General features: G+C 44.7%; 1 protein-coding gene across 4 annotated transcripts; it reads left to right on the top strand.

The window, feature by feature from the left end:
- Positions 1–7,912: 7,912 nt before the first annotated feature.
- Positions 7,913–59,915, top strand: ST3GAL5 (ST3 beta-galactoside alpha-2,3-sialyltransferase 5). Of its 4 annotated transcripts, XM_036873469.1 has the most exons (8): positions 8,054–8,101; positions 26,015–26,308; positions 31,511–31,634; positions 35,283–35,394; positions 46,040–46,383; positions 49,789–49,975; positions 51,448–51,606; positions 55,589–59,915. In XM_036873469.1, exons 2-8 carry the CDS (start codon positions 26,299–26,301, stop codon positions 55,835–55,837), a joined length of 1,185 nt encoding a protein of 394 aa, XP_036729364.1. In that variant the 5' UTR covers positions 8,054–8,101; positions 26,015–26,298; the 3' UTR covers positions 55,838–59,915. The 4 variants fall into 4 exon arrangements, with proteins under 4 accessions (XP_036729363.1, XP_036729364.1, XP_036729366.1 ...); XM_036873468.1 differs by lacking the exon at positions 26,015–26,308 and having other exon boundaries at positions 7,913–8,101; XM_036873471.1 differs by lacking the exons at positions 8,054–8,101; positions 26,015–26,308 and adding an exon at positions 8,563–8,638.
- Positions 59,916–71,811: the final 11,896 nt, after the last annotated feature.

The raw sequence follows: 71,811 nt of genomic DNA on the forward strand, positions 1-71,811 counted from the left end.
TATCCTGAGGCCTTAGGCACCTGTTGAGGAAAAAAAGAAATACACACAAACAGGTACATAATGCATCAATTGTGGCACCTGAGGTTGGCTAGTTTAACCACAGTGGAATTCATTGGCTCATAAAACTGGAATGTGTAGAAGTAGGATGGGCTGCAGGTCTGGTTTGATCAAGTGGCTCAAAATGTCAAAAAGGAAATGGTTTCTTTCTAACCTCTCTCTCTGCTTTCTCCACAACATTATTTTCTTCTTAAGGTAAGTTCTTCTTACTTGGCTGCCTTATCAGCAATTTCTAAGACTACGTATTGCCTGGCTCCTGTCTAGCAGGTTATGAGAGCATCTCTTTCTCCCTACTTGATAAATTCCTGGGATCTCCTCTGATTGCATCAGTCTTGTCCCTATGGCCACCCATAAACCAATCCTAGTGGCAAGGAGGATGAGACAACTATGGGTGGTTGAAACCAGTGGGTCTTAAACTATAGTCTCAGAACCCCTTTACACTCACAGAAATTAACGAGGAGACCAAAGAATCTTTTTAATGGAGATTTTATCTATTGATACTTGCCAAATTAGAAATTAAATTCATCGACACCTAAGAAATACAAAGGATCATAAGAGATTACAATGAACAATTTTATGCCAATAAAATGGACAACCTAGAAGGATAGACAAATTCCTAGAAATGTACAATCTCCCAAGGCCAAACCAGGAAGAAATAGAAAATATGAACAGACCAATTTCCAGCAATGAAATTGAATCAGTAATCAAAAAATTCCCAACAAACAAAAGTCTAGGACCAGACAGCTTCATGGGTAAATTCTACCAAACATTTAGAGAAGAGTTAACACCTATTCTTCTCAAACTATTCCAAAAAATTGCAGAGGAAGGAATACTTCCGAACTCTTTCTGTGAGGCCAGCATCACCCTGATACTAAAACCAGAGAAAGACACCACACAAAAAAGAAAATTACAGGCCAATATCACTGATGGGCATAGATGCAAAAATCCTCAACAAGATGCTAGCAAATTAAACTCAACAATACATTAAAAGTATCATACATTATGATCAGGTGGGATTTATCCCAAAGGTTCAAGGATAGTTCAATAACCACAAATATATCAGTGTGATTCACCACATTAACAAATTGAAGAATAAAAATCATATGATCACCTCAATAGAGGCAGAATAAACTTTTGATGAAATTCAACATCCATTTTTGATAAAAACTGTCAACAAAGTGGGTATAGAGAGACCATACCTGAACATAATAAAGACCATATATAACAAGCCTACAGCTAACATTATACTAAATGGTGAAAGCTGAAAACATTTCCTCTAAGATCAGGAACAAGACAAGGATGCCTAGTCTTGCCACTTTTATTGAACATAGTATGGGAAGTCCTAGCCACAGCAATCAGACAAGAAAAATAAATAAAGGGAATCCAAATTGGAAAGGAAGAAGTAAAACTGTCACTGTTTGCAGATGACATGATACTATACACAGAATATCCTAAAGATCCCACCAAAAAACTACCAGAATTCATCAACGAATTTGGTAAAATTTCAGGATACAAAATTAATACACAGAGATCTGTTGCATTTCTATACACTAACAGTGAACTATTGGAAAGAGAAATTAAGAAAATAATCTCATTTACAATCACATCAAAAAGAATAAAATACATAGGAATAAATCTAACTAAGGAGGTGAACGACCTCTACTTGGAAACCTATAAGATTCTGATGAAACTGAAGATGACCCAAACAAATGGAAAGATATACTCATAGATTGGAAGAACTAATATTGTTAAACTTACCAAGCTACCCAGCGCAATCTACAGATTCAACACAATCACTATCAAAATACCAATGGCATTTTTCACAGAACTAGAACAAATAATTTTTAAATTTGTTTGGAAACACAAAAGACCCCAAGTAACCAAAACAGTCTTGGAAAAGAAAAACAAAGCTGCAGGTATTATGCGCCCTGATTTCAAACTATATTACAAACCTTCAGTAAGCAAAACAGTATTGTACTAGCACAAAAACATACACATAGATCAATGGAACAGAATGGAAAGCCCAGAAATGAACTCACACTTATATGGGCAATTAATCTCTGACAAAGGAGGCAAGAATATATAATGGGAGAAAGAACGTCTTCAATAAATGATGTTGGGAAAACTGGACAGCTACACCCAAAAGGACCAAATTGGACTACTTTCTCACACCATGCACAAGAATAAATTCAAAATGGATTAAAGACTTAAATGTAAAACCTGAAAGGTCAAAGAGTATAGGCAGTATACTCTTTGACCTCAGTCTTAGTAATTTTGCGGGGGATATGTCTCCTCAGGCAAGGGAAACAAAAGCAAAGATAAACAAATGGGACTACATCAAACTAAAAAGCTTTTGCATAGCAAAGGAAACTACGAACAAAATGAATAGGTCACCTACTGAATGGGAGAAGATATTTGCAAGCGATATATCCAATAAGGAGTCAATACCCAAAATATACAAAGAATTCATACAACTCAACATCAAGAAAACAAACAGCAGATTAAAAAATGGACAGAGAATCTAAATAGACATTTTTCCAAAGAAGAAACACAAATGGCCAATAGGCACATGAAAAGATGCTTAGCATTACTAATCATCAGGGAAATGCAAATTAAAACCACAAAGAGATACCACCACACCTGCCAGAATGGCTATCATCAAAAAGACAACAAATAACAAATTTTGGCAGAGGTGTGGAGAAAAGGGAACCCTTGTGCACTGTTGCAGCCACTATGGAAAGCAGTATGGAGAATCCTCCAAAAATTAAAAATGGGACTACCATATGATCTAGCAATTCCACTCCTGGATATTTATCTGAAGAAAATGAAAATATTAACTCAAAAAGATACATGCACCCCTATGTTCACTGCAGCATTATTTACAATAGCCAAGATATGGAAGCAACTTAAGCGCCCATCAATAGATGAATGGGTAAAGAAGATGTGAGATACACACACACACACACACACACACACACACACACACACTGGAATATTACTCAGCCATAAAAAAAAGAATGAAATCTTGCCATTTGCGGTAACATATATGCACCTAAAGGGTATTATGCTAAATGAAATGTCAGACAGAAAAAGACATAGACTGTATGATTTTACCTATATGTGGTATCTAAAAAACAAATGAACAAACATAACAAAACAGAAATGGAGTTATAGATATGGAGAACAAACAGGTTTTTGCCAGAGGGAAGAGAGGTGAAGGGAGGAAAGAAATAGGTGAGGGTGATTAAGAGATACAAACTTCCAGTTGCAAAATAAATGAGTAACAAGTATGAAATGTACAGTGTGGGGAATATAGTCAATAATTATTTAATATCTTTATACGGTGACAGATTGTAACTGGACTTATCATGGTGATCATTTTGAAATGTACAGAAATATTGAACCACTATATTGTGTAATAGGAACTAACATAGTGTTGTAGGTTGATTATACTTTAAAAACAAGCAAACAATAAACAAGCAGACTCACAGAAAAAGAGATCAGGCTTGTGGTTACCAAACGCAGAGGATGGGGGGGGAGGTGAACTGGATGAGAGCAGTCAAAAAGTACAAACTTCCAGATATAAAATAAATAAGTACTAGGGATGTAATGTACAACATGATAAATATAATCAACACTGTTGTATGTTATATATGAACACTGTTAAGAGAATAAATCTTAAGAGTTCTCACCATGAGGGAATAATTTTTTTTTCTATTTCTTTAATTTTGTATCTATATGAGATGATGGGTGGTCACTAAGCTTATTATGATAATCATTTCATGATGTATGTAAGTCAAATCATTATGCTGTACATCTTAAATTTATACAGTGCTGTATGTCAAGTATATCTCAATAAAACTGGAAGAAAAAATTAAATTCTTTAAAAATAATAAAATAATTCATAAAAAATAATAAAATTACATGTTAATATGTTGGCAAAAAAGCCTACGTTTTCCAAAACAAAAAGATGGTGAGAAGAATGGTTTTTTAAAAAAACATATTTGCAAGTCTCTTTAAGTCTGGCTTAATAGAATTAAGCTGGATTTTCATATCTGCTTCTGCATTCAGTCTGTTGCAAATTGTTTTGGTTAAAGTACGTGAAGAAAACCTGCTTCACATTGACATGTAATTGGAAAAGCGAGGAGTATTTTAATAGCCTTTTAAGATAATTGTGGATAGTCTTCTTTGATAGTACACCAAAACTCTACAAGAGGTGATTTCTTAAAAGTTTGTTGCATTGTAGAATCTGAAACCTTATCTATGAACTTTTCATACTGTTAAATTAAAATCCACTGGGGAATTCCCTGGCGGTCTAGTGGTTAGGACTCCGTGCTTCCACTGCAGGCGGCAGGCGTTCAATCCCTGGTTGGGGAACTAAGATTCCCGTATGCCACGTGGCTCGGCCAATAAATAAATAAACAAGTAAAATCTGTTTTATATTAAAATATAAATAAAATAAAATAAAACACATTGTCTGCCTTGCGTTTAAAACGGATCTTTTACCCATACATGATTTTGTAACATCATGCATTAACCATTTGGAAAACATCGATTCACTGAGTAAATGCAGGTCTTCCAAATATTGGCACACAATACATTATCCAATATCCAAAAATCACCTTCATTTATATTACCATTGATCACATCAGAAAAGTCTTGAAATACTGACAAGCTGTCAAGCTGATGATGATACAAGTTTTCCAAAATTCCAAATCCCTTTTGAAATCTGGAATTTTTTCACCATTGGCAACAAGTAGTCAGTTGTTGTCCTTGAAGAGACAGGATTGCTTAGTTGATTTTCAAGAAAATGTCTACCAAATACCCAAGTTGAAATAACCATAATTGGTCAGCTGTTTTCTCAAGCAAGTATGCTGTTCCATGAAAAAAACAAAACAAAAACCAACCAGCTAGTTCAGCTTGCAACTCAAATGATTGCACGAGTGCTTCTCCTTACACAACCATCATACTTCAGTTTGCAGCAAAAGTGTTTTATGTGCAGTTTCCATTTTGCCATATAAAATATCTAAAAGGTGTGTGCTCAAGAGAGATTGAGATTTTTTTTTTAATTATTTAAATTTTAAATTATTTATTTAGCTGCATTGGGTCTTCGTTGGTGCGTGCGGCTTTTCTCTAGTTGTGGTGAGCAGGGGTTACTCTTTATTGTGGTGCGTGGGCTTATCATTGTGGCGGCTTCTCTTGTTGCAGAGCATGGGTTCTAGGCGTGTGGGCTCAGTAGTTGTGGCTCACGGGCTTAGTTGCTCCGTGGCATGTGGGGTCTTCCCGGACCAGGGTCGAACCCGTGTCCCCTGCATTGGCAGGCGGATTCTTAACCACTGTGCCACCAGGAAAGTCCCAGAGATTGAGATTTTAATGAGGTAATCACATTTTTGCTGCTCCATCAAGAACATTCTTAAATGAAATCGCGTTTTTTTTTTTACCATGAATGTGTGGTGGTGAAAATACTACTACAGTTGCACACCTTTTGCACACCTTTGCTTTTGCACCATCAGTGAGAAAGGTAAATAAAGTCTTAGATTATAATGAAATAATTTTGACTTCAGAGATACTCTGAAAGGTCCTCAGGGATCCGCTCCCCACCCCCGTCCCCCCGCCCCCCAGCCAAGGGTCTGCGGACCATACTTTGAGAACCACCGACTTAGACCAGTTGCAGCCCAGTCATAGAGCTAAAAGTGGGGCAGACTTACCTAAACCGTATGTTGCATCACAGAGGGGGAAGATGGGATGGATGTTGGGGGCAGTGCCTGCTAGGAGAATGACCAAAGTAATGAGCCTAAGGAACTAACGAATTACAAAATCATGGGTGCTGTCCCAGATTCACAAATAGCCCCACCATTTTGCTAGTCAGGATCCAAAGGCTTTTCGGAGACCAGTCACTGACTTGAAGAGATTCTAGTTGAGGCTTTGAAATCCAGTGGCTGATTCTCATCTACCGTTTGGGGATCTCTGTCTTAACCCTGAACAGTAACTAAGGGTGGCGGGGACTCCCCTGGCAGTCCAATGGTTAAGACTCCGCGCTTCCACTGCAGGGGGCGCAGGCTCGATGCCTGGCCGGGGAACTAAGATCCTGCATGCCCTGTGGCACGGCCAAAAGTAACTAAGGGTGACCCTGAAGGCAGTGGAAAGGATGTTTAGGGCACTGGCTTGTCTTGTTGCACAAGTGGGTCAGCTTCTCTCATTACCTTCCAAGCCAGAGTACTGTTGACCCCCATGCCAGCCATAAAGGGTGTCTGGGCCATGCCTGCCTCAGGGCTGGCTGAAATGCGGAGGTGGATGGATGAGGGTCCTGCCCAGGAGAGGACAGTGGTGGTGATCAGGCCTCATCATGGTTCTGCTAGTGGTGGATTGACTGGAAGGTCAGCTGTTCCTGCTCTAAATAAATACTTTCAAACAAGGCCTGGCTTTATGGACAAGGAGTATCTGGGAGAAAAGGGGGAAAGCCGCTGAGGCAAGTAGAGGTAAAGAGTATCTGATAATCAGGCAGGCCTCTGCTGGTCTCCAAGAGAGAGGGGGTGAGGTGCTCAGCATTTTCCTTGCAGCTGTGACTGACCCCAGAGACAACAGAGAGCTAGGCTGCTGCTCTGTTGGCCAGCTTTGGCCAACACACTGGATTTAGATCTCCTAGTGACAGCTTTTCCTCCAACATTTTCAAAATGCTCATGTGTCTTCAAATTAAAATAATCCAGAAACATTTTTACTGCAAAATCCCTTTGAAAGGTGTGAAGGCAGAGTCCTTCCACCCCTTCCTCTCCGAGATTTCCCTCCTGATTTTGTTACCCAGATACAACAATTTTTTTTTTCCCCAGCACCCCTGCCCCCACCAGGGGAAGAACACATACAAACCGTGTGCAAGCTGTTGCACAAAAAAGAGTGACAAGACTCTCGGTGTACGCAAATATATTTTGCTCCGTGTCTAGGATCTTCTTTTTCAAACGGGAACTGGAACCGGTATCACGGGCACACGACTGCGATACTCTGTGCTCACCAACCCGAAAGGAAACTATGAGAGCAGATCAACTTCACTGACTTTACTGAAGAGTCAACAAGTCCTGCGGCACAGAAATGTCCCAGGCGCATTATACACACCTGCCTGTGTTAAAGAAATAACATATCCGTGCTTTCAAGTCCTCTTAATTCCTGAATTTGGGGGTTCACTAATATTCACACTTTTAAAAATTGTATGACACTTCCGCTCCAGAATCGAGGGGGACTCCAGAGTTATGGAGATGGGCGCTCCAAGCACAGGTTCTGATCCTGGCTCTGCCACTAAATGCCCTAATGATTTAGGGTGACTCACTTCTGCTCTCTGGGTCTCAATTACCCATCTGTGAAACTAGTGCTCCCTCGATTTTTTCTGATACGTGGAACAACAGAAAGCTGTTCGGCAAATGCCCAGACACACTCAGGCTGCTCTCGTTGTGTCGAGGGCTCCAGGATCCAAACCAGTATTGCCTGCGGGTCCGTCCTAGAGAATAAAGCACGTGACTACATAAAGCCCCTTCATTCAGCGGCTCCGCATCTACGAGTCCTCTGTGCAGTAAAAGCCTATAACCAGCCTATAAACACCTTTTGTTCCTTCGCCATCTAACCGCACGCAGAGATCCAGAGGGCGGTGGGTGCCCAGGACCCTCGCCCGGGCCAGCACACAGCCAAGCGCGCTTCCAGCTACGGGCGTCTGGCTGGGGGTGCCCAGCTCCCCTAACCCCGCAGGGTGGAGGATTGAGCGTCTGTGGAGCAGGGCAGCCTCTGGGGCCCTCGCGCGCTCTGATTGGTTCTCGTGTCCTCGTGACTCCAGGCCCCGCCCCACGCCCCTCCTCCGCATCTGAGCTGGAGAGCGGACGGTCTGGGACTGAATGGGCGCTAGCGCGGCGCAGGGGGCGGGCCGGGGCGCCGGGCCCAGGACTGGTGGCAGGCTGGCGCCCGCTCCCTAATATGCGGACGAAGGCGGAGGGCGGCGTGGAGCGGCGTCCCCTGCAGCCGCGGACCAAGGCGGCGGTGGCGGCGGCGGCACCTGCCGGTCGAGGTACGTGGCGCAGCCCCCTCCTCTGCGTAGCGGGGCCCGCGGGCCGGGGGCTGCGGCGCAGATCCGTCCCTGCCCCCGCGTGGCTGGGCCCGGCGACTCCGCCCAAGCCCCCGCGGGCAGCGCCCAGGGCACGGTTCCCCCAAACGCGCCTGGCGGGGGCGCGGGTTGGGAGTCGTGGCCTCGCTCGGAGTGGACCGGCGGGAGGCGCCGCGGCCCGCTCAAGTGTGGACGCGGTGGAGGCGGAGGGGTGAACGGCCGGGACGTGGGGTCCAGGCACGGTGTCCCTTTCCCCTCAGTCTTTCACATCGACTTGGGGTTTAATTCATTGCTGGAAGCTTCCGAGCCCGGGAGAGCCGAGTTAACTCATTTCCCCGGGACAGAATTGGGGGACCCTATGACTAGCAGCTCCGGAAACTGACCTTTGCATCCATCGGGAAGGCGTGCGGTGTCTGCAGGTAGAAGTTCGCCAGTGATCTTCCCTGCTCCTTCTCTGCGGCCAGCCCACGCGTTTTGGTGACCTTTGGTTTCTCCTGAATTGTAAGCAATGGCTTGACGTGGGCGTGCATTCGTATGAGCCTTTAGTGTGTAAGTAATGCAAGATTTTCGGGGAGCATCTTCGAATAGGAAGAGGCGGGGGGTCCTGCCCAACCCCACATCAGGTGGGTGACCTTGGCGGACACTGATCCCCCTGTAGGACTCCATCTCCTGATCTGTACTGGGAGGCTTGACCTGCTGATGGCCAAGGCCCCTTTCAGGCCCCTGGTTCTGTGGTTCTGACTGCAAAATGTGTTCACCAATGAAGAGGGTCCTGCAGAATCATTAGCTGACTTGAAAGACAAATTTATGTCCTCATGTCTTAATTCATGTTTATGACGTTGCTTCATTAGGTATTGTTCATTTAAAAGGGAAAATGGTTTTACCTGCTACCTTTCATCTGGTACCCTCGGTTTGCCTGCTCATTAGGCCACGCACCGTGCTGGGTGTTGGGATTACAAAGAGAAAGGAGACGCATCTCCTGCCCTCTGGTGTTAAGCGGAGCCCTCCTCTTGGTAATCCTCTTCCACAGAAGAGTGCGCTATCCTGAACCTGGAAGAGGAATCTTGTGTGTTGAGTGAAGGGGCACAAACTCAAAACTGTCAGGATGGGTTGTGGTTTCACTCACATAATCCTGAGAACTTGATGGTTTAGAAGAATGTCTTAAATTTCTAGTCGTAGAGCCAGGGGATCACCTAAATTGCAGTCAGTGCTGGGACAAGGAGAGACTGAAGAGAACTGGCAGAGCCCTGTGACTGGAATGTCGTTAGCTTTTTCATGTGTCTGTCCGTTGTCTGAGTGCCGCTGTTTCTGTAAGATGAAATGAACCTTGGTTATGATTAGTAGCTGTATCTTCCTCTAGGCGAGAAAAGAAAAGGGTGAGGTGGGAAGGCATGAAGGTGTTTGTAGAAGACGGAGAGGGCCAACAGGCAGAAATTCTAAAAATGCACATTTATGACTACCTATTTTGAAAATGCTTATAATTTTGGCACAGACTGCCACATTGTTTCATATTACCACAATAGATTAGTATTGAATTTTTTTAATTTAATTTTTATTGGAGTATAGTTGATGTACAATGTTGTATTAATTTCTGCTGTACGGCAAAGTGTATCAGTTATACATGTACATATATCCACTCTTTTTTAGATTCTTTTCCCATATAGGTCATTACAGAGTACTGAGTAGAGTTCGCTGTGCTATACAGTAGGTCCCTATTAGTTATCTGTTGTATATACGGTAGCGTGTATATGTCAATCCCAGTCTCCCAGTTTATCCCTCTCCCATCCCCCTTAGTAACCATAAGTTTCTTTTCTACATCTGTGACTCTATTTCTGTTTTGTAAATAAGTTCATTTGTACCATTTTTTTAGATTCCACATATAAGTGATATTATATATTTGTCTTTCTCTGTCTGACTTACTTCACTTAGTATGACAATCTCTAGGTCTATCCACGTTGCTGCAAATGGCATTATTTCGTTCTTTTTTATGGCTGAGTAATAGTATTGAATTTTAAGACTATATTCAAGGCAGGATAAGAACAAACCCTTTGTTCTTTGATATGCCTCCTTCAGTCCTTCCCTGCTTTCCCTGCTGGTCTGTTTGGCAGGAGTTTATCTAGCAGGTTGGCTCTTAGGAGGTGAATGGGACAGTAAAAAAGGTTCTGGGTCCTCTGTGGGAGTCATCCAGGTGCTGAGGGCAGAAGGGGGAGTCTTGGAAGAGGGTCAAGCCTCACTTTCCACATCTTGCTAGCTCCTGAGAAGGGATTTAATCGATTGAATCTGAATTGCCTGTGGAGACACTCCCAGAGAGCATGCTCTGTGTTTTTGGTCTAGCTGGGAAGCCTTGGCAGAATTAAAGCAACTGGGAGTATACACACATTAATGATGGTACGAACTCCCTAACTGCTGAGGAAGGAGAAGAAAGGGCTGGATCAGTATGAAGGATATAAGTTAGCAAAGGCATCCAGAAGTGGGTGAATCACTGGCCTAGTGTGGGAGGGATCCATGACTGTGGTTGGTGACACGCAGGCTGTCCGGGGAGAGAGACCCAGCTTGAGCACATGTGCAGGGGGGGAGTGAGGAAGATGTATAGGGGAGCAGGAGAAAAACGAGGTTAGAGGGGTACAAGGACACTACCAGGCTTTTCTTACCTGGACAGCTTTTTCTTTGTTTTTCTAAGTATAGCATACATACTAGAAAAGTAGGCATAAGTATACTACTGTTCAACAGATTTTCCAAACTCAGCAAGACATTTTTGTTCCGCTTTAGAGTGTGGAAAAATATCCAGGATTAAGTTATTGGATGGTTCATCAACTCCTTATACCCATGAATTCTTCCCCTTTTCAAGTTTTAAATATCTGGAATTAATAGTTCAGAATCAGGTGGTATGATTTGATTAATTTAAACAGGGAGGGCTTCCCTGGTGGTGCAGTGGTTGAGAGTCTGCCTGCTAATGCAGGGGACACAGGTTCGAGCCCTGGTCTGGGAAGATCCCACATGCCGCGGAGCAACTGGGCCCGTGAGCCACAGCTACTGAGCCTGCGCGTCTGGAGCTTCTGCTCCGCAACAAGAGAGGCCGCGATAGTGAGAGGCCCGCACACCGCGATGAAGAGTGGCCCCCACTCGCCGCAACTAGAGAAAGCCCTCGCACAGAAACGAAGACCCAACACAGCCAAAAATAAAGAAAGAAAGAAAGAAAGAAAGAAGCTTTGATTAAAAAAAAAAAAAAAACAAACAGGGAAAAATTGATACAAATAACAAATTTGTTTTGATGGAATAGTAGGTTGTGTTTTGAACATGAAGTCTGCCTTTTTTTTTTAAATTAATTAATTAATTTATATTTATTTTTTGGCTGTGTTGGGTCTTCGTTTCTGTGCGAGGGCTTTTTCCAGTTGCGGCGCACGGGGGCCACTCTTCATTGCGATGCACGGGCCTCTCACTGTCGCGGGCTCTCCCGTTGCGGAGCACAGGCTCCAGACGCGCAGGCTCAGTAATTGTGGCTCACGGGCTCAGTTGCTCCACGGCATGTGGGGTCTTCCCAGACCAGGGCTCAAACCCGTGTCCCCTGCATTGGCAGGCAGATTCTTAACCACTGTGCCACCAGGGAAGCCCTCTGAAGTCTGCCTTTAAGACTAGGTGTCATTTTCATAATTAAAGGCTTATATGTATTGAGTTCATCAACTCCTTTCTGCTTTTCACAAACGTCTTGTTCTCATTTCCAATCTAGACTTCAGCAGCAAGAGAGGAGGACAGAGTTGTGGTACTTTTACAGGGCTACCAGTACTCTCCTCTCTTTGCTTGTCATTTTCTGCAGTCAAGTCCTTAGTCACCCAGGATTTGGTAGCTGGTTTTCTTGCTTATTCTTCCTCTGGACCAGCTCTGTCCAATGGATATATAACCCAAGCCATGTATATAATTAAAATTTTTCTAGTAGCTACATTTAAAAAATTAAAAGGAAACCGGTGGATCAAAGTTTCAGTTTCCCAGGAAGATAAAAAAACCTTCTAACTCTTATGCACCTAATAACACAGCTTCAAACTGTATAAAGTAAAAAGTGACAGAATGACAGAAAAAGTTGACAAACCTGCCGTAATAGTGAGAGATTTTAGCATATCTCTTTCAGTAATTGATAGAACAAGCTTACTAAAAACCAATAAGGGATTTTTTTTTCCAATAAGGGATTGATTCAACAAGCAACACAATTAACAAGCTTGATCAAACTGGTTAAATAGAAAACATAGTTCCAGCAAGTGAAGATTAATTATACTTTTACAAAAATCGAACATATACCAGGTCATAAAGTAAGTCCTAACATACTTAAAATAATCAGTATCATATTGACCAAGTTCTCTGAACACAGTGAAACTAAATTATGTATCAATTTAAGAATATAATTTTAAAAATTAAAAAATTTGAATTTGAAAGTGTTTAGATTTGAATGATAAAGAAGTAATAACAATGAAAATATATATATCAAAACTTGTAGAATGAATTGTACACGTAAGGCTTGTGGGATGCAACTAAATCAGTATTTAAAGGGAAATACACAGTCTTAATTACTCATATTAGCAAGAAAATAGTCAAAAACTAATGAGCTAGTCAGCTAAATTAGGAAGAAGTTAGGAACACAGCAATTAAAATAAATCCAAGGAATTAGAAGGAAGGAATTAAAAAAAAACCAAACAGGTGAATTAATTTTAATAATATATTTTAGTTAACCCAACATGTATAATATATTATGAAATCAATATAAAAATTGTTATTGAGCTATTTTACATTCTTCTGGTCAAACTAAGTCTTCAAAGCCTTGTGTGTATCTTATACTTTTATTAGAGCACATCTCAATTTGGTCTGGCCATGTTTGAATTACTCAGCAGCCACATGTGACTATGGTGTCTTTGCCTCCTGTAAATGTTGAGATTTGTGGTGATAAACAGGACAGTCAGAGCTAACAGTGGTGGGGTTCAGTTATCTGCCAAGTGAATCGAGGGTCATGGGAATCTAAGAGCGTTTTGTGGTTGGCAGAGGGTGGCTCTTCTTGAAAATCTTATACACCACCCCCTCCCAACAAACCCACGTGCTACAAAACATAGGACAGAAATAAAGATAAATGCTCTACTGACTCACTTTGTCCTTACCTGTTTTAGACATGTTACGTATATGTGTGTGTCTGTGTGTGTGTGTATATATATATTCTTTTAATTTTCACAGAAGCCATATGAGTTTGGTACCATTATTATCCCCATTTTACAGATGAGGATATTGAGGCTCAGGGAGGTTAAGAAACTAGGAAATTCTAGGGGACAGACCTGGGATCCAGACTCCGGCAGTCTGGCCTGGAGGGGGTAGACGAGGCAAATGCATCCCTGTCTTTGCAGCGCATAGGGCATTCCTACCCCACCCCTCAGAAGGTCTCCTGAGAGGATGATCTGAGGTGGCTGAGGCAGCTCTGTTCCCTGGTCCAGGTTCCTGCGTTTCCAGGCACAGCATTGTCACTCTGCTGGGTCTCCATGACAGCCTCCTCACTGGTCCTGCCTCACAAAAGGACTTCCCCATCTCCAGTCCTGCCTCAAGAGAGGTCTCTCCAAACTCCAGTTCCAGTTCAAATCCACACCCCAACCCCCAGTTGCTTCTTTTATCTTAGGATAAAATTCCAACACACCATGGCATGACCGGCTTCCTTTCCCAGCCTCTGGGTACGTTGTTCCCTCTGGGGCTAGACCTTCAGAAACTTCCCTCAGTGCCTACTGTCCTTGCTCAGGTGGCACCTGTCTCCCCACCCCCAGCAAGTCCTACCCATTCCTTCCTGGGGTGGGGGTGAGCCTTTTCTAAGCCCCCTCCCAAACATACACATACACACGTCCTCCAAATGTAAAATACCTCCTAACCCTGCCCTCATGTCAAATGCAGAGTGAGTTAAAAAGAAAAATGAGGAAAATAATTACATTGGTGTTAGATCTACTTGTCTGATTTTAAAAATGAGATGAGAGCTTTTAGAAGAAGAGGCTGTGTCTGTGTTGCTTCTTGCTCTACCCCCAGGCACATACTCCCTGCCTGATTAAAAACGGGGTTATGTGAATGACAGTACGCCTGTTGGGAGCCTGCCCAAGTGCTGGTTTCCCAAATTTTTGGGAGCAGAGAGTAAAAGGGACATGTGATTGGGGCGTAAAAGGCAACTGTATGTTTTAGCCGTGCCTGTTACAGACCTAAATACATGTTGTCAGTTTTAGGAACTCAGACATGCTTAACTTATTCTGGGCTTAAAGCGACCCACACAGAACTTTCCTTTGCCTCCTACGGTTGCTCCCTCTCCTTCAAGTCCCTCAACTGCCGGGGCCTGTCAGCCTCCAGGTTGTTCCCACTCGCTGTCCCTCCAGTTCCTTTTCTGGGGTCATTACCACTCTCTGCTAATGGATTTGGGGTTTTACATGACTAGTATGGTTCTTCTGTTCCTGTAGGACAAATAGTGTTATTGAATTCAGCCAGCCCTCCATATCAACCAACTGCGGATCAAAGATATTCAAAACGGAAACTTTCTTGAAAGTTCCGAAAAACAAAACTTGAGTTTGCCGCATGCTGGCAACTACATACATAGCATTTACATTGTGTTATTATAAGTAATCTAGAGATGATTTAAAGTATACGGGGGCTTCCCTGGTGGCGCAGTGGTTGAGAATCTGCCTGCCAATGCAGGGGACACGGGTTCGAGCCCTGGTCTGGGAAGATCCCACATGCCGCGGAGCAACTGGGCCCGTGAGCCACAAGTACTGAGCCTGCGCGTCTGGAGCCTGTGCTCCGCAACAAGAGAGGCCGAGATAGTGAGAGGCCCGCGCACCGCGATGAAGAGTGGCCCCCGCTTGCCGCAACTAGAGAAAGTCCTCGCACAGAAACGAAGACCCAACACAGCCATAAGTAAATAAATAAATAATTTAAAAAAACCAAAAAACTGCAAAGTTAAAAAAAAAAAAAGTATACAGGGGAATGTGCATAGGTTCTATGCAAATACTGCACCGTTTAATATAAGGGACTTGAGCATCCATGGATATGGTATCCAAGGGGGGGTCCTGGAACCAATTCCCTGCAGATACTGAGGGGCCACTGTACCAGATCAGTGCGTAAACTGCCTGTCAAATCCTCCACCTTCCCTTCCCCATTGACCAGCCAGCTGCTCCCTGAGGAATATTGCTAAGGTCCTGTTTGGTGATGTCTCTTCATAATCCCAAACCTTAAGAACCCATACCCTTCCCCTTTCTTTTTGGGGTGGGATCTTGGTTATTTTAGAATTTGCACACTCACTTTTCCATCATCTCATACCTGGTGTTTCCCTTTATAGTCCTGTTTGGGGGAAGGTCCCCATATTGGAGCTTGTTTACATTGGGTCCCAGAGTTGCTTTTGTTAACTGTTCATTCTGCTGACTTTCACTTTCTCCTATTAAGTATTATTTATTCAGCCTGACTACTTGTATTTCCTTTAGATTAAGAGGGAAATCTCCCATTAAAAAGTTAGCTTCTAGATTTTGCTTTATTTATGGCACTCATGAGGTTGCCACAGACGTGCTCTGCTGTAGCATATTCTGCATGTCTAATTTGCTGTCACGTGGAGGCCCACCGCCAGAGAGCTGTTACGTAAGGTGTTTTGTTAGAGCTTGGAGGGGCCCAAGGAGGACAGGCAGTTCTCTGGGCCGTTTCCTCAGTTTATCCCAGTGTCCTGTCTTATTCCCTCTGGCCTCCTCCTCTTTGATGGGTGCCCACACCTCGGCCATGAAATCATCTCAGTGGATGGTGGAATGGTGGCAGCTGGTGTAGCCTTCTTGCATACTTCGCTTTTTTTTTTCTTTTTTTTCTCCCATTAGCAGCCTGAATTCGTTATGCAGGCCGGATCTCGGCTGGCTGGGTGCGACAAGAACAGCCCCTGCCAGCTCAGTCACCAAGTTCTGTGGCCTCTTCTTCCTCCACAGCTCTTGTTGGCCCCCATCTCGCCGTCCCTGCTCTGGCTCAGCTGCCCCATCACCCCTGGCTGCGGTGGTCACAGCAGCCCCTTGACCACTCCGTCCCGTGGCCTCCTACATCCCAGTGTGAGCTCTCTGCCCCCCTGCTTAAGAACCACTTAAGGCCGCCTCCTCCTCTGGAGCCAGTTGGAAGGGCCTGGTTCCTTCTTTGTCACATCTTCTGCCACTTTCCCCCAGGTCCCCTGTGACCTGGCCTGAGCAGCCCTCTCTGGGTATCTTGACATGCCCTTCCTTCCATCCAGAATGCCTGCTCTGTCTTCTTTCTGTCTCTGAGGTCTTGCCTATCCCTCAAGGATCCATTTACACATCATCTCCTCAGGGAGGCCTCCTTGATTTTGTCTGATGGAGCTAGTGGTCCCTTGCCCGGGGCGCTCCAGGTTCCTCTGTTATTTGGCATTTTGAGTATTTAACTATTTTTTGCTTTCCCTGGCTGGGTTTTTCCTTTCAAGAGAAAGGCTGTGTCTTAGTTTTCTTTATATTCCCAGTGTTTGGTGTATGCTTATTAAATGTCTGTTTAAAGGATTATTAGGTGAACAAAACAAATTATACAACAGTACAGACCAGCCCTCCCCAGCTGGGGCTCTACAAGAGAATTAAGCCCTAATGCGCTAAGGTCACCATTGTATACTATGAATTAACTTCTCTCCTGTGCTTCTGGAGTGATTCTAGTTATGTACCGTCCTTGGGAGAATTAAGAAAATAGACACTCAGGGACTTCCCTGGCGGTCTAGTGGTTAAGACTTCACCTTCCAGGGCAATGGGTGCCGGTTTGATCCCTGGTCAGGGAGCTAAGATCCCACATGCCTCGCAGCTGAAAAACCAAAACATAAAACAGAAGTAATATTGTAACAAATTCAATGAAGACTTTAAAAATGGTCCATGTCAAAAAAAAAAAAATCTTAAAAGAAAATAGACACTCAGATCCTTTCCTGTAGGGCTTAATCTCCAGTGGACCCAGCCTGAAGAAGGCTAGTATAGGTAATATGATCCCAAACCTGATAACATATACATATGCAAAGAGGAAAGGCAGATGGAATATAGACCAGAATGTTAGCAGTGGATATCACTGCACTGTAGTGTAACAACCGGTGTGTGATTTCAAAATGTTCTTTCTGAAGTTTCTAACTTTGTGATAACAGAGTTGTTGTTTTTTTTTTTAATGTTTCTTGAATAATCCAAATAGGAGTTCCTAAACCTGACTGTGCTTTAATGTAAGGCAATGGAGAGTTGGAGTTTTGTTTTTAAATATAGCTCCCTGTGCCATGCCATAGCGGCCCAGAAGTCACCGAGCTGACCCCTCAGCATTGCCCCTGGAGAACCAGGCCTCCACGTGAGGATGGCTAGGTGTCAGCCCTCTGAACCTGGGTGTTGCCACTGAGCACTTGTAAATGAACGGCTGTGTACAGCAGGCATGACTCAACGTAAGAGAAAATAGCATAGTCATGGGCACTCATGGAATACTCTCAATAGCAAATCTAGAGGTGTTTTTTTCTTAATAGCGAAGAGTGAACATACCTTGTGGTTATTTGAATTAAGTCTGATAGAGGAATCTCAATGCTAATTCTTGCTCATCAGCTACTGCTTCAACCAGCCCTGGATGTTTTGCCTGAAGTTTGACCTTGCTTGACCTCACACAGAATTTTATCCTTCTCCTGGGTGCTGAAACCAGTAGATTGGATGAGGAACAGGGTAATTACTTAGCCTCTAAGTATCTCCCGTCAAGTTATTTATTAATTAACAAAGGAAAAAGGGTAACTTGACAGTAGTTAAACTTGCCTTACACAACTTTGACCAATTGATTTAACATCACGAGTAATGGGACAAAGCAACATCAGGTGCCTCCTGAGAAAATGCACCGAGACAGACCAGCACCACTTCTGTGATATTCCTGCCCAAAATGCGTAACTTGAATCATGAAGAAACGGACAAATCTCCACTGAGGGACATTCTACAAAACAATTAGCCTGTACTTTTCAAAAAATGCCAAGGTCATGAAAGATAAAGGAACTGTTTCAGATTAGGGGAGGCTAAAAAGATATGACAGCTGAATGCCACATGTGATCCTGTTTTTGCTCCGAGGCCATTATTGAGACTGCTAAAGAAATTTGTCTGAGGTCTTTAAATTAGAGAACAGTATGAAAGCCACAGTAATTTCCTGATTTTTATCATAATGCTGCAGTTGTGTCTGGGAATGTCCTTGTTTTTAGGAAATACTAAAATATTTAGGGATGAATGTCATTGTGTCCTCGACTTACTTTCAAGTGGTTAAAAAAGTAGTATGCACGTCATATAATAGAATCACCAAGCAAATGTGGTAGAATGGTAATAAGTGGGTAGTCTGGGTGAGGGGAATTCTTTGTAGTTTTCTTGTAATCTCTCTGTAAGTTTGAGATTATGTCCAGAAATAAAGTTTAAAAGCCCAGAAGCCTCCAGGTCATGGTGCTGCGGCCAGTGTAGCGTCAGAGGCCAGCGCTCTCAGTGGCTGCGCTTTGCAGGGTTGCTACTGAATCATTTCCAGCAACACCGAGCTCTCTTCAGATTGGTTTTGTGGAAAACAGGATAGAGACCACTCAGTGTGGTTTCACCTGACAGGAAGTTTCTTTCTCCAACTTCCTGTTGATGTCGCCACCACTGTTGTCCCAGAAGGCGTCACTCCTGCTGGTCATCCCCGGGTATCTGGTCAACCAGCTCCAATGCACACATTTGCCTGGTTGAGACTAGACCTCCAGCTGTCCTACGAAAGAGGCTTCCCAGGCAGAGTGTAACATCATTATCACCCAACCTGCTTCTTACATGTTAGCAGACATCCTCAGAGAGGTGACTTGGCCACCGTGAAACAGGCAACAGCCAAACAGTTACTTATGTTCTCCCTCTTTTCTTGAAAAACAAAACAAAACAGATCCAGTCGCTCTTTTATTTTAATTGGATTTTTCCTCAGCTTTATTGAGATATAATTGACAAATAACATTGTATGAATTTAAGTTGTACAGCATGTTGACTTGATACACGTGTATGTTGCAAAATGATTACCACCATAGCCTTGGCTAAAACATCCATTACTGCACATAATTATCTTTTTTTTTTTTTTTTGCGATGAGAACATTTAAGATCTATTCTCTGAGCAACTTTCAAGTATGCAATACAGTATTATTAACTATAATCACCATGCTGTGCATTAGATCCCCAGAACTTACTCTTATAACTGGGGACTGACACCTCCCCATTTCTCCCACCCCCCCCCCCCGGCCCCTGGTAACTACCACTCTACTCTTTGTTTCTATGAGTTAGGCTTTTATAGATTCCACATATAAGTGATGTTGCAGTTGCTCTTTTATTTCCTTGGTGGTGGGTGGGACAATCATTTATCTCCCTTCCTCACCCTTCCTCACCATACACACACAGTGATTCTTGTTTGAAAAAGGATTCCTGTCCCTGTTCTCTGTATGCCGGGTGTGCCCTGGACACTGTACAAACAACCAATGATCGTGATATCTGGACGCATGGAAGGATCTGGTCTTCACGTCTGCCTCCTGTTAGGATCTTGCTGAGTTTGGGTTAGCTTTTCTGTGGCGATTTGGGTGCAGGTTGCTGACCAGTGCATTCATTTATTCATTGGTTCATTCGTTCAAGTGTTTAAGTGCCTTTTACATGCTAGGCACTGTTTTAGGTTCTGAGGTTACAGCAGTGAACCACATTGACAGTCTAGGAATCTTACGTTTTAGTGGGGAGAGCAGACAGTAGGCAAATATGTACGAGTTGCAATGAGCGTATGAGGTACAGTAAAGCAGGAAAGTGAATCACAGGGCTTAGGGTGAGAATGCAGTGCTACAGAGGGTGATCAAGGAGGCGACTTTTGAATAGGAACCAGGATAAAGACGGTGCGAGAGGGAGCCTTCTGGAAGAGGGGCAGAGGGAACCACCAGTGAAGACCCCGAAGTGGAAGTGGGGATGGCCTCCCCACCCCTTGAGGAACAGCAGGAGGCCTGCTAGGCCGAAGCAGAGAGAAGAGGAGAGTGAGGAGAGTGCGGGGAGGGGGAGAGAGCTCCAGATTTGACACTGCAACAGTCGATGTCAATATCTTTTGTCACTTCAGTAAAACCTTGGAGAAATACCATCTGCAGTTGCCGGGCATGTTCTCATTTTGGAAAATGCTTACATACTGTGAGGGCTCAGTTAGTTGCCTTTAACAATTTTAAACATATAAAAAGCAGGCGATTGAATGATAGTCATCATGTATTCTCCGCATTGGAGCTATACCAGTTGATTAGAAGTAGATTAAAAAGCATCCCTCAGAATCATCTTGCAGTTGCTTGCATCTTGGTAGGTGGTCAAAATTGTAGAGTGTAGACTACACATTCGCAGAGCAACACTTTTATTTGCTTTCTCGGAAGACAGGTCCTCATAATTTTGTGCAGTTTGCAGGAGGATCTGAAAATCTTTAGGCTAGAATCTGTTGTAAATCACAGCTGTGAGAAGCTTGCTGGAGAGCAAGGTTTCCTAAAGGGCCATACCCACATAACTTGGGGGAACTTGCTTAAAATGCACATTTGGTGTCCTCACCTGGTCCTGCCAGGTGGGAAATTCTGGGGATGAGGTCTGGGAACCTGCATACATTACAGCAGCAAGTGGTTCTTGTGCATGGTCAGGTTGGAGAACCGCAGGCCGAGACGCATGGAGGCATTGATCAATTAAATTGAACAAATATTAGACGCTTTGGGGAGATGATTGAGCGTGATCTCAGCCATCAGTGCTCTCACCAGCACTTTTGTTGTGGTTTTGACATCATGGGTGAAATCTCACATTCCTAAAATAGAAATGAGACACTGCCTACCCAGCAGAAATAGGAAGGTCCCATATAGCAGAGGTTTGCACCCTTTGCTGGTGGGCGTGGACTGAGATGGTTAAGGTGATCTGCTTGAGTTGCATGGATCCAGGAGTGAAAGCTGTCCTTCCTCCCCCGTGCACACCTGTGAACCCACCGCAGCAGGCTGGTGTGTGAATTGCAGGGCTGTGCCTGCCAGTTGGTTCCTGTTCCATTGTACACATGAGAACACCACGTATCTTGCTGAATCGGTATTTCGTGAGCTTATGCAACCCAAACCAAATCTAGAAAAAGATTGGATACTGAAGGTCAAGTAACATCAATTTTTAGCCCACAGTCTTTGATTTTCAGTTTTTGCATTGTTTAATTACCTGCAATACTTTAAAAAATACAGCAGTATTGAGATTTTAATATATATAGTGACTTTATCCCAATGGGTAAAGTCGGGGGCGATTTTGCCCTCCAGGGGATGTTTGGCAAGGTCGGAAGACATTTTTGGTTGTCACAACTGGGAGAGAGGGCGAGGACCAGAGATGCTTGCAGCATCTAGTGGGCAGAGGCCAGGGATGCTGTGAAACATCCCACAATGCACAAGACAGCCTCTTTGCCTCCTACAACGAAGAATTACCCAGCCCCAAATGTCAGTAGTGCCGAGGCAGAGAAACCCTGCAAGAGATCAACTCCATGCCTCTTCTCTGTGTTATATGTTAGGATTCTAAGTGAGTGTTCCTGTTTAAAACACAAAAAGAGTTCCACGGCTGAAACTGGTTTGAAATTAGCCACCTAGATTATATGAGGATGCCGGTCAGCTTGGGTGGACCCGGAGCACAGGTCACCAAGACTCTGTGAGCCCCAGGTAAGGCCCTGGCTGCTGTGCTCTTGAACTTTTCCAACTAGACCATCTTCCCCCCGCCACTTCTCCTTCCTGTTGGCTGGGGGCAGAAGAAAGTTTAGTTTAGAACTTCACTCTGACCCAGGGCTTCCCAGCTTCTGGGCCCTAGCCCCCTGGCTTTTGTGATGGTACCTGTGGGTGGGCTTTGGGGAGGCCACACCGTGTCTGTGTCTGTGCTAGATGTCAGGCACCACACTTGTGAACAGCCTCCTTTCCTGCAGGCCTCCCCATGCCGTTGGAGTTACGTTCCTGTTGTCATTTCCCTGGACCTCGGGTTTCTAGAAAGCGGGGACTTAATCCATTTCATCTTGGCATTCCCACAGAGCATGTTGGAGGAACTGATGAAATTAGAAGTCACCCTTTTTTCTGTGTACAGTGGGGGCACACATATTACTTTTTTAGGTTAAAGCGATCCAAAATGCGTTTTGTTTAGGAACTATTGTGCTCCTTTCTTAAATAGTTGAATTTCCGGAGTGTTATGGAACCCAGGCTTGGAACTGTCACAGCAGAGTCACAGATTTTACTTAAGGTTTCCTTTTCTGATTTCCAGCAGTACCTTCTGTGCTTCTTCTTCACCTCTCCAACCCCTAGAAGGCTCTGCCTTTTGTTCTTCCCCTTGGAGATCTAATCTCTTTAGAACAGCCTTAATTGTTCCTTTACCTAAATAGCCCCAGGCCCTTATCTCGGCTGGGGCTGGCCCTACTGCTGATTTAGAGATTCCCTCTCTCCTCCTTCCTTAATGGCAGAATCCTAATTTTGTGTGGAAGCAGCCTGCCCAGTTTGTGAAAAGTTCCTGGCCAACTTTGCGGCTGGGAGTAGCCACGTGATGCAGTTCTGGCTAAAAAGATAGAATTGGAAGCCCGTCAGGGATTTCCGGGGAAGTTTTTCCTCTCCTGATGGAGGTGCCTCCCCTTCCTCTCTGGCTCATCCCTCTTCTCCTTCCTGCTTGGAGTTTGGAGCAGAGGCTGGTGGGAGCCAGGGGCACGGACAGCTTTGCAGAGCCACTTCGCCTGTTCTGTAAGAAAAACACACGCCCGGGGAATTCCCTGGCGGTCTAGTGGTTAGGACTTCAAGCATCCACTGCAAGGGGTACGGGTTTGATCCCTGGTTGGGGAACTAAGATCCCGCATGCCTCGTGGCATGGCCAATAAAAGAAGAAAAAAAAAAAGACACCCCCAGTTGGCTGAAAGCCTTGGCTGGCGCCCAGGTTTCTGTTACGTGCGACCAAGTGCACCCCTGACTGATACTCCAGCTCAGATCCCTCCCCAGGGCTCCAAGCTGGCATTTATCAGCCTGATGGCCCACTGGCATTGGGGACTCCGCAAGGGCACACGTCCTCCTTGTGACCTCCCTGACACGAGTTCTGCTCCTGCCTGCCTGCTTGCCACATCTGACCTGCCTCAAGCCCTGTCTTTTCTGCAGCTGGAAGCCCCTCCTGCCCACCTGGCCACAGCATGGGGACCGGGGCACAGGGTCTGCTGCTGAGACCAGCCCCGTCTCTGGCTCTACCCCTCCACCACGTCCCTGCTGCCTCCCCGGCGACTCTCCTCCACATCTCATGACCCCCCTGAATAAAATCTTCAAGGGCTTCTCGTGATCGTCCGTGACCTTCTGCCATCATCCATATGTTGACCCTGCTGACCTAATGACCTGTCTTAGGTCAGGTTCCCTAGAAGCAGAGCCTGGAACAGGAATTGTGGTCTCAGCTGCTCCCCCGGGGAGCTCTGGAGCTTGAATTGCTCTCCAGGGTAATCCCAGGCCTTTTGTCTCCCTGTCAGTCAGTCGTTGGCTGGGGACAGAGGGCAGATCCTCAGAGAAGGGGGCAGCGGTGTGCTGTCAGCAGTCAACACTCACAGCCGAGATGTGGCACCAGCCCTGGGGTGTCCAAGGAGACCACAGTATTGCCCTTAACTCCTGCCTGCGCCCACACCGCAGGCCATACTTTCACAGCTGTACCTGGTCACTCGCTCTCCAAACTCCCCAGGCCTCTGCTTTGCTCTTTCCGTTCCTTCTGCCCACAGGGTGGGTCTCCCCTCCTCACCCAGCCCCCTCTGCTCCTGCTGTAGCTGGGTGTGTTATCCTTGGCACTGGGAGGTGTTTAATCTCTGCGCGTGCCAAAGCCGTCTCCCCCTGAGGCAGGCTTTCTGTCTTGTCTCCTGTCCTCCTTTATCAAGTACAGTTCTTCATCTAAAACATAAAATCCAAGCATGATTTGAGTGACTGTCTTCTCCACTTTCCCGTGGATGGCGTGTGACTTGTACCAGTCGAGGTTCACAGGAGAGAGGTTAATCACTCTCGGACCTGCCGAGAAAGGCTGGCTGGAGGGATGGGCGTTCTGGGGAGTCCAGGCCGCATTTCCAGCTGCATCCTGGGCATCTTTGTCTAGTTATTTATCATCTCAAGTTCAGCACATCATCATCACTAAACTACAAAAATTGACTTCCAATCCTATTTCTTTCCGTAACCGGGACCCAGATTGATCTTTGCCTGCTGCTTTTTGGCGCTAGTCTTCATCATTGCTTGACCGATCTCTGTTCTCGTCCCATCCTCTTCCTCACCAGGATGGGCCGCAGGCTCCCTTTCCACCCGAGCGTCCAGTGTCCTGCCCCGCCTGCCCCGCTGTCCCCGGACAGCCTAGGGTGAGGCTTCCTTCTCTCTTGCTGTGAAGTCCTTCTCAAGACACCTTCCACCTTGAAGGGCATGCTCTTTCGGCTGCCGTGTTAATATCTAAGCTGTACCTTCTCATCTTCCCAGATTGTCCACTCCAGCTGTGTCGGTTTATTTACTGCTTTGTCAGTTTCAGGTTTTTGTTTCTAATAATCTGTGCTTTGGCGTGCCTTTAGTATTAAGAAAATTAAAAACCAAAAAAACCTTCACATACAGGCATACCCACCTAATTCCAATACCTACCCTTCCTAAGTACCCCCAGGCGGAAGGGCGTGGACTTGGACATGGATAGATGTTGGTTGGAAATTTCAGCTCCCTACTTGTCTATGTGTGACCTTCGGCAGGTTAAATGCAGATAGCAATTCAAAAAAGTAGGTGTTTGGTTTTTTTTAATATTGATTGATTGATTGATTGATTGATTGATTGATTGATGTGGCTGCATCAGGTCTTAGTTGCGGCACGTGGGATCTTTGTTGTGGCATGCGGGCTTCTCTATAGTTGTGGTGCGAGGGCTCCAGAGCGGGTGGGCTCAGTAGTTGCGGCGCGCAGGCTTAGTTGCCCCGTGGCATGTGGGATCTTAGTTCCCTGACCAGGGATCGAACCTGCATCCCCTGCATTGGAAGGTGGATTCTTAACCACTGGACCACCAGGGAAGTCCCCGAAGAAGGTGTTTTTGGGATTCAATGATATCGTGTGTAGGCTTATTCCTCCCAATAAATATTAATGTCCTACCCTCTCTTGCACCAGTAATTGGCTGTACAGTTAATCTGACAGTTTGTCATGTACTGCTTTGCAGCGTCTGTTGTATTCTTATCTTGGATGGTTAATCCTTAATTTGAAAATGTTAGTACCAGTTCTACAAGTGGACTGAAGGCCTGGACCTTACCTTAGTATTTCTTCATTAGGGCCTTAATAAGAATGATTTCTTCATCAGGTATACAAGCATTTGAGAAGCACCTGTTACAGTTTTACATGTGAGTAGAAATATATAATTTTGAAAACCAGGCCTTTTCTGCATAGAAAGGGTTAGTGGAGGCTCTTACTCTGGCAGTCTGAATGAAAGGAGGGACACATTTATGAGCCTTGGGACCCTAGCACTTAGAAGGAGGTGGTAGGGGACGAGCTGCCCGTGAAGGAAATGGAGAAGCAGAACCAGGAGGGTGCCACGGGACAGATGGTGATGGCTTGCCAACACACGTCCTTGGAGGAATGCCTGAAACCAGCATCACCTCTGAAATCTCATGAGAAACTTGAACATTTATTCAGTAAATATGTATTAGTTGCCTATTGTGTGCCCCTTACCAACCTAGGTACTGGGAACTCAGTAGTGGGCAAAACAAAGACCCCTGCTTTCATGGAATCTACATTCTGGTGGGGAAGACAAGAGACAAATGTATATTAAAAAGACAAAAATTATGTGTAACACGTCTCATGATGATAAATGTTTTAATTGAACTTTAAACTGCAACCCGTCCTCCACCAAACAGCACATTAAAGACAAAAGAAATGAATGGACACAGTGCAGATGGTGCAGAGGTGAGCATGACTAGAAACACGTAAACCCCGGGTTCTCCGAGGGAGCATCTTAAGGCCACCCAGCCGTATGTCAACTGCACGTGTGTGAAGATGACTCTGCTTGGCCCTCCTTTTGTCATGTTGAATCCAAATGGTCCCTTCTAAATTGGAAAAAGACATTCCAACCCAAGTAGGAGGATTCAGTGACTTCATGGGAAATCAAATTCTCCTACCTTGAGTAGGTGCACCCTAGAACATGATTATAGGTATATATACATACATTTTTACAAACCTGCTTTTTTCTTGCAGTATCTTTCTGTGCCAATAAATGTATGAACCGAATACTTTGAGTGCTTCTCAAACTTTAACGTTCCTGTGAATCCTGTGATTCAGCAGATGGAGGGGGCAGTGCTGAGACTTTGCATGTCTAACCTGCTCCCAGCTGATGCTGAGGCTGTGGTCACAGATTCCACTTCGTGTAGCAAAGGCTTTTTAACAACTGCAGAGTATTCTAAGTGGTTTGCACCATAATTTACCAACAAATTTCCCTGTTGCTGGACATGTTAGATGTTTCAGTAGAGTTTACACTTTACTCTTTGCTCTTAGAATTGCTGTTAACATTCAGTTTTAGTTTTTTTTTTTTTTAAATGCTTATTATGTAGCAAGTTATAAACATTTTACTAGTCTTTTTTTTTTTTTTATAAATTTATTTATTTATTTTGGCTGTGTTGGGTCTTCGTTTCTGTGCGAGGGCTTTCTCTAGTTGTGGCAAGTGGGGGCCACTCTTCATCGCGGTGCGCGGGCCTCTCACTATCACGGCCTCTCTTGTTGCGGAGCACAGGCTCCAGACGCGCAGGCTCAGTAGTTGTGGCTCACGGGCCCAGTTGCTCCGCGGCATGTGGGATCTTCCCAGACCAGGGCTCGAACCCGTGTACCCTGCATTGGCAGGCAGATTCTCAACCACTGCGCCACCAGGGAAGCCCTCAGTTTTAGTTTTAATCTTAAATATCATTGGGAAAGTACACTTGGGTGGGGAGGAAGTTTATCTTGTTTGATAACAGACCATAGGCGAGTCATGCACATTCCATTCAATGTGGGATGTTTCTTAGGGGCCTGCTGTGTGCCAAGCCCTATCCTAGGTGTTAGGGTTACAAAGATGAGCAAAGCCCCGGCCCTGCAGCTCAGTCCTCCAGGTGCTTGCAGAAAGGCAGAGGAGACCCAAAATGTACACAGAACGTTTCAGTTCATAATGGTAAACAGAGATGGGGAAGTGCCCAGGGACGGTTATGGTGTTGAAAATGATCTTCACAGAGAAGGAGAAGTGTTTAAGGGTGAAAGGAGACACGTCACCAGGCAGATCGTTGGGGGAGGATTCCCACCAGGATTCCAGATTGAGTGTGCATCTGTACAAAGGCACGGAGGCAGCAATGTGGCACATCCAGGCTTCTAACAGTACTTCTTTGTGGCTAGAGTGTAACAGACAAGTTTGTCACCTGAAGTCATAGCACCTGAGATGAGCTGGGAGCCACTAAGCAGATACATATTTTAGAAAGATGGCTTTGAAGGGACAAAATTGAGACACGGGAGTCTGGGTAAGTGACCTCCACTAAGAGAATGTCCGTGGGCCCAGGAAGTTCAAGAAGGTATGATTGAGAGGCCCTGGGGATTAATTGGGCCTGGGGACGCCAGGGAGAAGTCTGGAGCCGACCTGCAGGTTTTGGCTTGGATGACTGAGTGGATGGTACAGCTACCAAATGATGTGAGAATAGATTCTGCTTCGTGATTTTGTTTGAGGTGAAGATAGCAGGCAGGTCATTAGCTAGACAGGTCTGAGCTGGGTGAGAGGCCTGCATAGGGAGATAGATTTGGGGTCTGATCCCTTGAGGAGGTGAGTAATAGGCAAGTGGTGAACCTTGTCGTGAATATATGTGAGCGAGGAGGAAATGGTGCTGAGGGTGGGAACCGGGACCCTGGAGTCCTGCACCGTGTGTAAGGGAGTTTACCATTGCAGAGGTCGGGAGGGAAGCGTGGCTCTAAGGCGCGCGGCATGGTGCGCAGACTGAGTGAAGGAGCGGCTGGGCCGTCACGGTGGGGAGGAGAGGCCGGTGAAGGAAGCTGGGCGTTTAGAAAGGGGTTGGGGAGAGAGAGACTGAACGGGACCTGACAGGGTGAGCGCAGGAGGGGTTTCGGGAGGATACTGCCTCTCCAGAGATCCCCAGGAAGGGACATGGATAGGACTGAAGACAGGCCCCTGATGGGGCTGGAGTGGAAACCTGTGGCCAGAAATGAGAGTGCCTAAAGGATGCAGATGTCTTAAAGCCCTGTCAGATAGTTGTATAAAATGCCTGTCACTTCCCTCTCTGTGTAACCATAGCAACAGCCAGCACTGAGGTAGTGCTTCTTATGTGCAACCACCATTCCCACATGAATCCTGGGAGGTAGGTAATATTGGACCCATTTTCCAGATGAGGAAACTGAGCTACAAGAGTTAGAGTCAGTTGCCCCAGACTTCTCAGGTGGCAGGTAGAGGAGCTGAGCCTAGGGGTCTCTCCTGAGATCCTCTCCAGTGTGATAGGAAAAACAAAACAAAAACACAACTGTCTTTTTCTTTTCTTTTGTTTCTCTCTCTCTCTTTTTTTTTGAGCGTTTGAATGATGCATGAGTGTGTTGTGTGGCAGTAGTGGTGAGAAGAGGAAGGAGTCCAGGACTGTAGACCCTCCTCTCACTTCCAGAGCCTCTTCCTGTTTGGTTCCACTTTCCTAAAAGTAGCAGGAGAGAGTTATCTGATGTCCCAGTCCGTATCCAGCAGGAAACCAGAAACTATAGAGATATGAAAGGCTGCCCCCTCCCTTTGCCTGCCAGTTTTCCACCCAGACGGCACACAATCACAGTTCCTCAGGAAGCCGGGTGGCACAAGAGAGAGTCTGGGAATGCAGTTTGCAGGCTTGCAGCCTGAGTGGCAGAGCAGATGAGAAAGAGGGGGCAGAGTAGAGCCCAGAGCCCACAGCGCCGTCCAGCACGCCAGCCGTGGGCAAGGGTGGGATCCCGGTTCCAATACCACCGTCTGCTTTGTTCTCGGGAGGTCCACGTGGGTGTGAAGTGTCGTTCTGGTCATAAAAACATGGGCATCATAGAAACTTCCTTTTTATAGATGCCCTGGTCATAGGCAGCCCCCTAGGACCCACCACTTGGCTGACTGTGCATCTAAGTAACCACGAAGTTGTGGTGATTGAAAACCTTCCAGGGTCTCAGTTGATCTCGCTTCTCCTTTAAGAATTCAGTAGATTCTTCAGCAGAGGTTTACTAGTGAGGCCCTTGGCTCAGTTTTTTGAAACTACTCAAATGGAGTGATGCACGTCTACGAAAATTCTTGTACTCTAGCGTTACACAGTTAAAATTGCAGTTGAGGGAGAGTGTTTACAGTAGCAAGAAATCAAATACTTGGATGTCAATTTGATAAAAGATTTTTTTTTTCAAAGAAAATGGCACAGCACTAATGGGGGAAATGTAGTGAGTAACGAGATATAACTTCCTTCTGGCTTCAAGACTAAGTATAGTAAAGACATTATTTCTTGAATTAATATATAATAAATAATGTATATAATATACATTATTTCTTGAATTAATATGTAAATATCATAATGCAATAGGTGCCTATATTAGCTGGGATTTAATTAACAGTTGCTTCAACAACATGGAGGTTTATTTCTCTGTCATGTAGGCGTCCAGAGGCAGGCAGTCTAAGGTGGATTGGCAGCTCTGTCCTTGGGGTGGTCCAGGGACCCGGGCCCCTTCTGTCTTGTTGCTCCTCCATCCCTTGGGTGACATGCTGTGTGGTCCAAAGTGGCTCATCAAGTGTCAGTATTTCAGCCAGCAGGAAGGGGGATAAAGGAGAAAAGGGCGTATGCCAAGGAAAGCACCCTGAAAGTTCTCCGGGTCACTTTTGCTTGTATCCCATTGACTAGAACTTAGTCACAAGGCTGTACTTAGCTCCAAGGGTGGCTGGGAAATGTAGTCTTTATTCTGGGAGGCCATGTGCCCAGCTAAAAATCCAGAGGAGAGAGGAAGGGGGAAACTGATGTGAGGGGAGATGTTTTGATTTCTACTACAATACCCCTTGTAATATTGCTTAAAAATTGAAAATTTGAGAATAAAATTAATTCAAAAGAATAAGTAGGCAAGCACACCAGAGAACATATGTATTTTTTAAAGAAAACCTCTTTTAAAGTTGTCATTAAAAATTTTTTTAATTGCCATGTTTTCTTTTTCTTTTTTTCTTAGTGTAACCCTCTTCCTCTGTTTTTTAATGTACCACTTTCTTTTTAAACTTTTATTATAGAAAATTTCAAATAGTTTTGAGAATTGTATAGTGAGCCCCATGTACCCATTGCCCAGATTCGACAGCAGTTTAAAGCACATCTTGTGTCAGCTATTCCCACAAACACTTATCCCCTTCCTGGTTTTTTTTGAAGCAGATTTCATTTCTCCTGTTTCATCTGTAAATAGTTCCATAAGTATCTCTAATAGTTAAAGACTCAACAAAAATTAGACTTTTACTTTTGGGATAGTTGTAGAGTCACAAGCAGTTGTAAGAAATAACACAGATTACTCACTTTCCCCCCAATGGTAGCATCTTGCAAAACCGTAGAATAGCACAACTGGGATATTGACAGGGGTACAGTCAAGATACAGAATATTTCCATCACCAGAAGGACCCCTCCTGTTGCCCTTCCATAGCCACCGCACCACCCCCTGTCTAACCCCTGACAGCTAATCTGTTTACATTTCTGTAATTTTGTCATTTCAAGAATATTATATAGGGAGCTTCCCTGGTGGCGCAGTGGTTGAGAATCTGCCTGCCAATGCAGGGGACACGGGTTCCAGCCCTGGTCTGGGAAGATCCCACATGCCGCGGAGCAACTGGGCCCGTGAGCCACAACTACTGAGCCTGCGCGTCTGGAGCCTGTGCTCCGCAACAAGAGAGGCCGCAACAGTGAGAGGCCCGTGCACCGTGATGAAGAGTGGCCCCCACTTGCCGCAACTGGAGAAAGTCCTCGCACAGAAACTAAGACCCAACACAGCCATAAATAAATAAATAAAGTTAAAAAAAAAAAAGAAATTATATAAATGGAATCCTGCAACGTGTGACCTTTTAGTATTGGCTCAGCATAATTGCCTCGAGATTCATCCAGTTGCGTGTATCAATCGGTCACTCCTTTTTTTGGCTGAGTAGTATTTCATGGTATGGCTATACCACATCAAAGCTCTTTAGGAAATTCCCTGGCGGTCCAGTGGTTAGGACTTGGCGCTTTCACTGCCAAGGGTCCAGGTTCAGTCCCTGGTCGGGGAACTAAGATCCCGCAAGCTGCGCAGAGAGGCCAGGAAAAAAAACACAAAACTCTTTAAAAGCATAATCTGCTGAACTCACTTTCCTCTTTCCCTTCTCCTGCCCTCTCCTCTCTTCACAGCAATGCCAAGCGAGTACAACCGCGTGAAGCTGAAAAGCGATTGCTCGCGGCCCTCCCTGCAATGGTACACCCGTGCTCAGAACAAGATGAGAAGACCCAGCTTGTTGTTAAAAGACATCCTCAAGTAAGCACGAGCCCTCAGGCCGCAAGACACCTCTGATTTGGGTCAACTGGGTAGAACTGGGGGAAAAATTCAGTGAGAGCCCTGAAGATGGCTGTCATCCGCGGTCACACTTGGTCAGGGATCATTTAAAGGCACATCTGAGTCAAGGCTCAGAGCACAGGTGCCGTGGGCTCGTGCATCAGGCTGTGCTTGGTGGCAGCACAGCGCCAGCCAGGAGCCTGCAGTCCCCACAGCTTCCAGTGCACAGCCCTTCCAGCCGCTACCTAGTGCAAGAGGGCTATCCCCTTGGCCTTCGCTATTTCCAGTGAATCTAAAAACACAGTTAATGAAAGTCCCCGACAGGCATTTGAATAACATTGAATATCAAACACTAAAAAGGATGAGAGGTGTACCAGCCAGGTCACCCGTACATCCTAATAAGAGATAGAATTGTTTTTTTGTTTTTTTAATATTTTATTGTATTTATTTATTTAATTTTGGCCACTCGGCAAGGCTTGTGGGATCTCAGTTCCCCGACCGGGGGTTGAACCCAGGCCACTGCAGTGAAAGCGCCAAATCCTAACCACTAGACCACCAGGGAACTCCCGAGATAGAATTGTTAAAGGAGGAACTTGTCAGTTTTACTTGGTACCAGCCAAACTAGGTGGTAAACTATCCTTTCTTTCATGCCGACAGGTAGAAATCCAACCCTGAAATCTAGCCTCCCATCTCATGTTACTAATTCGGGAGGTGTAGAAGAAGAAAGGTGGGAAAGGAAATGTATGTTAATAAACACTCAGATCATTTTCCATCTCCTTTTGTCATCAACCAGTAATTATGGAGGCCCCCATATGCCTGGCACCAGGCTGGGTGCTGGCCACATGGGAGATAGACCTGGGCCCCGTGCTGCTTACAATGTGGCTGAGACGGACTTGCAACCAGGAATTACAGAACAACGGAATCAGTGCTGTAGATTCTGGGCCTGCTTTTAACTTTTTCTTCCTTCCTTTTTGTTTTTCTTTTCTGGCCATGCTGCACGGCTTGCGGGATCATAGTTCCCCGACCAGGGATTGAACCCGTGCTCCCTGCATTTAAAGCTCGGAGTCCTAACCACTGGACCGCCAGGGAATTCCCCCTTTTTTTTCTTTTATAATCAAAATAAGGGAATTTTTTTTTAATTTATTTTATTTACTTATATTTGGCTGTGTTGGGTCTTCGTTGTGGTACACGGGCCTCTCATCGCGGCGGCCTCTCTTGTTGTGGAGCAGGGGCTCCAGGCACGTAGGCTTCAGCAGTTGTGGCACGCAGGCTCAGTAGTTGTGGCTCGCGGGCTCCAGAGCACCGGCTCAGTAGTTGTGGTGCACGGGCCTAGCCGCTCCACGGCACGTGGGATCCTCCCGGACCAGGGCCCAAACCCGTGTCCCCTGCATTGGCAGGCGGACTCCCAACCCCTGGGCCACCAGGGAAGTCCCCAAAATAAGGGAATTATTAATGCACTGAGTATAATACCTTTTCTGGGGCTGGAGAAAAGAATAGGTCACACTGCATTCACAAGATTCAAAAGATATTAAAGGTACTCAGTAAAACATCTTCTCATCCCTGCTCCCCACATTTCCTCTTTCCACTTAAAGATGACCAACATTAGCAGTCTTGTGTATGTAAGAAGTACTGTGTGTGTGTATTCCCCTCCCCCGACCCTCTCTTTTTTATGCAAGTGGTTGCATCCCATTCACTTAGCATTGTATTTGATCCCAGGGAAGAATTAAGATGCTTGTCCAGGTTTTCATGGTAGAGTCTATTGAAATGAGAATCAAGAAGTCTTGAAAACACTTCCTAGCAATACTTTCTTGCAACATAATCCTCAAATATTAAGAACTATTTAGCATCTATTGTGTATGGTATACTATGCAAAATGCTATATATATATATTTTTAAATTTATTTATGGCTGCGTTGGGTCTTCGTTGCTGCGTGCAGGTTTTCTCTAGTTGCGGCGAGCGGGGGCTACTCTTTGTTAAGGTGCATGGGCTTCTCATTGCAGTGGCTTCCCTTATTGCAGAGCACGGGCTCTAGGCACGTGGGCTTCAGTAATTGTGGCACACAGGGTCAGTAGTTGTGGCTCAGGGGCTTAGTTGCTCTGCGGCATGTGGGATCTTCCCGGACCAGGGCTTGAACCCATGTCCCCTGCGTTGGCAGGTGGATTCTTAACCACTGTGCCACCAGGGAAGCCCTAGATGCTATAGTTTTTAAACTGCCCTTTTCTTTAGAGTATATTTTCCCCTTAAGGTTATTCCTTAACTTCGTTTTTTCAATAACGCAACTTATTTAAAGTACTGGTTCATAAACTTGATTTAAACTTTTTTTTAACCTTTATTTTGCCAGTATCACTTGGGGAGCTTATTAAAAATGAGATTTCTAGAAGCAGGACTAGACTCAGTTCTTTTCTCCTAGTGTGTGTGTGTGCGTGCACGCGTGTGTTTTAAACTGTAGAATAGTTTGAATTTATCAGATCTTTAAAAATAGTTTTCATAGGTGGTATTAAAGGTGACTGGTGGTACGGTCTTAGCCTCATTTCTGAGTAGAATTGTTTTGAAGAATAATAAGTAGATTGTTTATTTTGTTTTCCTTTTTTTTTTTTAAGAACTCACTGTATTTTCTCCTAATTATTTTTATTGTGGTAAAATAACGTAACATAGAATTTACCATCCTAACCATTTCTAAGTGTACAAGTTCAGTGGTATTAAGTACATTCACATTGTTGTGCAACCGTCACACCATCCACCTCCAGAACTCTTGTCACCTTGAAAAGCTTGATCCTTTATACCCATTAACACTAAGCCCAGCCCCCCTTCCTCTGGCCCCTGGCAACCACCATTCTACTTTCTGTCCCGATTTTGACTACTCTATGTACCTCAAATAAGTGGAATCTTACAGTATTTGAAGGACTATTTTATTTTATTATTTTTTAAAATATTTTATTTATTTATTTATTTATTTATTTGGTTGCACCGGGTCTTCATTGCGGCAGGCGGGCTCCTTAGTTGTGGCTCACGGGCTCCTCAGTTGTGGCACGTGGGCCCCTTAGTTGTAGAGTGAACTCTTAATGCGGCATACACGTGAGATCTAGTTCCCTGACCAGGTATCGAACCTGGGCCCCCTGCATTGGGAGCGCAGAATCTTAACCACTGCGCCACCAGGGAAGTCCCAGGACTGACTTTTTTTTTTTTTTTTTTTTAATTGAGGCAAGGAATACGACTTTATTCCGAAAGCCAGGCATCTGAGAAGATGGCAGACTAAAGTCTCAAAATAACCATTTTCAGGACTGACTATTTTAAAGTGGCAAAAAATTGAAGCTGAGATTCTATAGTTCAAAATTTATTACTTAGTTTTTTTTTTAAGTCCAGCAATCTATATTGTGATTCGGATTTTATTGTGGTACCTTTGCAGAAAAAAGTTTTTTTCTATATTTGGTTGTAACAAAGACAGTCATAAATGACTAATTTCTCTTGTTAGAAAAATAAGAAATGCTGCCTTAAGAGATCATCTTAAAGACTGTACTTTTATGCTGTGTGGCACGCAGACTATTTGGGTTAGGTTTTCAGTTATTTCACATGATCTCTCTTGATTATCACATGACGACATCATTATACGTAATTGTTTTTTTTTCTAGGTGTACATTGCTTGTGTTTGGAGTGTGGATCCTTTATATCCTCAAGTTAAATTATACTACTGAAGAATGTGACACGAAAAAAATGCATTATGTGGACCCCAACCGCATAAAGGTTAGATATTCCATCAGTGTCGTTTCAATTAGAATATTTCCAAGTGTACGCTTAAATAGTAATATTGTCTCTCAAGTGTTATAAACAAATGTTCATGAAAGTTATAAACAGAAGGGAAAACACTTAACCTTAGCACTTCAAAACACCCACCTAACACTCACTGTTCTTCCCCCATTTACTGAAGCCGTGGAGTGAGGTGAGTTCCATTTGACCCTGTAGAGCACCTGTCATGGAATTAATACACCATGACGCTGCCAGCGTACATGTTCTTAAAGCAGATCAGGAAGAAATTCTTTTAGTATCATTTGTCATTTCTGTGTTTTATTTTTCGTTTTAATGATTGCACATTGTATTTCAAGATTTTTCCTTCAATGTGTATTTATTTTTTTAATCAACTGACATATTAAATGCTGATTTCATTGTTTGAGTTATAAATTATCTGATACTGTTCAGCCTTGGACCAAAGACAGATGATTTTCAATAAAGTAGCATGGTAATAATGATACCCGACATGTATGGGTGCTTTACATGTATTATCTCATTTAGTGATCATCATGACTGAGAGATATCCCAGGGTTCTCTGCATCTTACAGATGATGGCCTGGGAGGTTAAGTTGCTGGCCCAAGTTCACACCTAGTTTAGTTAACTAGTTTAGTTAATCTAGTTTAGTATATACTGTGTAGCTGTTCTGAGAATGCTTTAGCAATAGAAACTCATTTAACCCTCATAACAGTCCTGGGGATACGGCTAGTGTTATTACCCCCACCTCATAGCTGAGGATAGGGAGGAACCTTAAGTAACCTGTCTGAGGTTACCTCAGCAAGTAAGTGGTAGTGTGAAGGCTTGGACCCAGCAGTGTGGTTTCAGAGTCCAGTCTCCTGGTGACTCTGCTTGCTGCTGGGGTAGGGAGCGTCCACAGAGAGGAAGCCAGAAGTTATAGGTAGCATGATGCAGAGGAGAGAGCTTAAACTTCTGACCCAGATTCAAATCTAAATGCCGCTTCGTAACAATGAGACCTGAGGCAAGTGACTGAATCGTTTGGAGTCCCAGTTTCCTCAGCTGTGAGGTGTAGATAACAACGTCTGTGCAATGGGGTGGTCATCAAAGTCCAGTAAGATAGTATGCACAAAGCTCCTTTTCTAGTCCTGATTTTTAATCACGTGTTTCTATTCTGTATATGCTTTGAAGTACCTCACATTTTTCTTAGTACAGACAGGTATAAACATGTAAATGAAAAGAGTGTATTGTAGTTAACAAATGCACAGCTTGGCCTGTGCAGAACCCTCGTGTCTCAGGGGTCTTGCTGATCACGGGGCCTTCCTCCCCTGCTGTTTCTGTCCCTCAGATGTTGGCCGACTCAGTTCATCTCGGCAGCATTAGCCCCTCTGCTCTGCTGGAGCAGGATGTGGTCCCGCCATCATCCGCTCGGACTTTCCCTCCTGAACGGCTGGCCTTGCAGACATTCCCAAATCCCTTTCAATTCCAAGGCCTTCCACAGCTCGCTTGGATAAACTTTGCAGACATCCTGTCTCTGTTTTTTGTCTCCTGGAAAAACCCTGAAATGCTGACACTTGATACTGTGATATACGATTACTGGTATCTGTGAACTCGTCCCTTTGCTACACTTCTCCACATTCTCTGTGCGTCCCCTCTGTCCTGTCCATTTCATTCATCAGGCCATTGACCTTCTGACCAACAACAGAGATCATTGCTCTCGAGTCTGGGTTAATTGAGGAGAGGTGTGAACTCTCTGTGCAAGAGTAGAGCACTGTGTGAACTTGTGAGATGGATGGAGAAGATGTGGTTTGGTAACACCTTGGGTGAAGTCAACTTAGTGGTTTTCGTGCCTGGCCAGCGCTGTCTGCGTCAGCTGTGCTGTGGCTGTTTTCTTTTTAGCTACATTAATAGGCCACTGGTGGTCTGCTCGAACCTGCCGTGTTCAGACAAGTGCTCTGGTCATTATGGCTCTTTAAGTTTCCCCTAAGGAATTCTAATGACTTTAAAAATTTTTTTTGGCCACACCTTGTGGCTTGCAGGATCTTAGTTCATCAACTAGGGATTGAACCCGGGCCCCAGCAGTGAAAGCGCCAAACCCTAACCACTGGATCGCCAGGGAATTCCCTAGTGATTTCTGAGAAGAACCAGAGAAGAGATTCCAGACCTTGTCCCTGAGGAACCTTTGAAGGGATGGGAACATTTGCATAGAGAAGCCCAGTGCAGGACACATGGCAGCTGCTGCCAACAAGCCAGAGGGAGAGTCCCTGGCCCAGGGGAGAGTCAGCCTGCCCGGGTGGCCTCACTGGAAGAACTTTGGATCAAGGGTGACAGCCAAGCTGAAAGGAGAAGGGTTTGATGGTCCACGACATCCAAAGATGGAGAAAATGAGCTGCCTTTGTGGTGAATCTCTGAAGGTCTTTGACCAAAGCCAGGATAACTATTTTGGGGTAGAACTCAGGCATCAGACAGTTGGTGGTGCAAGGGCCTTCTGAACCCTTCCAGCCCTGGAATTCCGTGGTTCACTGCAATCGTCTAGTACCTGGCTGGAAAGTGTAGGCTGGTTTCGTAACCTGGGTTTTTCCTGTTCCGAATGCAGGCATGTGACACCACTAGTTCCCACTCAGTGATGTTCAAACTGAACCTCAGTGGTCTTTGAAGCTCCTCCGAAACTTACCAGATTCCATCTGGTATTATGAATGTTTGTGTAAGCATTTCATTGTCCCATCTAAAGTATGTTATTTGAGAAGCGGGGCTGTGCTTATACAAATATATAGTTTCTAGGATTCTGGAAAAAGGAATAATGATGCAGGGTTGCCCTTGAAATCCTCTGTTCTCACCATTGCCCCAGTTCAGTGTCTCCTTACCCGCCTTTCTGCATTCAGGCATGCTAATTATGGCGGAAGTAGTATTTCTAATAACTGAATCTGACATGTTGCTTCCTTGCTTCAAACTCTTTGGTTTCTCTCCTTTACCTTCAGGAGATTATCTGCACTCTTTAGTCTGGCCTGTAGGGGTCTTCATGACTTGGTTCCTGCCAATCTCTTCAGGCCCCCTTTGTCACCGCTACCATCGCAGCCCTGCCTGTATCAGGCACACGAACCCCCTCACAGGTCCTTGGTGAGCTTCCTTCTTCCTCGTTATGGTTCTGATCTGATAACTAATGATGTTGACCATCTTTTCATGTACTCATTGGCCATTTGTAGGTCTTCTAAGGAGAAATGTCTGTTTAAATTCTTTGCCCAATTTTTAATTGGCTTGTCTTTTTATTATTGAGTTGTTTAAGTGTTCTCTGTATATTCTGGATACCAGTTCCTTATCAGATATATGATTTGCAACTATTTTTTTCCCATTCTGTGAGTGGTCTTTTTACTTTTTTTGATGGTATCATTTTTAGCACATAAGTTTCTAATTTTGATGAAGTGTCCAGTTCATCTACTTTTCATTTTGTTCCTTGTGTCATATCTAAGAAACCATTGCCTACTGTTTTCTTCTAAAAGTTTTCTAGTTGTAGGTCTTATACATAGGCCTTTGATCCATTTTTGAGCTACTTTTTATATATGGTGTGAAGTCAGGGTCCAGCTTCATTCTTTTGCTTGTGGCTTTCCAGTTGTCCCAGCATCTTTTTTTTTTTTTTTTTTTAAGAAATTGGAGTTTATTTATTTATTTATTTTTGGTTGTGTTGGGTCCTCGTTTCTGTGCGAGGGCCTTCTCCAGTTGTGGCAAGTGGGGGCCACTCTTCATCACGGTGCGCGGGACTCCCACCATCGCGGCCTCTCTTGTTGTGGAGCACAGGCTCCAGACACGCAGGCTCAGTAGTTGTGGCTCACGGGCCTAGTTGCTCCGCGGCATGTGGGATCTTCCCAGACCAGGGCTCGAACCCGTGTCTCCTGCATTGGCAGGCAGATTCTCAACCACTGCGCCACCAGGGAAACCCCTGTCCCAGCATCTTTGTTGAAGACTCGTCTCTGTGTTTGCTGCGTTTTTTTTTTTTTAATTTATTTTATTGAAGTAGAGTTGATTTACAATGTTGTGTTAATTTCTGCTGTATGGCAAAGTGATTCAGTTTTATATATTTTATATATACACACACACCCATATATTCTTTTTCATATTTTCCATTATGGTTTATCACAGGATATTGAATATAGTTCCCTGTGCTCTACAGTAGGACCTTGTTGTTTATCCATTCTCTCTGTAATAGTTTGTATTTGCTGCATTCTTTCTTCTCTGCCTGGATCCCTTCCTTTGCCTCTCTATTATTCATCTTTTACATCAAATCTCAGCTCAGGGGTTACTTTTTCTAAGATCCTTCTCCGATCATCCTTCTCTCTTGTCTTCTAGGAGCCCCCTCATACCTTAATCCTGACAGATACCACTGTGGTACTTTAACTGTTTTGTCTTCCCCACTTGTCCTCCAGACAAGCCCTTGGGAGATAGGAATTGTGGGATAACATTTTACATTAACGAATACGTACTTATATGTATTGAACTCCAGAGGGAGGAGAGATATTACTCAAACCTCAGCACGGTGTCTCATCTTTGAACTCCAGATTGTACAGAAAATCCACAGTTAAATTTTAACAGGCAATTCTTTGAGGACTCTCAGTTATGTACATTAAGTTTAATATCCTTTTGAGGACTAGGGCAGATACCTCCTATTCAGCTCTTCATATCCCCCAGTAAACAGACTCTCCCTTCTCTTTCCCCCTGAACCATGGCATGTGAGTCCCCACCCACCCACCCCGCTTTAGGCTGGTGGAACCAGTTTTAAACCTAAGTTCACTGCTGGGCCAGTAACAGCCTCTCATGGGTGCTAGTGCCCTGTCCCAACTGGCTCCAGTAAGGATTCCTGACTCATCCCTGATGGGGGGATGGAAGGACCTGATGAGTGGGATCAGCCTCCCAAGCCCCACTGCCTGCATGGAGAAGGGGTGATGGCTGCCTGAACGAAGGACGCTACGGTTCCCGAAGAGGAAGGAGCAGGAAATGGAGACCCAGGAGGTAGCCCACGGTGACTGCCACATCAACCCATTTCTGAAAGACTTCTAAAAGATCGTTATTTTTTCCAATTAGAAAGTCCCCCGTAATGGTGCGGAAAAAAGGAGGAATGGGGGCACGGTTAAGTCAAACAGGTTTGTGCAAGTCTCCGTTCAGAAATTAATAAAGTAGAAAGTGAAAGCCTGCTCTAACCGTGATGGAATGAGGGGTGTCTTTTATTCTATTACTTGAGACTTTTTTTAAAAAAGGTAGCTTTTTAGCACTATTGACTCTGTCAAATTGCCCTACTTTTCACAATGGTCGTGACAGCGCGTGCGGACAGCACATGTCTCAGCAGGCTTTGCAAAGTAGAGGAACAGCAAGAGTAGATACTGCTGAGGATTCGGGGTGGGGAGTAGCAGGATGTGAGACTGAAAATGAGACAGGACCAGAGCGTGAGAGGCCTTGAATGCCACACTGAGCGGTTCCTAACTTTGATATCTGGTCACGCATCCCTATACAAGAAGAGAAATCCTCTCTCAAGTCCCCAGAATAGAGGAAATAGCCGGGGAAGCCGGCTGGTATGAAGGGCTGGGAGATGGTGTTCAGTATGAGCTCTCTGCAAAGAAAACCCTGTCTCCAGGCTTTGGTGGAGACTGATCCTTACTACCAAGAGAGTTTGGATGAATCTGAATGATTGTGGCTGTGTATTAGCAGAGGAGGGTCTCAGAGTCGTGAGAGTGGGGCCCTGTGAGCTTTGTTGATGACGTTCAACAACTTGCAAGGTCAACAACCCTGTTGGACTCTGAACATCTGGTTGCATTCTGCCTGTATTTATACAGCGGAAGTGTGGCCATGTTTGCTGTGGGTTTTCTATTTTCTATTTAAAGATGTCCCTGAACGTGCCATTTGTGAAAAAAGACGAACAGTGGTCTCTGCAGGGATGCTTGGACAGTTTGAGTGTGGTGCAGATGTGAAACTGCACTTAAAAGATGTGTGAAGAGAGACAAGAGCACATTCACATCAATTTAGGTTCAGACCTCGTGGTAGCACCAGTTTGAACTTGGCCTTCCCTCAGGAACTAAAGACCACACATCACCCTGGGGACTGCCTCCTGGGCCGTGTGGTTCATCATGGCCAAGTTTACGTCTTCACTGTGACTCCATAGACCTACACTCATGTATCCAAAGTAAGCAGAGTAGGACTTCCCTGGCGGCCCAGTGGTTAAGACTCCGCGTTCCCAATGCAGGGGGCACGGGTTCGATCCTAGGTCGGGGAACTAAGATCCTGCAAGCAGGGCAGTGTGGCCAAAAAAAAAAAGTAAGCAGAGTAACCCTGGGCTGAGTTAAAATCAGTCCAGACACTCACACTTCCAGATCGATCCCTTTCTCTCCTGGGTGCCACTCTTGCTTTTCCCAGACCATCCTTTAGTGGTCTCATAGAGGTGAGGAAACTGAAGCCTTGAAAAGCCTTAAAGTTCATGCTTTAACCAAGTTTACACTACTGGTAAAGAGATCTGAAACTGCGTCTAGATCCAGATCACCTGATTGTTTTCTTCTTAACCGTGTATTGTGATAAAACATACATACCATAAGACTTTCACCTTTTAAGCATCCAGTTGGAGGAGTGTTAGTAAATTTATAGTGACACCACCATCACCACAATCCTGTTTAGAACATTTCATCACACAAGTTAATTCCCGCTCACCCCTTCTGTGGTCCATCGCCACCCTCAACTACCAGCCTGAGGCAACCATTGACCGGTTGAGATTTTACTGTGCTATTCTCTCTGTGACTTGTTTATTCAGATTTTTCCGCTTTTAACCACGTAAAAGTTATAGACAGCTAACTCATGGAAGTTAAACCAGAGTTTACAAACGTGGAAATGAAAGTGTCATTGCATAACTCATACCCTCGGTTCATGTGGTCTGTGGCGGAGTTGGGCTCCTACCCAGGTCCAGTCAGCTCCAGGCCCCAAACTCTCCTTCATCCCAAATGCTGTGCCCTGTCCTGGGTTTAAATCAATAAATAAAAGAAAACATTGCCTTTTACTAAGAATTATGCCACTTACCTATATTTCTGAGAAGGATTGTCCTAAAAATTATGGGGTAGAAATGAAAATGGAGATTTTTACTGAGGAAAATTCATTTTTTAATATCCTTCAGGGAATTCTCACATTGTGGTTTTCCATGGCACATCGCCACATCAGTGACAACTGAAACTGCCTGATGTCTGTTTATTCTCAATTGTGGGCAGCCAGCAAGCTCAGCCTTGAAGCCTTTCAAAAAATGAAGCTCTTGTGTCCATGCCTCGATTTGGGAGAAGACGGGGTTCCTGTATCTTTGAGGAAGTCACCAGTCCTCTGGTTCCCAGTGGTCCTCACCCGGGATGGATGCCATCCGGACCCCACTGCGTCCTTCCTCGCCAGCCTGCTCTGGCTCCCAGGTTTGACATTGTCTGCAGTGGAGAAGAGGAAGGTCGAGATGCTTGCGGTCTTGACTGCAGCTCCACGAGGCGAGCTTTCCCCCCGAGGCATTTTTCTTCTGAGCTTTGAAACCTGGAAGAGGAAGGAGGGAGGCTGAGACACTTCTGGGGCGTGTTACATGTTTAAACAAGTTGAAACAAGAGAAGAAAAGGAATTGCTGTGGCTTTGGCCATTTCCAGTGGCATTCAGAACATTGTCACTGGGATTGATTTATTGCACCTGCTGAGGGACGGGAGGGGTCACCATCAAAAGATGCTCTGCTCGCAGTCTAGAAAATTAAGTTTGAAGCCTGAGATGGAACTCTTTGCCAGAATGGAAATGGAATGAAATTTCACTCCTTCCAAGTGAAACTAGAAAATGTGGTGCCCAAGAGTCGTGCTCCAGTGTCCGGCTCCATCACCTCACCTCTCTTTCCAGTCCTGAGTCAGTCACTAAGTTTCCGTCTCTTGGCACTTCTCGGATATTCATTTCTATCCCAGGAGATTTGTAAAACAAGATGCTTGGGATGTCCTTCCATAGTGAAGAATTAGACCTTTTGTTCTCTAAAAACTTGTTCACAACCCTCAGGCCCGGGGTGTAGAGACAAGTATGGATAGTACATGTGGCTCCTCTGCTTGCCCTGCCCCCCAGTTGGGCATTAAGTGCCTGTAGGTGCAGAGTGTCACCAACCTGGAGGCCTGGTCAGGGCGAGCCCTCCACGCAGGGGCTGTTCTGGGTTACGACCGATTCCTTGCTTAGCTTTCCCTCCGATTCCTCGCGGAGATGCTAATTCGCGAGGTATCAGTGGTGTATCAGAATATGTATTGGTGGTGGTGTTTGTCACCTGCTCTCTGTGGGCAGAGGCTGGGATTGTAGGGGTTTGGGAGGTGATCAGGCGATGTGAGCCTGCCAGCTCAGCCCTCTTCCTGGGTGTGCCACCTGGAACCCTCAAAGCGAAGATACTCAGGACCATCTTGCGAGGTGTCCTAGGTGTCGTGCCGGTGACCTCAGACAAGTGACCTTACGTCGTGTCTGCGGCATCTTCTGAGGCTCAGAGAAAATCCATTCCCTTCTTCAGACATGGGGCCAGATTCTTAAGATGTAGACAGCGTGCTCTTCCCAGTACTAAGAACTTTTTGAAGCTGTAATCTAAAGAAAAGGGAGTGGGGTTCTCCTGCAGTAAGATGATTATTTCTACAAAAATTTTATTATGCAAAAATCAGACAAGACTTTGAGGAAAAACACAGTTGAGACAAACATTTAAAACTGTATATGGCAATAATAATCCTCATAATAATACTGACACAGTTCAAAAGACATATTCAATCCTGAAAATAAATATGCCAGCAAATAAAATAGAGGAACACACACACACACATACACACACACACACACACACACACACACGCAGCTTGGTGGGAGGAGGGATGAGGTCGGGCCAAAACTACTCCATGTGGCGATGAGGACAGAAGGCACAGTGATGTTGCCAGATGGTCCCGAGGCAGCATTTGGCCAGACTGAGCCCAGGGGCAGACTGTGGGGCAAGTGGGTGTCTGTTCCTTGTTTCTCCGTGTCTTGCTGTGTTCAGCCGGGCTGGTGTACTTGGCCTTCAACAGTCATTTCTTGTCGATGCAAAATATTAACGTGCAGGGAAGATGGTATACAAAACCAAGGCAACTTCTTTGTTGACCGGACACCGTTGCAGGTTACACCTGGTTCCCATTCCAGACTGTGTGAAGCTCATTACTCCATCTGATAAATAAGCCTGTTTCTCATCCAACTAGATAGGAACCTGAAATAGGAAATCTTTTTCTCTTTCGGCTGTGCTGCACAGCATGTGGGGTCTTAGTTCCCTGACCAGGGGTTAAACCCGTGCCCCCTGCCTTGGGAGCTCGGAGTCTTAACCACAGGACTGCCAGTAAAGTCCCTGGAAATCTTTTTTTTTAAATTGTGTTTAAAAAAAAAAACCCACATAAAATTTACCGTCTTCATTATTTTTAAATGCATACTTTGGCCCTGTTAAGTATATTCACATTGTTGTGAAACAGATTTCCAGAACATTTTCATCTTGCAGAACTGAAACTCTACCCATTAAACAGCAGTTCCCCATTTCCCCTCCCCCCCAGCCCCTGGTAACTACTGTTCTTCCTATTTCTATGAATTTGACTGTTAGATGCTGTCTATAAATGGAGTCCTACAGTATCTGCCTTTTGTGGCTGGCTTATTTCACTGAGTATAGTGTCCTCAAGGTTCATCCATGTTGTAGCACATGTAAGGATTTTTTTTTTTTGTGGCCGCACCACACGATTTGTGGGATCTTAGTTCCCCGACCAGAGATCGAACCCAGGCCTTCGGCATTGGAAGCACAAGAGTCCTAACCACTGGACCACCAGGGAATTCCCATGTCAGGATTTTATGAAACATGAAATCTTAAACACCTCAAATTTATTTGAACAGCTTAAAATAAACACCTCAAAATTTATTCAAAATTTATTTGAAAATTTGTTCAAAATTTATTTGAACACCGCAAATTTATTTGAACAGCTTAGGCTGGGAGGGTAGGAGGTGGGGGTCCTTTCTGTTTTACTTGTGCCATGAAATAAATATCCTTGTTGAGTTTGTCTCCTTGTCATGTGATTCTCCCAGGTTTCCCCCTCAAGTTTCTAGCATAAATTAACTCTTTAAACCAGATTTTTGTTGTTGTTGTTTTTTAAAATTTATTTTATTTATTTGCTTTTGGCTGCGTTGGGACTTTGTTGCTGCGCGTGGGCTAGAGGGGGGCTACTCTTCATTGCGGTGCGAGGGCTTCTCATTGCGGTGGCTTCTCTGGTTGCAGAGCACGGGCTATAGGCGCGCGGGCTTCAGTAGTTGTGGCGCATGGGCTCAGTAGTTGTGGCACGTGGGCTCAGTAGTTGTGGATCAAGGACTCTAGAGCACAGGATCAGTAGTTGTGGTGCACGGGCTTAGTTGCTCTGCGGCGTGTAGGATCTTCCCGGACCAGGGCTCGAATCCGTGTCCCCTGCGTCGACAGGTGGATTCTTAACCACTGCGCCACCAGGGAAGCCCCCTAAAGCAGGTGTTTTGTGTTACAAGACAGTCATCCACAAGGGAGGTACATCAAACATCGCAGGACAAAGTGTCACCTGTCAGAGTATATTTCTGATGCCTGAGACCCTTTGACACTCAGGTCTGTGTGCTTCATTCCAGAGAGCCCAGCAATATGCCCAGCAAGTCCTGCAGAAGGAATGCCGGCCCCAGTTTGCCAAGAGGTCGATGGGGCAGCTCTTCAGGCACAGGTACAGCTCGGACCTGCCACCTTTCGTGACGAAGGCCCCCGCAGGGAGCGAGGCCGAGTACAAGTACGACCCTCCTTTCGGATTCCGCAAGTTCTCCGAGAAAGTCCAGACCCTCTTGGAACTCTTGCCCGAGCATGACTTTCCTGCACACTTGAAAGCCAAGAGCTGCAGGCGTTGTGTGGTCATTGGAAGTGGTGGAATCCTCCACGGACTAGAGCTGGGCCAGGCCCTGAACCAGTTCGATGTTGTGATAAGGTACGTTGGCTTTCAGACCATCCTCTCCCCTCTGGGCTTCAGTTCTCTGCTGTGGGTCAGGGCAGCACCAAAAACAGGAGGGACCCAGGCAGCCCTACATGTCCCTGCCTTCAGGGGACTCACTGTTTGAGAAGTTGAAACAAAGACATGAAAGGATTGGACGCCCCAAACTGTGCAGTACTGACCCTAATTTTGGTAAAAACCCTTTCAGAGGAGGTGAAGGTTGGAAGGATGGGTAGATTCAGATAAGCCAGCAAAGGTGGAAGGCTGTGCTAGGCAAGGCCCAGAGGAGGATGCAGTGCAGGGAGCTTGAGTCAGTGGGGCGCCTGGCTTCTGCGAGCAGGGCTTGGGGTGGGTGAGCCCTGGAAGGTGGCACCGGCTGGGACCAGAAAGCACACAGAGATGTTTGAAAGCCACATAACAGGCAATAGGCAATCATCCTAAATTACAGGAGTTTCTGATAGTTGGACAGTCATGTCAGGGGACACCAAGATTTCTAGTCTGGGATCTGAGACGTTAGTGGGACCGCTGTCAGAGACGGAGTAGTTGAGGAAAATCTCTGGCTAGTGAGGGAGGATGACAAGATCCATCTCAGATATTTTGAGCCTGAAAGTGGTGCTGTATCCACATAATGCCTTTATCCCCAGTAGCTGTGATCTCGGGCAAGTTTCCTTGCTGTCCTGTCCTTGCCTCCGTTTCCTCATCTGTAAATGGGGGCAGTGATGGCACAGACCTTATAGGGTTACTGTGAAAACAAAATGAGTTAACATCTAGATGTAAAGCACTTGGAACAGTGTCAGACTTGGGGTAGATGCTCAGTACATGTTAGCAGCTATTTTTGGAAAATGTGTAGGAAGCTAAGGAGGAAAGGGCACGGGGTGTAAGATGTTTGTAGGAAAGAACCAGACTTTTGTAAGGGCCAAGAGATAGAAGAAACAAGTAAGAACCACGTTTTAAGGCGAAAGGTGTGACGTGAGGGCGTGGGAGTGGGTTTGGGGCCACGGGGGTTGTGGACGTTGGTTACCTCGTCAGGTAACTGCTTCCTTTCTCTGGGTGCTTCCTGTGTGCCAGACACTGTCACGTGCTCTGGATGTTCTCGTTCCATGGTGAAGCCATCCCCTTAGCCAGGGTCAGGCATGAGGACACAGAGACACTGTGGGGCACAGGGTCCAGGCCAGAGCCTAGCATTCCACATGCAGGGTTGTGAGGCTTCCAGAACCTCACCCTGACTCTGTGTGAGCAGCTGTGCACCGGCGGCACCGGGGGAGGCAGACAGGACCCCACATGCCCTTCTAATGGTGCACGACCAATACACGGGAGGAGAAGAGGTAAGAAACCGGGGTGCACACTCCAGTCCAGAGGAGAGATGCAGTGGAAGAGAAGGGCGGCCTTGAGCTGACCTTGAAGAATGGTGGGATTTAGCCCTTTAGGAAGGAGGTGGGCAGGAGATCTGGGTGGGGAACCTTACCTGGAAGAAGGAACGAGGGCCTGGGAGAGGGAAGGGGGGCTGGGCAGGTGGCTCGATGCCCAGTGATGGTGGGGCCAGACTGGACAGCATGGACTTCAGGCACAGGCACTGGGGGCCACAGAGCACTGGGGACCAAGGAAGGGGACTTAGCCTGATTATGATGGAGATCAGTTGAAAAACTTTTTTGGGGTAACTTTTATGTTATTTATTTATTTATTTATTTTTAAAATTAATTTTTATTGGAGTATAGTTGATTTACAGTGCCGTGATAGTTTCCACTCTTTTTTAGATTCTTTTCCTATATAGGTCATTACAGAGTATTGAGTAGAGTTCCCTGTGCTGTACAGTCGGTCCCTATTAGTTACCTGTTTTATGTATCGTAGTGAGTATATGTCAATCCTAATCTCCCAATTTCTCTCTCCCCCCTGGGGTAACTTTTAGGTTTAAAGCAATTCTGAACTTAACAGGAAAGTTGCAAGGGTAGTACAAAGAACTCCCATTCACCCTTTTCCCAGATTCCTCAGTTGATAACGCTGTATCACACTAGCTTTATAATTTTCTCTCTTTATATACTATTATTCTTTTCTGAACCCTTTGAGAGTTAGTTGCAAATCTCAAACTCCTTCTTTACCCCTAAATACTTCAGTGTGCATTTCCTAACAACAAGGACATTCTCTTATAGAACCGCATGACGATATTCAGAATTAGGGAATTAACACTGATGCAGTACAGACCTTAGCTACAGTCCTTATTCAGACTTCACCAGTTATTCCAGTTGTGTCCATTATTTAAAAAGAAAGGAAAAGAGGGCTTCCCTGGTGGCGCAGTGGTTAAGAATCCGCCTCCAAGGCAGGGGACATGGGTTTGAGCCCTGGTCCGGGAAGATCCCACATGCTGCGGAGCAACTAAGCCCGTGCGCCACAACTACTGAGCCCACGTGCCACAGCTACTGAAGCCCGCGCACCTAGAGCCCGTGCTCCACAGCAAGAGAAGCCACCACAGTGAGAAGCCCGCGCACCGCAACAGAGAGTAGCCCCCACTCGCCACAACTAGAGAAAGCCTGTGCAATGCAACGAAGACCAAAAAAACACAGCCAAAAATAAATAAATAAATAAATAAATAAATAATAAAATAGAAAGAAAGGAAGAGAAAAAGAAAATACCTCGTCCAGGATCATGCTGTGCATTTAGTTGTCATGTCTAATGATAGCTTTTAATAATCCAGGAGTTAGGTATCTGAGATCTGGAAGAGGAAGTGGGGAAGTGGCAGTGGAATAGAAAAGAAAGGTTTATACAGGTGTGATAATACAGGGAAAGAACCAAACAGACTTTTTTTGAGATTTCAAAACTGTGTACCTGTGTGAGTGGTACTGCTCTGGGAAGAATTCTTAACATTTTCCCCAGAGCATCCACCCTGGCAAAGCCTTCATTGATCTAACAGTTCTAAGTGCCCCGAATTCCTGCTTTAATTTAAGACCAGATTGCACTTGGACCCAGTGCCCTCCTCGGGCCCAACCCTGTCTATATAACTATGGTTTGTGTCTGCCTTGCCCCAGTTTTTAGGTTTTCTTTTCTGATTACCTTTTTGAAATTCTGGCAAGAACCACTAATATCTAAGCACAATGGGAAGCTTTCAAGGAAACATGACTAGTGCCCAGAGTGTAATGTGTTTGGGTTGGCTTAAAGTGGCAGGACTAGATGGAATTGCTTGTCATTCAGAGATTGGGTACGGGAGTCTCTTGCAGACTGAAGACTGCGTTCATCAAGCACCTGGAAAGGGCAGAGCTGAGGGATGACAGGGCTGCTGGGAGGGGTGCCCTACCCCCCAACCACACCCTCGTTCCCAGTCCTAAAAAAATGTGGAAAATACGCTGCAGGAATTTGGCATGTGTTAAAGTGGTTAATGTCAGTTTATCTTTGTCCTTTTTACTCAAATAGGTTAAACAGTGCACCGGTTGAAGGATATTCAGAGCATGTTGGAAATAAAACTACTATAAGGATGACTTATCCAGAGGGTGCGCCACTGTCTGACCTTGAATATTATTCCAATGACTTGTTTGTTGCTGTTTTATTTAAGAGTGTTGACTTCAACTGGCTTCAGGCGATGGTCAAAAATGAAACCCTGGTAAGCACTAGAAATTCAGCTATCAGATATGCCTTCCGTAAAAAGCGAAGGGGTCTCTGATTGGAATTAACAGGTTTTTATTTTTAAACTAACACACATGCTTTCAAATAAACACTCCCTTTGTAGAAGCCCCTCAGAACTTCCCCTGGAAATTGCTTTCAGAACTTGACTGAGTCACATGTGGAAACTGGGATCATTACTTAGTGGAAATAACAAGCTTGGGACCAAAATGGCTATTATTGAGGTTGACCACCCACCTCATTCACCAGACTTGAATTTACATGGCTTCCGACTATTTTCAGAAATTAGATTTATGCACATGAATATAAACCATTACTGAGGCTATTCAGAAGAATATACATAAATTCTCTGAAGAGTATTTTCAAAGAGATTCTCCAAAAATGCTTTGATTGGTGGTGGTCTTTTTTTTTTTTTCTTTTTTTAATGTTTATTTATTTATTTGGCTGCGCTGGGTGTTAGTTGTGGCAGGCGGGCTCCTTAGTTGCGGCATGCAAACTCTTAGTTGCAGCAGGCATGTGGGATCTAGTTCCCTGACCAGGGATGGAACCCGGGCCCCCTGCATGGGGAGCGCGGCGTCTTATGCAGTGCGCCACTGGGGAAGCCCCTGGTGGTGTTCTCGCTGAAGTCAATTCACAGCGTTCCAGAAGGGCAGATGTGGAGGAGCTGGCCCCAACTTGGTCATATTCCTTTTCTTTGTCTTTACAATAATCCATCACCTTACTTTATAGTCCCCCAACCCTCCACATTATGTTGAAATAAATTCCAGAGGTCAGCTGTTAAGCAGTGTGTGTGCGTTTATATGCACTTGCACAAACCAGCTGACTGTAAAGTTAACAGGACATATCAGACTTTTCACAGAAGCTTCACGTGCTGGAGAATTTGTATCTCCAAAGCTCGATTCCGTACAGGTTATTGTGGTCCTCTGGATTTTCTCTTGGGTAGTTGTTCTAGTTGAAAGATGAAGCACATATGAAATGACTTACAGTCAGTTACCAAGAGACATCACAGGACTAGGAAGTGGAGTAAGTGGAGAAGGGGGTGCATGGTGGGGGCCTGAGCACAGGCGGGGCACCCAGAACACTTCATACCCTCGAATTGGATCTATTTGCTTGGTTTTCCCTGGGCAAAATGGTGGCTTTGGATCCTAAAAAGGCTGACTATCTCAGGTCATTACCTGAACAATTTCTTCCCCAAATCAATAAAGAGCTGCTTCTGCAGTTCCTTTCCTTGTCCAGTGCCACCTTCGTAAATCAGATCCTTAGAGTTGCTTGTCTGAGTTGAGGTACTGGATTTGCATAGATCTGTGACTTTGCCACAGAATGCAGCATACAAACCCACAAGGGGCCACACCCACGGTTCTGGCCTCATTAGCAGGGGATGCACTCTCCCCCCTCCACTGATAAGATAACTTTATTAAATCCCCCTAATGATTGCTTGCTTTCTTTCCTTAGCCGTTTTGGGTGCGACTCTTCTTTTGGAAGCAGGTGGCAGAAAAAATCCCACTACAGCCAAAACAGTTCAGGATTTTGAATCCAGTTATTATCAAAGAGACTGCCTTTGACATCCTTCAATACTCAGAGCCTCAGTCAAGGTTCTGGGGCCGAGATAAGGTATTTTTGTCGCTACTGAAACTTAACTGTTCTTCTCTGTGTTGGAAAGGAGGCACCTATACAACTTTCAGTGAGGCTCAGCTCTATACCCAGAAGCATCTTCCAGGGATGAAACCTAGTCATGGATTAGATGTTCCATGTGTTTTTCCCTCTCTACATCTTCACCTTAGGGCTCCCCACTGTTTAATCCCCCCACTCCCGGTGGCTCATCTCATTAGTATAGTCAGCATGTTAGCACTTCGGTCACTGAGATATTATTTAAGGTATTCTTACTCCAGGACTCCGTATAATTAGCTGCAGGACACTGAAAGGAACTTCGGTGGTCAGAAAGTTCTTTACATTTTAACTCTACAGGCCACTTGGGTGAAAATTGACGTTTATCATCACCTTATAGGTGATAGTAAATAAGCAATCCTTTAGACCAGTGCTTTTCAGTTGATGCCTGGATCCCACCCCAGACGTTCTGATTTAATCTGTCTGTGCTGTGGTCTGTACATTGGGATTTTCAAAGTTCCCTGGGTGATTTTTATTTTTCAGCCTGCTTTGAGAACCTTGGTGCTATAGGCTGTTCACTGCAGTAGATTCTTTACCTGCAGTTAGCCTGTGTTGCTGCTGGGGGGAAATGCCTTTATTACCTGTTTCTTCATGATCTGAATAGCTAAACCTGTGTCTTTAAATAAAACTTTTTTGAAAGCAGTGGAAATCGTTTAAGCAAAAACATTTATATATAAGGAAAAGCAAGGAATTTTGAAACGTGGGGACTGCTACCCACACTGGGGGCCTGAGATACCTCCTAGGAGATGGGCTGGTCCAGGGTGCAATTTGCAAACACGGAGCTAGACTCAGGGGTCCTCATCCCATAGGCAGATGAGCAGGGTCTTCTATTTGCCCTTTGAATCAAATTCTAATTAAAAAGATGCTTTAACACAACTGTGTAAATTTTAAAGGAAGAATTCTGTGCTTGTTAAGGAAAACAAATACCTGAATAGTCTCCTTAAAAACAAAAACCTAGTTCTTCACTGCGATCAGTAAGAGCTAAATCCAACTCTGGCTCCAGCTTCAGGCTTGAACACCCAGCTCGGGTGAAATGGTTCACATAGTGGAAGCTGTTCCCTTTGCAGTCCGCCGTTTTCCTCCAGGGCTCTGGCCTCTCCATCCATGGGGAGCCCAGGAGGGCCATGTAGTTTCTGCCCATTGCAGGAACGTGTCCAGAACCCATGATGCGTTTTGCCTCTCATAGGAGAGCAGCCCTACCCCCGACCAGTGACTGTCGGGTCTCTGATTGGCTTTAGCTGGGCTCTCCCACACAGAGTACATGGGTTCCTCCGGAATGTGGGCTTATAACTTTTAACCTGTTGGCATCACTTTTAACAAAACAATTTTTTTAAAAAGACAACATACTTTGGCAAGATTCTTAAACTAAGTTATAAAGAGGTTTCACTATAAACGCACTTAGATTTCTGTATCTTTTAAACTGCCCTGTTTCTTTATTAGATTCCATAGTATTTTTTTAAACACAGGCAGATGCTCATTTGTTGGTTTGCAGGTCGATTTTATTTTAAAAGTAACCTTTAAAAAATGGACAGATTTAATTACGTGAAATACGAAATTGCCGAATGGCAAAGGGTATCAGAAACAAAGTTAGTGGGGGAAAATTTATCATAGAAATTACAGAGTAAGTATTCTCAAAGCATTAAGAGATCTTATTAAATCAAAAAGAAAAAGATGAGCCAATAAAGAAATGAGGAAAGGATATGAACAGACATTTCACAAAAGAAATTAATACAGCCCAGGAATCCATGATAAAATGTTCATCTTCACCAGTAATCAAGTAAAAGCGAATTAGAGCCACAGTGACATTTTTTGCCTGTTTTCTTAGCAGAGATTTAATAGCTTGATAATGTCCTTGTTTGGCAGGAATGTAGGCAGAATTATAAGTTGGCACTTTTTCCGGAGGGTGGTTTGGCAATACATACATCACTTTAAAATATGAAGAGTCTTTGACCCCGCAATTTGACTCTAAAAATTTTATTATAAGGAAATTAGAGAAAATCTGCAAGGCTGTTCTAGGATGTTCATCATAGCATTGATAGCAAAGGACTAAAAACAGCCTAAACATTCATCATTAGAGAATTGTTTGAACATTATGGTATAGTCGATGCAATATCGTGTGACTGTTGAGGATGAAGAAAAACTAATGGATATGAAAACACCTCCACAATGTATTAAGCAAGAAAATCGAGTTACAGAACATTTATTTAATCCCGTATTTGTTTAAAAACTAAAAATGTGTATATAGTTGCATAGGAAAAAGCTTGGAAAGAATCACCAAACTGTGAAGAATGCCCTTCTCTGGAGAGTGAGTCTATAGAAGTCTTTTACATTCTACTTTATAATTTATCATTTGAATTGAATATTTGCTTATTTTTTATCATTGTCAAAATGGTATTCTTCTTTTGGATAAAAACAGTAACTTGAAAGATGGCTTCTGATCTAAAATTGCATTGTCAGAAACTCCCTCGTGCATCTGCCCTCCCAGCAGACAGAGAAGCCTGTTGGACAGTGAGGGCTGCTCTTGGGGGACGTGTTCTGGAGATAACATGCTCTGGGGAGTTTTTGATAGTTTCTGAGTTTCTCTCCAAGCATTACCCCTATATACTCCTCCACAAACACTGATGGGTACTCCTAAGGTGCTGTGTGCCGAGCTGGCCGCAGGTGGAGAAGACAGGACACACTGCCTTAGAGTCCTAAACCCAAACAGGAGGCTGGCTTCTTTAGGGTCAGTTTCCCTTGGTTTTTATTTCCAAACATGTAAAATGACCGTAGAGTTCCTTTTTAATAAGGGAGGCTGGCTTTGAGAGGTAGACATGACACCCTGAGGAGCAGGAAGCAGTTTTTATCGAATGGTGGGTTCCCTGGAAGTTCCCTAATCCCACCTTAATCTCTGAACTCTGAAAGGTTCACTGTTGTTCCAGTTTACAGAAAAGGAGAGTTGTTTATGGAAGTCACAGACTCGGCTGAGATGAACCAAGGAGGTATATTTGCACATGAAAGACGATACAAAAGAATATCAAGTAGTAGATGGGCAGCAGCCTCCAAAGAGGGCTTAGGCATTGCAGGGCTTTCTGTCTTCCTGTCTGCCTCCCCGTGTGCTGTCTTTACCCAAGTCTGTGAGGGAGATCCAGAGGACCAATTCCAGATTTACAAGTGGCAAGATGTTGGACGTGAAGAGGGAGTGGTGATACAGCCAGAATCCAAAATTTTGGACATTTGGCATTCTAGGCCAAAGTCAGCAAGGGTACATTTTGGAAAAAACAAATGTGAAAGCCCGTAATGTGAGCCGAAAAATGTACTTGCCTGAACAGAGAGTGAGCAGAAACTGTGAAAGCAGCAGGACATGTGAAAATGGCCTGGGGGTGTTATTTGCCAGAAAGGCAAGTAGGGGTGAAGTAAGGGGTGAAGTAAGACTGTCTTCACAAGTAAGGGGTGAAGACAGTCCTCACCAGCGGGAGCTGAGTCCGCTCTGTTCTCAGGCAGAGGCTGTACAGGAGCCAGCCAGGACGGGACGGGTTCCCAAACCATGTCCGGAGAAGGGCTGTGGCCACTTGTCCCAGAGCAGACCTTGTAGACATTTGTCACGTGAGAGAGGAAGTGGGTTAGCCTTGCTATTACGGTCATCCTGTGCAGGACCGGTGGGTGGAAGTTTTAGAAAGAACACCTTTCAGCTTGGTGCAACAGGACCTGCCAGGCTGCCTCTTGCTGATGTGTTAAAAGAATTCACATCACAGACCATGATTTAGAGTCTAGATTCCTGACTTGGATGGCAAGTCAGACTTTAGAATTGGGTGATATTTGAAATTGTGTGATGTATAACATTGCAGCCCCCAGTGCCACTTTCATCACTTTGCATGGCATGTAGCGTACCTGTAAAGCAGTGACTTGTGCTAAGACCTTTTTTTTTTTTGGCTTTTCTCCTTTCCAGAACGTCCCCACGATTGGTGTCATTGCCGTTGTCTTAGCCACGCACCTGTGCGATGAAGTCAGTTTGGCGGGCTTTGGCTATGACCTCAGCCAACCCAGAACACCTTTGCACTACTTTGACAATCTCTGTATGGCTGCCATGAACTTTCAGACCATGCACAATGTGACCACAGAGACCGGGTTCCTCCTGAAGCTGGTCAGAGAGGGCGTGGTGAGGGATCTCAGCGGAGGCATCCATTGTGAATTCTGAACCCAGAAAACCTCACTTGAAAATGCAGTTCTGACCCAGAGGGCTGTTTTTCACAGCCTTCTTGACGCGTCCTGCAAGAACTTTGAAGTGCAGCTGGTGTTTTTTCACTTTTAATTTAAAAAACAAAAACAATACAAAAAGTTCCGCTCTTCCCACTTTTTTCCCCTATTTATTTGAAGCCAGTGTTTTTGCACAAAATTTTGTAAGTTAATTTTGAGAATGGGAAAGACTTTCCAAAGAGAATTGTATGTAATGATGTTTTATTGTATTTTAAGAAAGTTATTTAATTTGTAAAAACTCTGTTCATGTCTACTGCACATAGAATCCCAGGTCATTAAGTGGAAGAAGGGAGGCGACTCCTTTGATGACAGCCCTGAATGCCTGATCCTGGTCCTCTGTTAGTCTGTTTGGTGGGACAGATGTCGGAAGCACTTCCAGGGTGACGTGCTGGGTAGCTAAACCACTGGGACTGGTTGGGCCAATGCTGCTGCAGGAGGCCTGGGCCGGTCGGAGAAGTTCACCGTCCCTCTCCATTGATCTGCCTTGTGCAGGAAGACCTGTAGGCATCAAGCAGGGTGGCTGTCCTGCAGGTCCCAGGTCAAGGAGGGACACAGAGACATTTTCTGTGTCCTCCGAGTACTGCAAAGCTGCCCCAGGCGGTAGAAGCCACGGTCTTCCCCGCAATTAGGACAACTCTTGGATTTCTTGAGAGTTTTTAACTGCCCTTCCAAACACTTAAACGTTAATCCAGATTATTCCACGGTCTGTCTGAGGTGGCTTATAAAAATGAGGACAAAACCTGTGTTCTCCAGAGCCGTAGAGGAATAAGCTCTTTCCAGGAATAGTCATGTTTTCTGAAACACTGAAATGAAGTCCTCCCAGTGTTATAAATTGCCTATTTAAGAAAAAACGTTTTTTTTTGAATGCCTCCTTGGCAGTGTGTACCAGGCAGTGTGCTGGTCAAAAAAAAAGAATAAAAGCTTTTGAGGAACTCTTACAGTCTAGTTAATTTGAGTGTGTTTTTTTTTCCCCCCCCAGAAAATAAGTTTATGAGTCTAGCTAAAATGTCCTTCTTGGACGCCACTGCTCGGCAGGGCCTCACTGCAGATGCCTGTGAGGCGGGCTGGAGGATGAAGGGGTCTCCTCCACTGACCGCTGCTGCCGCGCCTCCCCCAACTCTATTTCTCCCGCGGCCCCGGTGCAGCTCTGACTCCCAGGCCAGGCCGATGGCTCCCACGTCTGCCAGCTCCTCGGCATATGCGGGGCAAGGAGGCAGGTCATAGCTCTGAATGAGTCCCTTGGATCTCCAGGGTTCTGGGGTCAAGCTCAGAGCAGCCTGCGTAGCAAAACAGGATTTCTCTGGTTTTATGTCTTTTCTTAAAATTTTCTATGGATGTTGCTTTCTACTCTGTAAGACACTGTTTAGGAAGAAATGCTTTACAATTCCTACCTGTTAAATGGTGAGACTTAGCTCTGAATATTGAGACTCAGGAAAATGGTCCACAGCTGTCCTGTGATTCAGGTGGGACCAGACCTGCACCACACACCTCCACCCCCTCATCCCTCAGGGGCTACTTAGAGAAGCCCAAATGCTTATTAAAGAAGACAAGAAGCAGCCAGGGTCTAACACTTGGAAAGCTTTCCCCGTGCATCCCCTCACGGGTGCACCTGGTCTCGTTTCCCCTGCCTTGCACAGCTGCTGGGGAGTAGCCAGTCCAGCACTTTCTCAGCTTTCAACAAATACCAGACATGGCCTCATCCCTCCCCTCCTCCTCCTCTGTGTGTCTTTTTTTTTTTTTTTTTTTTTTTTTCCATTTTTACGTTGCTTTGCCCATGCCTCTCAACGTTTAATTACTGGCAGGCAGTAAGTGCCCTAAGTGAATAAAAAGGCGTATCTTTTTCAAAGACCTTTCATGGTGTCCACCAGTCAGAGTTGACCAGAGACCATCTTTGAGAACTTTAAGCACTTCGGCAGTTTTCATTAGAAGTTACTTCTTTGCTTCAGGGCTGTGTCTCCACCTGCTTTTCTGGGAACAGACCTCCAGGTGCCCCAGGGTGTCACAAGGTCGGTCTCCAGTAACTGAGTTTCCTCCATCACGCTTCCAACTTTGTGCAGCCTTGTAGGCACACATGCTCTTACGTGGATGGAATCATTGGTTTTGAGGCAACTTAGGATGACGTCCACGTGTTCTGTACTTTAACATACTTCTCACTAGAACTTTGAGCCACAGAAAATTTCAGTGAGTTTTAGTTTTTTGTTTTTTCCTACAGAGAGCTTATTCTCTCCAGAAACCTAGGCTGGCCGTAGAAGAATGTTTTGGGGACCAGGATGAGTATCTCCTGATGACGTGTGTCGTGTTTCTAGGCAAAGCTAAATTGGGATCTTCTGAACAACTTCATTTTTCTAGGTGTTACCTTGCCTTCTTCACTGATACTTTTGTGTCACGGTGTTGTTGTTTTTTTAAAATTTTCCAACAATGTACTAATAAGGCATTGGCCATGTCTATTCTCACAAATTTGGGGGCGGGGGCGGGTCTCATCATCTGTGGACCCATTAGTTAAAATGAGTTGTCAAGCCCACTGTTTGGACTGTTCCTGTTGAGCTATGACCTCTTGACCGGCAACGGTCAGTCTGGTTTGTGTGCAGACATGGGCTGACTGTAAAAGAAAACAAGCAGTAGTCACACCCTAGTCTCCCCAGGGTATTAAAGATTTCTGAAACCAAGGACCTCTTTATTTTAACTACATTCTAACTCCAGTGCTTTGGGACTTGATATCAAAGGGATTGTTACACGTGCCTTATTTCTGTCTTAGGAGAAACTTTTAGACCAGCATCATAGGAAGATTTTGAAATGGGATCTATTCTCCTTGGCAGGTTTACGGCATCCAAGTGTGGGTTATTTTTTCTTCCTTTCTTTGGTGCACTTCAGTCAAGTCCATTGAGAAAGAAGGAAAGGACTAGTTCTGTGATTTAGCAGAATTCCCCTTAGAATGAAGTGAGCTTTTAGAACGCGTGTGTAGCAAGCAGGAACTGTGCGACGCTGGGCCTGCCTTCCATCCATGCACATGGTGACTAAATGCTTCCCTCAAACAAAGGACTCTGTTGCTACCCGTGGGACTGACACCGTCTTCCCAGACGCTGACCCTCCCTGAAGGCCGCCCAGATGACCACACCCTCAGCTCTCAGACCAAAGTGCAGACAACAGGGGAAAAGACCCAGTAGATAGCGCACCCCCTGCCCTTCCCTGGAGGACCAGGCACCCTGGCCCAAACTTCTGTCTTTTTCTCTCCTTTCTTACATCCCAATGCCATTTTAGCCTGTTTTCGTGTTCACAGAACAAGGTGTTTATCTGTATTTACCTACAACCGACACAACATAAAACTGAAGTAAATTGAGGAGAACCATTCATTCATACGCACATTCAAATTTTGACAAGAAAGTAGTGTTCCGCAAAAGGAAACCGCAGTCTTTGTAGCTGGACTTTCATTATCCAAATGACTCGATTTGGCTAGTTCCCAGTATTAAATCCCAACCCATTCCACAGACAGGAAAAGTAGCCGCTCAGCGGGGCTGTGGTGAAATGAGAATAAATTACATGCTGTGAAATTTAGTTACGACTTTTTTAAAAGCAGAGTTTTCCGATGAGCTGTGTCAATAAGACGTGTCGGAAGAATGACAGGTTCATAAGTTTCCTTCTGTCTGGCAGAAGTGAGATGTCAAGTTTTGCCCTGGTGTCAGGCAGCCATCCAAGACTGGACAGATGAGGCCACTGCAGCCTTTGTGTAGCTGGAAATATTAACAAAAAGTGAACTTTCAGAAAATGTACAGTAAGAAACTGACTATCCAGTAGACATGTCATAACAGCAAGAACTGTTTGTACGCTAAAAACTTGTAACTTCTAAAGGAGCGATGTATTTCCACCCTGTTCTCTGTTACCTGGCTTATAGTTTTTTGATTTATCGAAGAAAATCGGTTTCAAGAAAAAAAACGACGTTAAAGACAATGATGGAATTCCCTGGCGGTCCAGTGGTTGGGACTCCGCGCTTTCACTCCTGAGGGAGCGGGTTCAGTCCCTGGTGGGGGAACTAAGATCCCACAAGTCACACAGTGTGGCCAACAGATAAATAAATAAATAAATAATAAAATAAATGGTGGACAAAATACCTTCTGACTATGAGGTTTTGTTCTAGAGCTGCTTCCTCTTCCAGTGTGATATTTAGTATGAAGAGGAAGACTCAAAAAACAACATACGTACACACACACACACTCCAAACAGGTAAAGCTATAGATTCCAGTGTAAACCAAAAGTCTTGTCCTAAAATTAAAAGTTGAGTGGAATGTCCCAGCAGTGGCCTTTCCCTCTCTGTGTCACCTGTGGCTCATCTATGTCATTTTTCTCTAAATTGACCTAAATTTAAGAACACGGTGTGCACTGTGATCCTGGAGAAGTCAGAGGGACAGACCCTCTGTTCTCTTACTAATCTCTCCTATTCTCCCAACATCACCACCACTCATGATCCGGAAGCAGGACCAGGAATCAGGAAACATCTGGTCGACCTCTTGCTTCACAGCTGAGCATTTAGGGTTCATGCACGCCAGCCTGGCACCCTTCATCTGGAAGGGGTGGGCAGTCTCAGTTCCAATTATACTGTCCAATTAGCTGGTCAAATATCCTGATTTTGACTTTAAACAGTATAATCACCATACTCGTTGCTTTATAGACTTATTCCTAGTGACCTATTTTGTGTTTTTTAAAGTATTTATGCCAAGACAGTTGGAGTAACTTTCAGAAGGGGTTCTCCTGACCACTTACATCTCAGCCTGAAGCTACTTCAAAGTCACTCCAGAGTTTTCCCCAAACCTTTCTCTATAAAGAGCCAGTCCTGATTTTCTTCCCCTCTCCCTTTTCTCTGCCCACCCCACCCCCTGTTCACATCCTGTACTAAACATTGATTTAGCTTCTCCCCAACTAGAAAGAATCCTTCCTCTTTAGGAAGTTTGCAAAATTAGGCTGACAACTGAGGAGATTCTGGCCTGGAGCTAGGAGCCAGATTTAAAAACCACAGCCTTGTGTCAAAACTTCCTGCAGAAACAAAGGACTATCTAATTTCTATTGTCCAATTCTGAATACTCCTGAAAAAAGGTAACAGGATTTTAAATATCATTTAACATTGAGATATGAAATAGAAAGAAGAAAAGCTTATTCAGATCATTTTTCATTTCTTCAGGCTTTTTGAAGTCTCTGTGTATGACGTCCTTTGCATAACAAACTTGGGTTTCAGTAGCCCTGCAGCTGGCCTATGCACTGGGGAAATCCAAAAGCTCTATTAACACCCACTGCTACAGCTTTGTTGTAAGAGAAAGGAGAGGGAAATATTTTGACATGTTGGTCCTATTGTCCAACAGCCCAAAGTTGGTAATGTGCACAGCGACAGCATGGCGGGGCGCTGGTCCACCATCAGCTTTGTGGGTGCCTCCACGTTATTGTCATTTTCTGGCTCAAGGGTCTGTTGGCCTCAACTCTGGGAGAGGTCTGACCAGGTGAGAACAAAGGCCATGCTGATTCCTACCTGCTCCAGATGCAGCCCCACCTTCTCCAAAACTTGGAACTGAAACCCTGATTGTTCTATTTTTAAAAACACTAAAATATACCAGCTCCTAGAATACACAAGTGAGGCCAACAGTGGGGGCCCCTTCTGCCGGCTCGATTCTGTGGCTCTGGCTAACCATTCTGTATGGAACACCATTTGTTCAAACGCTGAGAACAGCTGATGGTCTGCCCACGGTTCCAGACAGATGCTCTTGGCTATACGTTAGTACTCAGTGGGCCTGCCCCAAAGATCCTGCCCTGTGACACCTGGTGCTAGCTCCTCTCCTGCTCTGCCAGCATGGTCACCCTTAGTGCGATAGCCTTCCTAGAGCCACGGCTGGACCCTGATGGACAGGCTGCAGACAAAATGGAACCTGTCCTACTGCCCTGGAGTTCAGTCTAGAGGGGAAAAAACATTAAAGACATGAACATGACAACGCAGGCATTAGAGCACAGGGGAGGGCACTGTGGAGCATGGGGAGGGTGACAGGGAAGTCAGCCTGAGACCAAGGGGTTAGTTAGAGGAGAGAGGAGGAGTGGGGAAGCAGAGCGAAGAGATTGGTGGAGGTGACACAGCAAGACCAGCTTTATCAGAGCAAACCCAAAAGGCAAGTATACATAGGCTCAGGGTGAAGCTTCTAGAGGCATGAAGCCCTGCAGGCCAGGCTAAGGTGAATGTCAGGGTAAAAGGCAATCTGGAGCCACTATAGGGTGTTACTGGGAGAGCAACTTGATTCAGTTTATACTGAAACACATCTCTGTGGCTGCAGGTGGAAGGAGAATGGGGATGGGGTGGATGGGGAACTGGAAACAGAAAGGATGGGAAAAGCAAAGAAGGTGATTTCACTGTCGGCAAGACTAAAAAGTGGGTGGTGCTGGAGGGCTGGGCCTGGTGGGCAAGGTGGCCCTACTGCGGCTATGACACCCCTGTATGCTTTGGGGAGGACCACAGTCCCTCTCTGGGCTTCTCATCTGTTAAACAGGAAATGGGGGGGGGGGCAGCACACATTAATTTCTCTTTAAAAAGAAGAAAACCCCGACACGAAAAGGAGTGGCTGTTAGAATGGGCCACAGCGCCGCCTAGTGTCTTGCAGTGCGTGCGCGGCTCTCAGAGCCCTGGGCTTCCAAACAGCCCCCAGGGCGGCCGGTGGGACCCACTCCTCTGCATGTCAGGCCTCCTCTTCGGCTGGGCTAATTCCCTCCTTCCTGCACCATCTCTGACCACTTCTCTTTGGGTTCCCTTTCCTCCTCCCAAGCCGCTGAGCTATTTCCCTCCTTCCTGCACCATCTCTGACCACTTCTCTTTGGGTTCCCCTTCCTCCTCCCAAGCCTCTGGCCTTGATCCTCTTTTCCCCTTCCCGTTGTAATTTCTCCCTGGAGGGTCATCCACTCGCATGGGTCACACTTTGATACAGCCTCTCTTTACTCCCACACCCAGGTCTGCAGTGGGGCCTCGCCGTCAAGTCTCCAGAGCCACAGCCCAGCACTTCCACCTCCTTCAGGACACTGCCTCCTCCCCAGCTAGCCTGGACCTCAGACTCCAAATGCCAAAAATTCCAGGGCTCTTCCACTGAACGACTGAGTTTCTGATACGCAGCATCTCACAGGTACCATGACCCAGAGTCCTCCAGTTTCAGGTGGAAGGTCAGGTGGATTCTGCCTTTGCAACGCCTCTTACATCCAAGTTTGTCCCTTGTTAAGTGGACGGTTTGGGAGAGTGAGGCTCTGGGAGGCAGTAGAGCTCCTATAGACCCTGCAGAGCCCAGCTTGGCCTTGACACTTCCTTGATCTGCTGGTTGCTGCCCACCACAACTCCTGACTCCTAGACCCGCCATCAGGAAGAAACACTACTTGTATTTTTTCTTTATGGTACAAATAATACACATCCACTGGAGATACTGATACATTTAAACATACATGCTGGGACTTCCCTGGTGGTCCAGTGGTTAATTGGCCATTGTTCTAGAAAATGTCCTGCTTGGCCTAGTTTGCGTAGAGCATTGTTCAAGTCACTTATTTCCTTGTTGGCCTTCTGCCCAGTTGTTCTATCCAATGTATATAAAACAAGCCTTAATAAACTTAACAGGATTGAAATGATGCAAAGAATGTTATCCAATCACAATGCAGTAAAATTAGAAGTTAGTCAAAGAAATAAATTAGGGAAATTCACAAGGATGTGGAAATTAAATGACACACAACTGAGTAGCCAAAGAGTCAAAGAAAAAATTTATGAGAAATTAGAAAATACTTTGAAATTAATGAAAATAAAAAACACAAGGTACCAGAAATTGTGGGATGCAGTTAAGCAGTCCTTAGAAAGAAATTTATAGCTGTAAATGCCTACATTAAAAAAGAAAATCTCAGGACTTCCCTGGTGGTCCAATGGTTAGGACTCCGCATTTCCACTGCAGGGGGCGTGGGTTCAATCCCTGGTCAGGGAACTAGGATACCGCATGCCATGTGGTGCGGCCAAAATAAATAAATAAATAAAGCTTAAAAAAAAAATGATATCAAGTCAACAATCTAACCTTCCACCTTGAGACACTGGAAAAAAGAAGAGTCAACTAAACCCAAAGCAAGAAGGAGGAGAGAAATTACAAGGATTAGCATAGAAATTAATGAAATGGAGACTAGAAAAATTATAGGATCAACAAAACAAACAGCTGGTTCTTTGAAAAGATCAACAAAATTGACAAACCTTTGGCTATATTGATCAAGAAAAATGAGAATACTTAAATTACTAAATTAAAAAATAAACAAGGGTACATTACTACTGACCTTCCTTATAGAAAAAAATCATAAGTGGCTACTATGAGCAACTGAATTCCAACAAATTACATGATAGATAAAGAGGAAGAACTCCTAGCAAGACATAAACTACTGAAACTAATTCAAGAAAAAAAAATCTGAATAGACCTATAACAAGTAAAGAGATCAATTTAATAATTAATCAATAAACTTCCCACAAAGGATAGCCCAGGCCTAGATGGCTTCATTGGTGAATTCTACCAAACATTTAAAGAATCAATACCAATTTTTCACAAACGCTTCCAAAACACAGAAGAGAACACTTCCCAACTCATTCTGTGAGGCCAGTATTACCCTGATATCAAAACCAGAAAAGACATCACAAGAAAAGAAAACTATAGAGCAATATCTCTTATGAGTATAGATGCAAAAATCCTCAACAAAATGCTATCAAAACTAATCCAGCACTCTATTAATAGAATTATACACCATGACCAGGGGTTTATCCCAGGAAAGCAAGGTTGGTTTAACTTGGAAAAAACACTTTTTGTAATACACTATATCAATAGAATAAAAAACAAAATTCACGTGATCATCTCACTAGATGGGGGCGGGGAATCATTTGACAAAATCCAATACCATTTCATGGTAAAAAAAACACTCAACAAATTAAGAATAGAAGGGAGGGCTTCCCTGGTGGCACAGTGGTTGAGAATCTGCCTGCCAATGCAGGGGACACGGGTTCAAGCCCTGGTCTGGGAAGATCCCACATGCCGCGGAGCGACTAAGCCCGTGAGCCACAACTACTGAGCCTGCGCATCTGGAGCCTGTGCTCCGCAACAAGAGAGGCCGCGATAGTGAGAGGCCCGTGCACCGCAATGAAGAGTGGACCCTGCTTGCCGCAACTGGAGAAAGCCCTCGCACAGAAACGAAGACCCAACACAGCCAAAAATAAATAAATAAATAAATAAATAATTTAAAAAAAAAAAAAAAGAATAGAAGGGAAATTTCTTAACTGGATAAAGGACATCTACAAAAGGCCCACAGCTAATGGGTTTTCACTTAATGGTGAAAGACTAAATGCTTTCCCCCAAACTGGAGATTCTAGAAAGGGCAACTAGGCAAGAAAATGAAATATCAGTCACCCAGATTGGAAAGGAACAATTACAACAGTCTCTGTTTTCAGATAACATAATCTTGTCCATAGAAAATCCTAAGGAATCCACTGAAAATGATTAAAGTAATAAATGAGTTCAGCAAGTTTGCAGAATACAAGATCGACATATAAAAATCAATCATATTTCTGTATAATAGCTTTGAGCACACCAAAAATGAAATTACAAAAACAATTCTATTTACAATAGTATAAAAAAGAATAAAATACTTATGAATATAAAAGTATACTTTTAACAAAAGAAGTGCAAAACTCATAGTCTGAAAACTACCAAACACTGTTGAAAAATTAAAGAAGACCTAAATAAGGGGAAAGACATCCCATGTTCATAGATCGAAAAACTTAAAAGCACTAAGATGGCAACACTCCTCCCAAACTGATCTGCAGATTCAGTGCAATCTCTATCAGAATCCCAAATGCCTGATTTGCAGTAATGGATAAGATGACCCTAAAATTCATATGGACATGCAAGAAAACACAAATAGCCAAAGTAATCTAGAAAAAGAAAAAAAAAGTTGGAAGATTCACACTTCCGAATTTCAAAACTTACACTAAAGTGACATTAATCAAAACAGTGTGGTACTGGCATAAGGATAGTTATATAGACCAATGGTACAGAATTGAAAGTCTAGAAATAAACTCATACATTGACAGCCAATTGATTTTTTTCTTTTTTTTTTTCTTTTTTTTTTTAAATAAATTTATTTATTTATTTATTCATTTCTGGCTGTGTTGGGTCTTCGTTTCTGTGCGAGGGCTTTCTCTAGTTCTGGCAAGCGGGGGCCACTCTTCATCGCAGTGCGTGGGCCTCTCACTATGGCAGCCTCTCTTGTTGCGGAGCACAGGCTCCAGACGCGCAGGCTCAGTAGTTGTGGCTCACGGGCCTAGTCGCTCCGCGGCATGTGGGATCCTCCCAGACCAGGGCTCGAACCCGTGTCCCCTTCATTGGCAGGCAGACTCTCAACCACCGCGCCACCAGGGAAGCCCTCTTTTTTTTTTAATCCATTCTTTTTCAGATTCTTTTCCCATATAGGTTATTACAGAATACTGAGTAAAGTTCCCTGTGCTATACAGATTTTCAACAAGGGTTCCAAGTCCTTTCAATGGGGAAAGAGCAGTCTCTCCAATAAATGCTGTTGGGACAACTAGATTTCCACAAGCAAAAGAATGAAGTTGGATCCCTATCTCACACCACATACAAAAAACTAATTCTAAATGGATCAATGGCCTAAATATAAGAGCTAAAACTGTAAAAAAAAACCCACAAAAACAAACAAACAAACAAAAAAACTTAGCAGGAAACATAAGGGTAAATCTTTATGACCTTGGATTTGGCATTGACTTTTTAGATATGACAACAAAGCCATGAACAACAAAAGAAAGGAAGGTGAGGGCATTGGGGTACTTATAGGATTAGCAGGGTGGCCTTAGGCATGGGGAAAGGTGATTGGAGGTAGGGGGAAAAGATGAGGTAATTGGTGTTTGGGAAGGTGCATCTGGGTTACATGCTTCTGCATATTCATGTGTTTAGCATGATCTGAGGGTGGAGTTTTCTGGCCCTCTGATGTCAAAAGGCTGTTGGTTGGACATCTGCACAGGCCAGGTCTAGGGTTCATGGTCCCAGTCATCCCCCAGCTGGCTTGCACTGAATAGGAGCTGACTCCAATTTCCTGTAGAACAGCTGGGCTGTGTGAAGCTGGGAAGGTATGTAATTAAAGAGAGGGGGAAAAAAAGAAAGAAAAAAACTAAAGTGAACTTAATCAACGAAGGCAGTTTACAAGCAAAGGACTTTTAACAAGTTGTTCCTTTATCTGTTGTTATGTAAGACAAGTTCAAGAATTTCTGTTATCAGCTTCTGTTAATTCTATGGGGCACGGTTTCATAAACAACGGAAATTTATTTTCTCACAGTTCTGGAAACTGGAACTGCAAGTTAGAGGGAGTTGCCAGTAGGTGTCTGGTGCGGGCTTTCCCCTGGGCCTGCAGATGGCTGCCTTCTCGCTCTGTGCTCACATGATGTCTCTCCTTATAAGGACACTAATTGTGTTGGATCAGGGCCCCACCGTTATGATCTCATTGTAACCTTAACTACTACCTCAGAGGCCCCATCTCCAAATACAGCCACGCTGGGAGTTAGGGCATCAACATATGAATTTGGGGAAGACACAAACACTTGGTGAGTGTTCTGTGTGAGCTTGAGTAGAATGTGTATTCTGCTCTTGTTGGGTAAGTAGTCTGTAAGTGTCAATTAGATCCAGACAACTGATGGTGCTCTTTAGCTCAACTATGTAATTACTGATCTTCTGTCTCCTTGATCTGTCAGTTTGTTCAGCTTTTCTCCTGTTGTAAGGATGGGAGCAACGACTTCCAAGATTTCAGAGCTAAAACTGGGGTCCCCCTGATTTGCTGTTTTGAGTTACAAATAAGAGGTGGGGAAGTAGAGACAGCCCCCTCCTGGGGTGCCCTTGGGATTGTATGTAGATGAAATGTCTTCATCCATTCATGTTGGAAAGGAAAAAGTTTGCCTTTGGAGTGTGGAAAATAAAGATGGGACGGAGATAGGGACAGAGGAGAAGGAAGAGGTTTCAGAAGGGATCCTGAGGCTGTGGCCCCAGTACCAGGGACAGAAGGCTGCCTAATGTTCCCACAGGGCATCCAGAAAGAGGGTTTACAAACTTAGAGAGACCCTGGAGCATAAGCATGAGAGGGCTTTGAGGACCTTATGTTTGATGCGCAGGTTGGATGCCAACGAGTCAGAATTTCCAGAGCATTTCACTGCTTTATAGGGTCAAGCAGACAGAATCTCCAGTATTGAAGCTGTCTACCAGCCACAGAATCTCCGCCAGGCACTGTGCCAGGCACTTTGCAAACATTATCCCTAATCCTTACAGTAAACCTATAAAGGCGATGATACCCTACTTCACAGATGGGAAAACTAAGACCTCAGGGGAAAAGATGACTTACCCAAGCCACACTGCTGATGAGTCTCGAGGCCAGGATTCATTTTACAGATGAGGCAACAGAGGTCCAAAGATGTGACATCACTTGCACAAGATCACACAGATGGTAGAGCTGTGGAATTTGAATCAATTCTATCCCTTCATGGCACACAACCATGTACAGATGCTCCACTGCCTAACCAGAGGTTAGTGCCCTGTCTCACCCACCCCAGGGCTCAGGAAGGCCCTGGTAAGGATCTTGGCTCTGCAGAAATCAGGGAACCTCAGGAAGGGCTCTCTCAGCCACAGGCCTTGATCATGCAGCAGTGGGGCAAATGGTGTGCAGACATCCTGTTACTCTAAAAAGACCCAGGTGTCCCAAGCCAAAAGGTTGCTAAATTCAGGCTGGCATTTGCTGCCAGAACTCCAGTGCAATAGTCAGGCAGTCTAAGAATCCCACACTTTAATGATAAATTTAAAAAATTTTTTTTAATTGAAGTATAGTTGATTTATAATGTTGTGTTAGTGTCAGGTATACAGCAAAGTGATTCAGTTATATATATATATATATTCTTTTTCAGATTCTTTTCCCTTATAGGTTATTACAAAATATTGAGTATAGTTCCCTGTGCTATACAGTAGGTCCTTGCTGTTTATCTATTTTATATATAGTAGTGTGTATATGTTAATCCCAAACTCCTAATTTATCACTCCCCCCACACTTTCCCCTTTGGTAACCAACCGTAAGCTTGTTTTCTATGTCTGTGAGTCTATTTCTGTTTTGTAAATAAGTTCATTTGTATCATTATTTTAGATTCCATGTATAAGTCATATCATGTGATATTTATCTTTGTCTGACTTATTTCACTTAGTAAGATGTGAGTTTATTAATGATAAATTTAATGCTAGGTGTTTTTTACAACAGCAAGGGTAATAATAAAAAATCTTGAACTTCATTGCAGCATTGTTGAGAAATAACAAAAAAATTGGATATTACCTAAATGTTCAACAATAATAGCCAACAGCAGTATTCTGAACACTTTATGTGTGCTATCTCATTTAATTCTCACAACCTCCTAATAAGGTAGGTACTATTATCATCTCCATTTTACAAATGGGTACAACGAGGCACAGGGAAGTTAAGCAACTGTCCCAAAGTCACACAGCTAGTGCATGGTGAAGCTGGAATTTGCAGTCTCGTTCTAGAAGCTGTTATCCGAAACACTGTTTCTGTTTCAGCAGAATTGATTATAATTTGCACCTTAATTAAAAAAAAGTTTTCCCTCGTTGGAATTACTTGAATTTTCATCTGACCTAAAGTGGGAGAAATTTAATTACAGAATAGTATATGTAGCATTATCTTATATTTTGGGGAGGTGTGGCTATTCAGGATCATGATCTTATAATACTTAGTCAAATGTAGTACAGACATACCTATGATCTATGACAAAGCAATTTCAGTCCTGGGTATATGTCTTAATTGCAGATAAGTTCTCACACAGGTCTAAAAAGGAAATATGTATAAGAATATTTATCACAGCATGTTGGGGGCGCAATCTGGTTGTCCACCCTGGAGGAGGAGATAGGTCCAGTGTGGTCCATGCACACCCCATGAAGCACTACGCAGCAGTTAGAGGCGACAGACCTGGTGTAGATGCTACAAGATGGATTATCTTCAAATCAAAGAGCTGAGCCCAAAAAGCAAACAAGAGAATGAGATCTGTTTCAGTCCAATCAACAAAATGGAAAGCACCATAAACATTTTAAACAGAGGGGATTGAACACAGAGCATTAGTGATAAAGGGGTTGGAACTGCTGGAGGAACAAAAGTGGAGGTTCAGACTACCTACAGATTCGTACCTGCAGGAAGCAAAAGGGCAGCAGTGTTACCGGGTACCGCCACCGCTGCCACCACCACTGCTACCACTGCTACCGGGAGAGCTGCTATCAGAAGCCCCCACCCCTAAAAAGACTTTTCCCGTCTCCCCCTTCCAGTCTCCCACCATTGCCTCTCATCAGCAGAACCTCACAGGTAGAGAGTCAGGGAACACAGCTTTCAGATTTCCAAATCCTTCAGTGGAGAGGATGGTTAGACAAGCAATCAAGAGACAGCGGATGTGACCCAGCACAGTCCATCCCTTTTCTCCTCAGCATCCATAACAACCCGTATTTAAACTCCTGAGTGACAGGGATCACCACACCCTCACACTGCTGCCTAGCAGAATGCAACTGTCACTCACACAGGTGTGGACACACTCACTCTCTTTACAAAATTTTAGACACCAGGTCCCACTAGTCTCTGCCTCCATCTCTCGGCAAGGTTAATTTCTCTTCTAGTTCAATCACCAATCCCACCTGAATTTTCTGTTACCTAGAAACGATGCTGTAATGTTAAACACCACCATTTCTTATGTAAATCATTAGGAGAGGGACAGCAAGGGAAAAGGATTAATGTGTACAACAAGGAAGAAAATATGCATAGCTCCTGGTTCACACCTGTCACAAGGCCATGGCTGTTGTCAGAAGTTCTGTGTTTACAGGACGCAAGTATATGGCAGTTCCACAAATGGTACTTTGGGGTTCAGACTGGCCACTCAGAAGTCCCTTCCCCAAGGAGGGGTAAGATAGGGGTAAGGAGTTAAGAGGTATAAACTACTATGTATAAAATAAATAAGCCACAGGGATATACTGTACAATGCAAGGAATATAGCCAATATTTTATAATAACTGTAAAAGGAGTATAACCTTTAAAAATTGTGAATCACTATGTTGTACACCGGAAACATATTGTACATCAACTATAGCTCAATATTTAAAAAAAAATCCTGAAGACATACATTTTAAGGGAAAATGGGACAAAGTATACGTATAAAAAAATTAATAGGGCTTCCCTGGTGGTGCAGTGGTTAAGAATCCGCCTGTCAATGAAGGACACGGTTTCGATCCCTGGCCTGGGAAGATCCCACATGCCGCAGAGCAACTAAGTCCGTGCGCCACAACTACTGAGCCTGCACTCTAGAGCCCGCGAGCCACAGCTGCTGAGCCTGGAAGCCACAACTACTGATGCCAGCGCACCTAGAGCCCGTGCTCTGCAACAAGAGAAGCCACGACAATGAGAAGCCCGTGCACCGCAACAAAGAGTAGCCCCCGCTCGCCACAGCTAGAGAAAGCCCGTTGACAGCAAAGAAGACCCAATACAGCCAAAAATAAAAACAAATAAATAAAGAAATTTATTTTTTTTAAAAATTAATAGATGTCAAAAAAAAAAAAAAAGTCCCTTCCCTATTTCTGCTGAGCACCAAAGCAGCTGGGCAGATGGGGCCCTGACAAGCTCGCGTTCACTGGTATAAGTTAGGGAAGTGTAGCCATTCTCCAGGGACCTCGGTGCAGACCCTGGAAACCCAGGCCCCAAAGATCATTCAGCACTGTGGTTAACACTGTAGCTTCTGGGGACTTTCCTGGTGGTCCAGGTGTTAAGACTCTGCGCTTCCACTGCAGGGGGTATGGGTTTGATCCCTGGTTG

Source organism: Balaenoptera musculus, chromosome 13 (genome assembly GCF_009873245.2).
Source record: "Balaenoptera musculus isolate JJ_BM4_2016_0621 chromosome 13, mBalMus1.pri.v3, whole genome shotgun sequence".
In the NCBI taxonomy this organism is placed as follows: domain Eukaryota; kingdom Metazoa; phylum Chordata; class Mammalia; order Artiodactyla; family Balaenopteridae; genus Balaenoptera; species Balaenoptera musculus.

Bases quoted from the DNA above. Each gene is read 5' to 3' on its own strand.
- ST3GAL5 (XM_036873468.1), top strand. From the start codon at position 8,011: ATGCGGACGAAGGCGGAGGGCGGCGTGGAGCGGCGTCCCCTGCAGCCG. The intron at 8,102-31,510 runs GTACGTGGCGCA...CTCTCTTCACAG, and splicing joins GGCGGCACCTGCCGGTCGAG to CAATGCCAAGCGAGTACAAC. The intron at 51,607-55,588 runs GTATTTTTGTCG...TCTCCTTTCCAG, and splicing joins GGTTCTGGGGCCGAGATAAG to AACGTCCCCACGATTGGTGT.